The following is a 72,089-nucleotide window of genomic DNA, read 5'->3' as shown; positions in this document are numbered from 1 at the left end:
TATATTCAATAAATGTCTGTTACATTTAACTAAACTGAATAATTTTATAAATTTTCAGGTATAAATTTCCAAAAAATACCCCCGATGGTGGTTTTGAAAAATTCTGGAACATATAAAATACAAAATATTTCCAAAATGATATAGCAATAGCTATTAGAAGTTAAACAATTTGCACATTAATTTCAAATATTTTTTTGAATAGTGAAGGACTATACCAAACACTTCTTTGTTAATACAATTTCATAACCACTGGTTTATATTCATCTATAAATTGGGCTTTCCTTCCAGTTCAATCTAGTTTGTCTTAATTGCTCCAAGGCAGTAAAGTTTTATGGAAAAATTACCTTTATAATTTTAATTATTATAGAAACCAAATTCTAAAGTATTATCAACTAACATTAAACTTAAATTGATAAAATTCCAGAATTAATTTTTTATCATAGGTTTAAAATATCATGATATAAAGAGAAAGTTAAATGTCAAGTGAAAAAGTCCTAAAAATCAGTAAGAAAAAGATAAGCAACCAAATGGAAAAATGTACATAGTTTGGCAACACAGTTATTCACCAAACATATGAAAAGATGTTTACCACTAATAATATAGAAAATGCAAAATAAAACAATGTTGTAGTCATCAATTGGGAAAAAGTAGAGGTAATAATATCAAGGTTGAAATTGATGGTGGATGAAAACAAAGAGTGGAGGCGATGTTGAAACTGTGGGTAATTATTAGTCAAATCCACTTCCCCTGCCTTCACTAATCAAGGTTGTTTTAAGACTTGTAAGTCCTCCAAGCTGCATGTAGCCTAAACAATAAGATGTCTGCCCAAGCTGTTTTCCAGGAACTTGGAGTCAGCTGCATCTATTTTGAGCTGCAGGTTAGGACTACCTGGAACTTCCAACCCCCCAAATAGGCATGCGAGAGTGTGGCCTTTTAACATCAGAGGGCTGAAAACTCCACCCTCAGAATGTGCAGAGCCCAGAAGCCAAATTACACCTGCACAGAATGATTATCGCACCTTTTTCCAATCACCTTTCCCCATGCTCCCCACCACTCAGACCGCCCTGTATTTTTATTCTTTATTTCATAAATACCCTGAGTCCCTTGCCTTCATGTAGGAGGACTTGAGATTTGTTCTTCCATCTTCTTGCTTAGCTGCTTGCAAAGAAACTCTCTTTGCTGCTACCTCGGGGTCTCAGTGTTTTGGCTTGCTGTGCCTCGGGCCAAATGAACCTGGTTCTGTAACGATATCACTGTCTTTAGAGTCACTCTGGTTAACATTGAACATGTTCTTGCCCTATCAGCCTGAAATTCCTCTTTTCTGAACCTAGTCTAGAGAAACATTCATACACACACACAAGGAGACTTATACAAGGATGCTTATTGTGGCTTTGTAAAGTTGAAAACAAATTATCAACTTGGAATTGGTAAACTGTAGTATACTTGCATTAGTTAGGGACTGGTTCCTGGTGCACATAATAGATAGAGTGCCTTGGCCAAATAGATGATTTCTTTCTCACACTGAAGAATTTGGAGATAATTGGTCCAGGGCTGGTGAAACAGATCCACAATACCATCAACAGACCAGGTCCCTTCTACCTTTCCTCCCTGCTGTCCTTAAGCCTTGCTCCCATCCAGCTGGTCTCAGGGAGGTTCCTGACACTCTCCTCAGGCATCACAACTATGTTCTAAATAGAAGGGAGGAGGGAGAGTACATGACAGCTGAGTCAGCAGCATTTGAAGAGCTTTCCTAGAAGCCTCACATAGTGACCTCCACTTCTATATCTTGGCCAGAACTGCATACAAAGGCGCCTGGAGAATGTACTGCTTTATCTGGGCACATTGTCACCCTAAATAAAATCAGGAGGAAAGAGGAAGGGTAGAATGGATACTGGATTGGCAAATATCAGTTCTTAACAATATTCATATAAGTGGTATATTGTTAGGGCCGTGCTAATCCAAAAGAATCAAGGTAGATCTCTAAGTCCTATTGGTGAATGAAAAAGTTATGGATCGAAACCTATGGTCTAATGCCACTTACACGCTCACATACACACACACAGACACAGAGGAAACAGTACAGTGATACATAGGAAAAGGTCTGTTGGGACACATCAAAAATCCCAAGAATGATTAATTGTGAGGGTGGTGGGTGAGAGTCTCTAGTTTTATTTATAATTCAGGATGTGGTGGACAGCTATCTGGTGAGGCTGCGAGTACAGATAAAGAATCTATGAAGGATATAATTTCCCCTTGGTTAAAAAAAAGTGATTGATGGAGAAGGCTACCCTTTCATTTTAATTCTGATGAGCTTGGCCTCTACCAGAAGCAAATGCTGTCAGGGGTGCACATTCTGATGGAGAAGGCCTGAGTCGGGGTTTAAGGCTATGGGGATCTACTGACGACATCACAGTTGTGATGTTGCCCAGATCCTGCTTCAAGGAAGGGCTTGTTGCCCCAGCTGCTGAATGTGTTCTCAGCAGACAACCCCCAGATGCAGCTCCTTCTGGAATTGCTCCAACTGCAGAGAGCTGTCTCATTCAAGGTCACACCCTTGGTGCTAGAAGGGGGTGTCCCACACAGAATAACTGATCAAAGGGAGGGTAGAAAACCCCAGCTATTTCAGACCAATGATAAGCAGTCTAAGGACCACTCTAGCTCCACAGCTACCCAGTGGAGTCAGATGAGGCTGTTCAGCTTGCATCCCTGCTCACTTCCTTCCACAGGTGTTGTTCACGGATCGTCCGTAATAAACATTCTGCACAGTGAATACTCTGTCTCGGAGTCTGCTTTGCAGAGAACCCAACCTGCAACGGTGGTCTTTCTGTTATAAAGTGACATGTGTACTCTTGAAAAGCCACATGTTCTGCAAAATTGTACATGAAAAATAATTGGGCTTATGGAAAAAATAGAGGGAAACTATTCAAAAACAATGCAGTTGTGTAAGTAGAACACGCACTCAAAAACTAATAAAAATTGTATCAAAAATACTAAACAGTTAAATTTCCAACCATAGTCAGCTTAAAGGTGTGGAAATTGAGGCAGTTCAGCCACTACTTGGGATGAAGGAAGATACTCTTGCAAGATTTTCCTTTTTTCTTTTTTTCTCTAAGGTTTCATATGTTTTTAAAGTTTTCTCTTGAATTGTGAAAAAGCTTGTCCTGATCACTTCAAAATACTAATAAGATGGAAAATTTCATGTAGGAACCAAAGCATCTTCTGTGTTATAGTGACATCAGTCCCTGACTCTCATTTCCAATTCAAGACCAGAAAGAGATAAGACTGTGTCAAATTTTGAAAAAGGAGACTCTATTTACATATTATCTCTATTAAAAATCTTTAAATGTATCTATATGAAAGAGGAATACTGGAGAAAGGGAAACTAAGTATGAGAATGATACTTTGGTACAAAATGAGAGTAATAGAGATACAACATGATTTTTTTCAAGTTCCCCGGCCTCTCTGGACATTAATCCCTGTAATCAGAATTGTTCTTCGCTGTCCATTTATTGTTATTTGTCTGCCATCAGCTGAGTTAGTCTTACCCACTGTTCTTTTATTTCCAGTTCATTTGGCAAAACACGGTACCAGGCAGAGTGAGGATTCCATACTATTGGGCTTCCCAAAATTGCTCCCGCATCCCACATTGCAGAATATGATTAAAAGCAGTTTGGTGCAATAGAAATAACCTTGATTTGAAGTTAAAAGGCTTGGATTCTATTCCTAACTCTGCCCCAACAATTGTGGCTTCAAGGGTGAAATAAGTAATGAATTTAAAATTAGTAAGATTGATGAATGCAACTTTCTGTGCCCCCCTGACCACCACTCCTAAAATGCCAACCTCACCAAAGAGCTTCCTATTTTAACCTCTACAGCTTCTTCCAATACTTATTTCCCTAGCAGTTAACTGAAAGACAATAAATATTAAAAACAGTGGAAGTATGCATCAGGGACCAACCAGATGTGGACAGAAAGAGATGTGTGTACCTGCTTTGGTGATGTGTTTTAGTTGAAATGGTTCTGACAGCCAGGCTCAGAGGCAGGGAACAGCTTGCCAATGTTCCCTGACTTAAAGCAACTACAGCCAATTTTAAAAAGGATGGTGTTTAGGCTGTTCTCCTCTAGTGAGCAGTTCATTAGGTTTGAGATGCCTGTGAGAATTGGGCTATTGGTGGAAAGTTTGTATAAAACAAACAACATCCTTGATGAGTCTTGACACCTAGATGATATTTACTGGGAGAATTCATAAGTTGACTGGGTTCAGTGTTTTTGTTGTCACTTACTTTGATATGTTTATATTTCTATTTATTTATTTATTTTGTTCTCAGGGAAGTAAATTTTCCTCTCCTAAAGAGGAAGAGATTTTTGTTTTAGATGGTAAACAGAGTACTGAATTAGCACTGCCTGTCTCATACTGATGTCACAGAAAGTGAATCTACACAAAAAGCCACTAATGAAATAGCAACATGACATTGCTACAAACTCTGGGGACTGTGTGTGTGTGTGTGTGTGTGTGTGTAAAATGTTCATGTATGCATGAACTGTTAGTCCACAGAGTCAGATGTGTGGGGAGTGTAATGTATTTTCTATAATTAAACTTAAAAACTATTTTAAGGTTACATTTCTATTGCCAAGAAGAACGCTAATCTCAATTTAGAAACTCTTTTCCATTCTCTCTTTCGCCTGTAGTAAGGTGAACTTATTGAATACTAAACATTACCAACCCTTTCAAGTCGTTCCCCAATGAGGGTCCCTCTGCCCAATGTCGTTCAAACCAGTGGAACAAGAAGGAGTTTGGTTCAGAAGCAAAGGAAAGCTTTATTCTTTCATCAAAGACTGGAGAGGTGCGAGCTCGAGCTCCAGAGTACACGCCCTCCCTGAGAAAGGCCCTTGGGGGCTGCTTTACAAAGCAGGGATCCCATCGGCTGGGAAGGAAAGAGTTCTCGTGAGGCTGGCACGGCTGTGCTGCTCTCGCTCCAGATCTCAGTGTGGGAGCTGCATCTCTGCATACAGCCTGCTGCCGCCATCTTGAATTCTGCCCTCGCCCGCGGAGCTGAGGTGTCAGGAGCAGCCATTTTGCACAAGGAACTCTGGTCTGAAGGGCGAGGTGCAGGGCGTCTGCTCGTGGAACCCTATGTGCAAGTGAAACTAGACTAGGCACAAAGGAAAGAAAAATGTTATACTTCATTTTATCACCCAGATTCTATTTTTATTTCTTGGGAATTGTTAAGGGGCTTTGCTGGTGACACCGATATATGAGAGGGTGGGATCTAGTGTGTGTTGCCATATATCCAGTTGACTTCCATAGTGATCAAGAATAATCATCCAAATATATTAGGAATATTCAAAACTCAAAATGGCACAGGCACAATCAAAACTGATGCCTGTAGTAACTAATTAATACAAATGAACAACACTTACTGATGACCTTGCCCTTCTGGTCTTCAACTATTGGTTCACCCAAGCCAGAGCCACATTTTTGTCCCCATAGAAGTTTCTATGCCGTATCCAAGTGCTTCACAGGAATATTAAATGCATTATACTACACTTATCCCACTTTGGGCCATAGGAACTGTGTCTTCTTTACTACTCCTTGGGACATGGGGGAAATTATGGGCCTCACATCTTCCTCTTCTACACAAAAATTGGAGGAAGGGGCTTGGTGTCAGAGGGCTACCCTGCTCTTGATTTCCCCTTCCTTAAGGTTTGAGTTGGGTTTGGGCCAGGTTAGAGGCAGGGATCAGGTACCTGAAATAAGGCACAGATAATTTTCAGAAATCTCAGCTTCTAACTCTATTATTTCATATTAAACACTCTCCTTCTAAAGAATCTTTATTTAAGAGGGGACACTGTAGCCTGGCTTTTCATATATATTTCCAAATATTCCCAAAATTTTGTTTAGGACAAAAATTTTATTGTCTGAGTCCTTCAAGGCTCTTTGCCTTGGCTTTTGACAAACAAGGGTCATTTTTCTACTGTTTTGTTTCCCACCCACTGAAGCAACAAATTTTGCCCATTAAACACTATAATGTTCACAGCATAATAAGAAATATCAAGAATGGTAAACTGATCGGCTACTGCATATCAATCCACCATATCTGCTTCAGGCATCTGACCCATCTGTCGTCTCTACATGAACATCTCAAACATGGCAACAGTCTTCCTCCTTGAAAGCCTACCCAGTCTTTGGGTCACTCTATTAGGAAGTTATTTGTTGTCAGGGTCTTAAATCTGTCTCTGTATAACTTTCCAAAAATTATTAAAATAAAGAGAAAACGAGTCACTTTTGTATTATCACTTCTCTCCTGGTCTCCCTTCAGATACCCTGTTCTGTTCACCACTTTAATGACCCAAGGTCAGACCCTCACACCAGCAGGCAGATGGAAAATTGACTTTCTGGAACCACAGTGTTTTGTGTGGCTCTTCTGCCATCCAACTTTCTGCTCCAGACCCCTGCTGCCTGATAAGCAGTGTGGGCAGCCAGCTCTTGATCAGTATGCCTATCTTCCAATGAAAGGATTTCAAGCCCAGGTGGCCTGTGTTTAAGGGAGTTAATTCATCAGTCATTGGAATTCAGACCCTCCACAGGCCATTAATATGAGGCTCTATAAGGCTCTACCTTGTCTGGCTTTTTCTGTGAGCCTCAGCTCACACTGTGCTTCCTCTGTGCTTCCTCCATACTGGGTGCTTCAGTCATCTTTCAGTTTCTCTTCATCATGCTTCCTCTTGACATGGGGCCTTTGCTTTACTGTAGCCACTCTCAGAAAAGATTTTTCTTTTCCATTTATCCAGTACTACCTTCCTTCAGAGTTTAGCTCAAATGATATGCCCTTGGGTAAATGATCCCAAATTCCCTAACAAGATCCTTTTTTTTTTTTTTTTCCTGGAGTCATTGATTTACACTTCTTTGTATAATTATTTATTTCCCCCATTCTATCCTTAGGGCTATCATCCAGCTGGCAAATGGCAGGGGCTGCGAAATAGTTTTTGAATGAATAAATGAAGCTAGACCTCAGCCTACTGACTCAGCATGGCTTCCTCCACTCTCTCCTACTTTTTTTTTTTTTTATCTCTACATGTTTCCTTTCCCTCTAATTGCAGTGCCTGTTTCCAGCAAGCAGTAGAATGAAATAGATGGGTAAATGTCTGTAGTTGTTTTTTTTTTTTCCTTAAGGCGAATTACAGGCTGTGGTGATGATTATCCTACGGAGTCACCGAGATCTCGTTTAATGAGCAACATGAATCTATAGGGAAATACACTTTCCCAGGGCTGGAGTCAAAGTTTGCAGACAGAGATTGAAAAAAAATGGTGAAAAAAAAATTTCCAAGTGTCATTTACATTGCTTTTTATTATTTACAGTATATCTTAAGAATTCCACTAATTAAAGGGGGACATGGCAGAATGCTCCCAAAAAGTTTATATAACAAACTCTGCTCTTGTTCATATTTTCTATCCAAAATATAACATATCTTTAAATTAGATGTCATTATAAATCCTTTGACATATAATTTCCCTTCAGATGTAGCCCACTAGGTTACATAAAATATTACTGAAATATATCTTTATTTTTCAGAAATCGGATATGTTCATTTGAACATTTGAAGCAGGCTTAAACAAGTTCTTGATTACATTTTTATAACCAGTGATGTTTTCTCAGTCTAATTTCTTTCCAACAACACTTTTAGAAACCTACCAGGCACTAATATTCAGCGGATATTTATTCTGACCGTTTGCCTCTTTAGAAAGGTGGTATTAGACATTGTGTCGGCATAATTTTAAATGACAATCTTGTATATTGGTCACAAAAAAGAAATAAAACCAAACAAAAAGCTTTGAGGCTGAAAAATGATGGCAATTTGAATATGAACAGTGTACTATCGAGCCAGTCCAAACTTCATTTCCCACAGCTATATTTAAAGCTGGTAAAGCTCAGGAATAAGATGTCCATTTATAGGAAAATGACTTCAAGTACGTTTTTAAAAAATAGTTTATTTGAAACTGAATAATAACAAAAAATGAGACAGATATTTTATGTATGATGCAGACATTTTGTTCATGATAACAGCTGCATTACCAAAAAGCCACATACAAGTTTAGACGTGGAAAACTGTTCTGCAGTAAAATCACCATCTGAAGCACTGGTCACTTTAATTTTTTTCCAATACTGTTCATTTGGCGGAGAGACTTTTTTGGTGGTTTACACTTACGCTTAGCAAAAAATATATGAAACATTACATTAAGAAGATACGGCAATTTGTTCAGTGGTTTTGTTCAGTGATAATTTAAGAAGACGCTGTTGAAAGCAAAACAGTTTGATTTCAAAATATTATTTGTTACTTGGATTTTTCCCAAAATAGTCTATAAAGGTAGTTTGTGATCCAATCATGAATTTTGAGGGCTTAAACGCACAGCATCCTTTTAAAATCTATCCTCCAATTTAATATGAGGTTGGCTAGGACAGGTGAGCAAAGTTAAGACCAGCAGTAGGAAAGTGTGTTTTGGTAGTAGGGGAAAATGGGGAGTTGGAGGGGAGACTGATAATCAAGACAGTTGCATTAGAAATGTAATTCCTACACAAAAAACTCTAAATTGCTGTTCTCTCCGGGCAAGAGTCCCTCCAGAGTCCCTGTTGTGAAAAAATGTGAAATTTGTGCAGTAGCACTGAATACCCAACATAATTAACATATAACAGATAGTTCAATGATCTAGCAGTGTAAAATAATTGGTGTCTATACAAAAGAGAATAAGTAGCTTTCTGTGTTGCCCTCTGTTCTGATTAAAGTTAGGAAATGTATTATTTTTTTCTGTATAGGCTAAGATTGTCCATTAAAACACACACTCTGCTTGTTTTCAATTTTGAAAATTATTCAGTATTTTCAGCTACATTCTTTTAGAGAAATACATTGCAACAAAGCTAGTGTGGTCACAGCTAGTATACCTCATATACTGACTGAATAGCAATTTAAAACGCTAAGGTCGTATCAGGTGAGAAAAATGGAATGTGCGACCTGTTTTGGATCATGAAACATTAAAATGCAGGTACTATAGTTATTATAGTAGAAGATCAATTATTTTTCTCTGAAAAAAGTTATGAGGAAAACCAGACTAATGGTCTTGTAGCTCAAAGAAAAGAAAGTCCCTAACCAAATCTACATTACATTAACTAGTACACAAAGTGATTTTGCACAATTGCATTATTCTCAACTGAGTGGATACCAAGTGTTTTTTTGTTTGTTTATATCGTTGATATACAATATTAAGTTAGTTTCAGATGTCAAATCACTAAGTTGTATATTTGCATACATTACAAAATGATCACCATGATAAGTCTAGTAACCATCTGCCCCATACAAAGTCATTACAATATTATTGACTATATTCCTTATGTTGTATATCACATCCCCATGGCTTATCTTTTTATAAATGGAGGTTTGTACCTCTTAATCCCCTTCACCTATTTCTCCCAAACCCCCACCTCCCACCAGAGGGCGGTTCCCTCTGGCAACCACCCTTTTGATCTCTGTATCTATGAGTCTGTTTCTGTTCCGTTTTGTTTTTTTAGATTCCACATGTAAGTGAGATCATATGGTATTTGTCTTTGACTTATTTCACTTAGAGTAAAACCCTCTTGATCTACCCATGTGGTCATAAATGGCAAGATTTCTTTTTTTTTTTTGTAGTGGCTGGGTAGTACTCCAATGTACAATGGACCCTTGAACAACATGGGTTTGAACTGTGTGGATCCACTTACACATGGATTTTTTTTTTTGCTAAATACAAACTCCAGTACTACATGATCCATGGTTGGTTGAATACATGGATATGGAACCAAGAATACTGAGGGCCAACTGTGAAGTTAGGGTCAACACCCCTAACTCCCATGTTATTCTAGGGTCAACTGTGTATATGTGTATATATACCACGTCTTTTTTATCTGTTTATCTGTCAATGGACACAGGTTGCTTCCATATCTTGGTTATTGTAAATAATGCAGCAATGAACATTAGGGTGTGTATATCTTTTCAAATTAATGTTTTTGTTTTCTTTAGGTAAATATGCAGAATTGAAATGCTGAATCACATAGTAGTTTTTTTGTTTTGTTTTGTTTTTTGCGGTACGCAGGCCTCTCACTGTTGTGGCCTCTCCCGTTGCGGAGCACAGGCTCCGGACGCGCAGTCTCAGCGGCCATGGCTCATGGGCGCAGCCGCTCCGCGGCATGTGGGATCTTCCCAGACCGGGGAACGAACCCGCGTCCCCCGCATCGGCAGACGGACTCTCAACCACTGCGCCACCAGGGAATCCCAGTAGTTTTATTTTTAATTTTTTGAGGAACCTCCATTCTGTTTTTCACAGTGGCTGTACCAATTTACAATCCCAGCAACAGTGCATGAGGGTTCCCTTTTCTTCACAACCTCTTTGTTTCATTTTTTCCAACCACTTCTAATAGGAATAAGAGGCAGGAGCAGCAGCCATCACCCCAGGTAGAGCTGGATATCCCTTAAACGTATGAACTGAAATGAAGTGAAGAAGGTGCATCCACATGTATCTAGCCATAGCCCCCATTGAGCCTACTGCCCAGTGAATTCTTTAGACAGAAAGATAAGTCCATGAGTCTCTGTGCTGCTAGGAGAGTGGGATTGATGAAGTGGGCAGAGACAGAAAGAGGCATTCATTAGTTTGTTCTTTAATTCATAAAATATCTATTGTAGACCTATTGTCTGCCAGACTCTGAGAGAGACACTACGGAGACAAGAGGCAATAAAACCAGACATGGACCATGCCCTCTTGGAGTTTAAATGCCAGTGGGAGTTATTAAACAAATAAATTACATTAGGAGTATAAAACTGCAAATCTTGAGAAGCACTATGAAAGAAAGCAAGGACAGTTCAGCTCAGAATTTTACAAACAATGGTAATTCAATTATTCAGTGGACATGGAGGACTTTCATGACACTTTCAGAATACCTTCCGAGATCTTGAAAGTGTTTATATCACTGCCTTTCCTTGTTTCTTTGAAGGATGTGTGATTGAATTGCTGTAAAAGCACAAGGAGGTGGAATTATGTAGATGTGCTACTATCTGGAAGAAAATAAAATTCTTTGGAAAGGAATATTTTAATTTTATTTTTAATTAATTACAGTTACTATAATTGTTGGCACAGCATGACTTCTCAAACTTTAGAATCAGATTGGATACCATATTTTCTGTTTCCATACCGATTTTCATGTAGTAACTTGCTTTTGGTTAATTAAACTTTTTTTATTTTTAGATAATTGTAGATTCACATGCAGTTGTAGGAAAAATACAGCGAGATTCTCTGTACCGTTTCCTCAGTTTGCATAGTGGTAACATCTTGCAAAACTGTAGTGCAATATAGGGATTATATAGCTGTCCCATTTTACATTCCTACCAACAATGTGTGAATAATCCAGTTTTTCCACATTGTCACCAGCTTGTGGTTTGCCACTATTTTTTATTTAGCCATTCTGATAGATATGTAGTGATATCTCATTATATTTTTGAGTTTCCCTAAGGGTTAATGGTTGAACATCTTTTCATGTGATTATTTGCCATCTGTATATCCTGTTCAGTGAAATGTCTTTAGCCTATTTTTCAACTGGATTTTTTTTTTAAACAGTTGAATTTTGAGGGTTCTTTATATATTTTAGATACTCATCTTTTGTCACATGTGTGTTTTACAAATACTTTCTCTCTGTCTGTAGCCTAGTCATCATTTTAACAGGGTCTTTCAAAGTCCAAAGTTTTTAATTTGATAACGCTAATTTATCAAATTTTTTTCCTTTTATGAATAGTGCTTTTGGTATCATTGAAGAACTCTTTGACTAACTCTGGATCCCAAAGATTTTCTCCTGTGATTTTTCCTAATGTTTTAAGTTTTATATTTACCACTTAAGTCTGTGATCTATTTTGAATTAAATTTTGTATAAGATAGGAGACTTCTGTCAAAGTCCATTTTTTTGCCTACAGATGTCTGTTTGCTCCAGCACCTTTAGTTGAAGTGGCTATCTTTCCTGTATTGAATTGCTTTTGCAACTTCGTCAAAAATTGGTTGGACATATTTATGTGAGTCTGTTTTGGGTTCCGTATTCTGTTCCATTGATATGTGTCCAAACTTCTGTGAATGACACACAATCTTGATTACATTAGCTATATAATATCTTGAAATTAAGTAGACTGATTATGTTCACTTTATCTTTTCCAAAATTGTTTTAGCTATATCAAGTTACTTTGCCTTTTCATATAAATTTTAGAATATACTACTCAGCCATAAAAAGAAATGAAATTGAGTTATTTGTAGTGAGGTGGATGGACCTAGAGTCTGTCATACAGAGTGAGGTAAGTCAGAAAGAGAAAAACAAATGCTGTATACTAACACATATATATGGAATCTAAAAAACAAAAAATGGTCATGAAGAACCTAGGGGCAAGACGGGAATAAAGACACAGACCTACTAGAGAATGGACTTGAGGACACGGGGAGGGGGAAGGGTAAGCTGGGACAAAATGAGAGAGTGGTAGTGTGTAGGTGGACATATATACACTACCAAATGTAAAATAGATAGCTAGTGGGAAGCAGTCGCATAGCACAGGGAGATCAGCTCGGTGCTTCGTGACCAGCTAGAGGGGTGGAATAGGGAGGGTGGGAGGGAGGAAGACGCAAGAGGGAAGAGATATGGGGATATATGTATATGTATAACTGATTTACTTTGTTATAAAGCAGAAACTAACACACCATTGTAAAGCAATTATACTCCAATAAAAACGTTAAAAAACATTTTAGGGGCTTCCCTGGTGGCGCAGTGGTTGAGAGTCCGCCTGCCGATGCAGGGGACACCGGTTCGTGCCCCGGTACGGGAAGATCCCACATGCCGCGGAGCGGCTGGCCCCGTGAGCCATGGCCGCTGAGCCTGCGCGTCTGGAGCCTGTGCTCCGCAACGGGAGAGGCCACAACAGTGAGAGGCCTGCGTAACGCAAAAAAACAAAACAAAACAAAACAACAGCAAAAAAAAAATTTTAGAATATACTTGTTTATATCTAAAAAAATATTGCAGGGGTTTTGATTTCCCTCATGAATATAGATGCAAAAGCCTCAGTAAAATATTAGCCAATAGAATTCGGCCATGTAGTAAAAGAATTATAAACCATGACCAAACATAGTTCACTCCAGGGATGCAAGGTTAGTCCAGCATTCAAAAAAATCAATCAGTGTAATTCACCATATTAAGGGACTAAAGAAGAAAAGTCATATGATCATATCAATTGATTCAGAAAAGACATTTGACAAAATTCAACACCCATTAATGGCATGGATGTCTTTGGGTTTATCCTGTTTGGGGTTTGGTTAGCTTTTTGAACATGTAGGTTTCTGTTTCTTGCCAAATTTGGGAAATTTCTAGCCATTTTTTCTTCGAGTACTTTTTCAGCTCTGGCCTTTTCCTCCTCTCCTTTGGAAACACCATTGATACTAATGTTTGATTTTTTTTATAATCCTACAGATTCCTGACACTCTATTTTTTTCAGTCTATTTTTTCTCTTTTGTTCAAAAAGTACTGGATAATTTCTACTGTTCAAGCTTTAGTTCACTGATTCTTTCTCCTGTCCTCTCCATTCTGCTGTTGAGCCCATCTACTGAGGTTTCATTTTGAGGTTTGTATTTTTCAGTTCTAAAATTTCTCTTTTGTTCTTCTTTATGTCTTCTACGTCTTTGCTGAGGTTGTGTTTTCATTTGTTTCAAGCATGTTCATAATTTCTCATTGAAGCTTTTTATTTTATCATTCCTGTTTTAAAATCTTTTTCAGATCATTGTAACATCTCTGTCATCTCAGTGTTGGCACCTATTGAGTGTCTTAATCAATCAGTTGAGAGTGGTCTCATTATTGCTGGGCAACGCTGAGTGTCCTGACTCTCCATGAAGCCTCCTCTGATGCCCCTACCCCTGCCAAGTGATGAGGAGAAGGGCTCCCTTAAAATGGTTGGGTGAAAGGGGCAAGTCTATGTTCTCTATATGAGCTCCACTGATCCTGCGGGATGGAGAGGAGGACCTTGTTACCATCTGAGGTGGGAGGGAGATGAAAATCCTGGCTCTCTACTGGCCTTCCTTGACACCACTCTGGTGGGGGTTTTGGGATGCCTCTTACAGCGTCATGAGTGTGGAAGTCTAGGCCTCTCACTTAGCCTTTGCTTGCATGAATGGAGATGAGGCCACAGTTTTCTCTATGGTATTTGACTGGAGTTGACCAGTTATTGTCTAAAAGCTTTTTGTCTTGCTAGGCTGCCTCTTTCCTGGTCCTTTAGCTAGAGAGACTAAGCTCTTTTGTCTGGGCTTGTTGGCATTTTCGGGTTGCTTGGCTTCTTTAGTTCCAAGTATGGGATGTATGAGACAAAAAGAAAACCCAAGAAACTCACTTCTTTGTTGTTTCTTGGGACTCAAGTCCCTAGCTGGTCTGCTTCTTCTCTCAACCTCTCAAGTCTTCTTATGTTTGTCACATATATAATGCTCAGGGGTTTTAGTTGTATTCAGTGGGAGAAATAGGAAAATTATGTACATTCCATGTTCCTGGAAGCAGAAGTCAATTTTTTTCAATTAATGTATTTTCATCAAACAAATGCTCTCTTCTTGAGTTTGATAAATAAAAGAATCTAAAAAACTCAGAAAGGAACATGGACACTCTCAAAATACATACCCAGAATCCAAACACTCTTCATCACTGGTACCATTTTGGCTCAAACCATCATCATCTCCCATATGAATTATTGCAATTATCTCATGATTGCTCTCCCCTTGACTGCCTACTATCTAAATTTAATACAGCAGCCAGAGAGACTCTGTTAAAACATAGTCTAATCACTGTGCCCTAAATCTTTCAAGGGCTCCCTGTCACCAAAGCCAAAATCCATACAGTGGCCTATAAGGTCCCATACATTCTCCCCTCCCACCCCCATTTACCTCTGTTGACTCCTTTCCTCCTATTTTCCCCTCACTCACCCTGATGCTGCCACAGTGGCCTGCATGCTATTCTGCTCATATGTTGAACGTATTCCCACCTCAGAACCATTGCAATTACTGTTTAGTTCATGTGGAAAATTCTTGCCCCAGCTATCCTCATGGGTAGCTCTTTCACCTCCTGCAGATCATTGCTCAAACCTTTTTAGGCCTTTCTTGATTACCATATTTGAAACTGTAACTACCCATCACTCCCTCTACCCACCATGTCCCTCTTCTTGCTTTATTTTCCCCACAATAATTTTCCTTCTAATAGATCATACAATTTACTAATTTATTTTTTGTATTCTCTGCCTCTCCCCATTAAAATATACATCCCACAAGGGACATGCTGTCTCATCTGCTGTTTCACTGTGGTGTTGTCCACATCAAGAACCGTGCCTAGCATATACTAAGTGCTTGATAAATATCTGTTGAATTAATAAATGACCTATGCGTCCAAGTTTCAGTGAGACAGAAATATCTTCATGACACAGCAATAGCTCTAGTGGTCTGATGGATGGCAGCTCTGGTGATACAAACTGAATTCTAGTAAAGCTGCCTTTAGGAGCACTAAACACAGATCCTTGTTCTAGAGTTATGCCACTATATTTTTCAGATATTCTTTCTCCCTCTGCTTCTTACTGTCTTTCTCATTCTAGACCCACTACAAATTATGGTTTTTTTCAGTAATCTCCAGCCTAAAAAAATAACAATATTGAATCTGATTGGTCCAGTGAATTGTCATCACTCCTTGGCTTGAAAAAGATCCATATAACAAATCATATTATAGTCCAGTGACCAGGGACTACCCTTGGGTCAGCCATGGGTTGAGTGGTATAGTATGTGACCATCTCAGCTGGACACATGGCTTTGGGTAGTTCTCTCAAAAGCGGCAAGTGGGCAAGGCAGAGGCCCAGAGAGGAGAAGATCCTTTTCTGATGTGCTAAGCCAATCTGTAGACTTGCAAAAATTTGTACAGATTTAAAAATGAAATCCTTAGATTCTTTCCTTGACTGTTCCATCTGTATACAAGCTACTCAGCCCACGCACACCTTAGAAAAATGGAAACAAGATCATGATTCAGCATTTATCAAAGGGATCCCTGACCTTTCGACATTCTGCCCAGTAGAGAACTTCATTCCTTGAAGAACTTAAGAATCTATGCAACAAATAGCAAATAGTTTGATTTGACTCGACTTTTATTTTTGAAATGAAATTGAATTTCAATACAAAACAAACAGAAAGGCTTTCCTCTTGGGTTTATGCATTGTCAGAAAAGTGACAAAACCCTTTGCTTTGCAGCATATCCTGGAGGGGCCCTACAAAACCCTTGAGAGTTATTGGGGGTGGGGTGCTGTGTCTCAGATCATATGGCCCCACTGCAGTGCTTTTCTGAGCTCTTTGAGCTCCCTTGGAAGCATACAAAAATAAAGTAGAAACGTCAGAACCAAGTGCCGAGAGGCATGATAAGTAGCGGACAGCAGTTTGGAGTCAGTGTGGATTTTGGATTTTTGGTAGGAATCCTTTTCTGGCCCTACTCAGGCAAAAACTGTTTCCAACACACACAGCATGATTAGGCTCACTGTATACTCTCTCACTTTTTATGTAACATAATAAATACATTATATACAACCTGTTCCGTGATAAGCAGCTTTCAAAACACAGCAAAAAGATGAGAAAAATAATATTAAGCATATTTTCTTTCTTAGGAAATTTCTATCACATCCAACAGCTCTTTGTTATTATGCTATTTGGTGGGCTTCCCCCCCTGCCCCCCATATCTAGTGATGAAAGGAAAAAGCTATTATGAATAAATCGTGATAAAGTTACTAAAGCCCAAAGAACCACTGGAATGATTTAATATGAGTCTAATTAGTTTTGGAAAAATGGGCCAGTTTCAAATTGAGCAGAGGCTTTTGTTTTCACTTTTCTTCAGAATCATTTCCTTTTCCTTACTGAACACAAGATTAAGGAAACATTTATTTACTTTTCACTCAATACCAATTGACTTTGAAAGTAGAGTCAAAGAGCTTGACTTTTGTTGGTGACACATAGGCAGGTGCTATTAAGCAAAATGCACATACAGAGAGCTTAGCTTTTTCAGCCCTCCTACCTTATAGATCGTTCCTCTATAACTGAGTATGCTTTAATTTCCCTGATTAGAGTGCAACACTATCCGAATTGAAAGGAGGTACATTAAATAGTAGCATGTCTGAGCTAGATGAATTATCTGCTGATGAGATTAGAATGACAAGTGATTACCATGCTTTTTTCACCTTCATTGGCCCAATTATCTTTACTTGTTTAATTATCCTGGATAGAAAGTGAGGCCAATAAAATGTTGAAGACAGAAATTTGTATCACTTTTGTACAGCTTTATACTGATAAACAGCCGCCAAATAAAATAATCAGGACACAACAACGTCAACATTTAAAAAGTCAATTTTATTATATTGCTTGTTAATATTTAGTGCACTTACTGTCAGAGCCATCTCAGGCAAGGTGAATCTGAGCAATCATTAAACAAAAGCCTTGAAAGAAGTTGTGCTCCATATTTTTGCTGTTGCCCCGTTTCTTTGGCTGTAGTGCTGTGATTTATTTCTGCAAGAGAAACCCTGTTCATTTGGGTTGGTGTTTGAGTAGATCAGTCTCTGGAACAGGAAAAGTTACATTGCTTTTATTGTGTAAATCAAATTAATTCTGCACTTGTTAAGATTGTATGAAATTCAATCCTGAGTGTGTTTTTGGAGGCACCTCCACTTCCCTAGAGGGAATCTTTCATGTTGCCTGAACATAAGGTCCCTGTTACCATTTTTGCTCCTGCTGCATGTTGCTGTTGACCTGTTTCTCACAGGAGTCCTCACCCTGTTCTGCCTCAGAAACCTTTAACACCGCTCCCAATATGTCTGTGATTCAGACCCTGCTTCCATGGACATTTCACAGCCAACACCAAATATGGGGTCCCAAGAGTAAGGCACATATATCTGCCCTTTGAAGATACCCCCTAAACAACCATCATCTCCCCCATGCTTGCAAAAACCCTCTATCTTGTTCTCCTCTCTCTCTCCTCCCCTCCTTACTTCCCTCCTTCCTCTCCCCCTCCCCTCTTTTTTGGTGTGCTCTCACGTCCCAGCACCAACTTCTCTCCCCAACTTTATTCTCCTTCAAAAGTATTTTGGCTATTCTTGGCCCTCTACATTTCTATATAAATTTTAGAATCAGCCTCTAACTTGCATGAAAAAGCCTATTGGAATTTGGATGGAAATGCATTGAATCTATACATATATTTAGGAAGAAATGATATCTTTACAACTTTGACTCTTGTGATCCACAAACATGGCATTTCTCTCAATTTATTTAAACAGACTTTAATGTCTTCCATTTAAATTTTCATATCTCTGCTATATTTACATAAAGGCACCGTTTAATTAATTAATTTATTTATAAGTGGTAACTATTTTAGGCTGTATTCTGTTACTGGTATGTAAAAATGCAATTGCTTTTGGTTTGATTTTTTTTTATGCCTAGCATTCTTATAAACTCTCTAATTCTAATATTTCTGTAACTTAGGAATTTTTTAAAGTTTATAATATAATCTGTTATTATAGTTCTAGTTATTTAGTTTACTTTTTATTTTTTCTTATCATGCCAAAAAGAATCCCACAGAATCATGTTGAATAGGAGCAATAATAGTAGGCATCTTTATCTGACTCCTGATTTTCTAGACTAAATGTCCTGAGAGGTTTTTTTTTTTGTTTTTTAATGAATAAATGTTGCATTTTCTTCATATATTGAGATCTTTAATGTGGTAAAGCACTATCTTTTGTCAAGCTGTTTTTAATAAATTGCAGGGTTTGTTTTGCTAATTTTTTATTTAGAATTTTTTGTATCTATATTCTTAAGTGGGGTGGACATATACCATTGTTATCTGTTTCTGCTATCAAGATTATCATAACCTCATAAAATAGATTAAGGACTATTTTCTCTTTTTCTATTCTCTGGGTGAGAAGTCACACTCCCAACCTTTTCCATGTTCACCTCATTTCTTGATTTTTTTGTGTGTATATTGATTTTTCTTTATACAAATAAAAGTAAATGCAAATATATGTATATCCTGATTCCTCCACCCCTGACTTGCTTATGCAAAAGAAAGCATACATTATACACTGTTACAGACTGTGCTTTTAAAAAAATTTTAATCCATATCCTGAGAGCTTTTCACATTAATGCACAGTATGTCTTCATTCTTCTTTATAGCTGCATAGTATTCCATTTAGTGACTTTACCAGAGTTCATTTAACAAGATTCCTATTGCTTTGCTGTTGCAAATAATGCTGCAGTAAATGCTGTGTAAAAATATCATTTCAAATATATCCTAATGTATCCATAGAATGAATTCTTTAAAATGGGAATGCTGTGTCAGAGAGCAAATGGGTTTGTAATTTTTATAAGTATTGCCAAATTGCCCTCCATTGTGCACTGTATTGTATTCTTTACCAGCAGAGTAGGAGAGTACCTGTGTTCAGTAGGAAGACTGTAAACTATTGAGTCAACTTCTGTAACAGTTATAGAACATTTTAGTTTTTCTGTCTTTTCTTTAGTTCTGGTAATTTGTATTTTCCTAGGAATTTATGCATTTTATCTAAATGTCTATCCATTTTTGCATATATACATTTGGTAACAATATAATTATCTTTCTTAATATTTTTCTGTATTTGTGGACATGAGCCCCTTTTCATTCCTAAGACTGTGTACTAATGGCTTCTCCCTGTTCTTAATCCATCTAACTAGGCAGGGTTTCTCAACTTTGACATTTGGGGTCAGATGATTCTGTTATTGGGGGCTGCCCTGTGCTTTGCAAGAGTTTTAGCATCTACCCACTACATGCCAGTAGCACTCCCCACCCCAGGTTGTATTTCCAATCACACTTTGTTGTCAGACACTGACAAGAGTGTCCTCTGGGAAAGGTTGTGAGAGGGGAGAGCAAAATTGCTCCCAGTCACAGACCACTGATCTAGAAGTTTGAAAGTATTATGCCTTATCAAAGAGTAAACTTTGGCTTTGTTAATTCTGTTTTTTTCCTTTTTCTAATTAATTGCTGCTCTTTGTTTATTTCTCTATTTAGACTTACTGATGTTTATTTTTATTTCCAGCTTTTTACAGTTGATATTTAATGCTTCAGTTTTCACCTTATTTTTTTTCTAACATGAGCATTTAAGACTATGCATTTTCTTCTAAGTATCACTTAAAAACAACCCACAAGTAGGTGGAATTAGAGTTTAGTTTTACCTTTCAGTTTTAACTTTCATTATTCTTTTATCTATGGTCTATTTAAAAATGTTTTTATAATTTCCAAATTTATGATTTTTTTACTTATTTTTTTAAAAAATCAATTTCTATCTTAATTGTCAAAGAATGTGTCTGTGTAATTCTGCTTCTTTGATGTATATTGAGGCTTAGTTTATGGCTTAGAATGTGGTCAATAATTTTCATAAATGTTCCATGTGTTCCTGAAAAGAATGTCTAGTTACTGAATATAGTTTTTCTATACAAGTCCATTGTCTCAGTTCTTCTCAAACATTTTCATATCATGTCTTACTAGGGTAAATGAATGAGGTTACTTGAGGTCAGATGAGACTGATCTGTGAGGCTCAAGACACCAACTGTCTGCACCTCCTAGGACAGAGGGAATCAAGTTCTGGGCCAACTTGTAACCCTTTCACAGTATAACAGTTTGCCAGAGCATAGCAGCTTATACGTTTTGCATTGGGTCAATATTAACTATATTTTCTGCATCTTCCAAATCCTTATTGATTTCTTTGTGTATTAATCCATAAATTACAGAGAAAGTTGTGTTTAAGTTGATGTGGCTCAGGGCAGGCCATAACAAAATACGCCAAAGTGGCATATTGATTATTTTAAAGTTATTTAAGAAACAGCCAGTGCCAGAAGGACCCTCTGACCCTCCTTTGTCCCCCTGAAAGCAGGAAATAAATCTCCCATATGAAAGGTAGCTTCCCTGCACCAGGAGGTAAAGAGACATCCTTATCACCAAAGATAGGGAATTAGGGCTGAGAAGGCTATGTAAACAAATTCCGCTTAGATTCTTCACTAATTAGTACTCAGATCTAAGCTTCTTTGTCTTGTCAGTTCTTCACAAATTTATTGTCTCTTTGTCTAAAAGGTATAAAAGCTTCCTGCTTTGGTCCCTTCTCTGAGTTTCAGGTTTTTGGGGACCCCATACATACAAAACTAAATTGGTTTTTCTTCTGTTAATCTGTCTTATTTTAATTTAATTATTATACCAGCCAGAAGAACCAGTAAGGGTAGAGGAAAAATTTCCTCCTTAACAAAGTCTCTTATTTTTATACTTTCTCCTTTTAGTTCTGTAAATTTTGGCTTTAGATATGATATTAGGTACATACAAATTAGAATCACTATATATTCTTAGTAAATGTTAACTTTATGAATTGCAATGATCCTCTTTATTATTGCTTTCTGTTTTCATGTCTATTTTGCCTAACATCATTATAGCTATGTCAGCTTTCTTTTGTTACTTGCTTATTATATCTTTTTTCATCTTTTTAATTTTTTGTATCCTTATGTTTTAGATATATTACTTGTAGGCTGCCTATAGGTGGATTATTCCTCCATTTTCAAATATTTGTGACATGTTATTCCTGATAAGTTAGTAGACAATCTCCTTGTTAAAATAAGAAAAATTGCAGTTATTGGCTTTAAGTTGTTCAATCATGATTGTCAGAGAACTGGAAAATGCCAGTGATTATTTCCTGTTATGACTTACTAGTACAACAAGTATTTATATTGTTTAAAAACACTGAGATGACAGTTACAATAATACTACCGGTTCAGGTAAGATAACTAATCAGAACTGTAAGTTTCTTTTGGTTGTTATTACAGGGCATGGCAACAATCTCTAAAGTCTTCAAAGTCTTACAGGAATCTTTTCTTCAAATGCTGCTTCCAAGGACAAATTTATATTAATAGAACAGTACAATTTGGTAATGGTTATGAATATTCACAAAATCTCCTTTTTGCGCAAGAGACGAGATTGATGTGAATGTTCTCAATTTAATACCTTATCAAATCAGAACTTTTGAATTTGTTTTATGATGCAGAAAGCTCTCTATCTCTGTAACTTAAGGAGAGAGGGGACATCATTTCTTTTAGACTCTTCTTGTTAATTGTGAAGACTGGTACTTTTTTTTAAGACGAGGCTTTGTAAACCTCATTACTTAGCATAAAAAGTAAAAAGCAGGCTTGCGACCTCATTTTTATTTGCAGAAATGGACTAAGAGATGAATGGGATTTTACTTATTAACAGTGAAAGAAGGTGTATATAGCATTAATCTTCCACATTCTGATACTGCAAATGAAGTATGTGTTATTCCTCATTGAATGCAAAGGATGCAGGAATGGCAAAATTGACAAAAAGATGTCAACAGACCTAGGCAAAGGTTTTCTTTTTTTTTTTGCGGTACGCGGGCCTCTCACTGTTGTGGCCTCTCCCATTGCGGAACACAGGCTCCGGATGCGCAGGCTCCGGACGCGCAGGCTCAGCGGCCGTGGCTCACGGGTCCAGCCGCTCCGCGGCATGTGGGATCTTCCCGGACCGGGGTACGAACCCGTGCCCCCTGCATCGGCAGGCGGACTCTCCACCACTGCGCCACCAGGGAAGCCCCAAAGGTATTCCATTTTTAAGGTAATCAAAGGTTTAAAAACTTATAGAGCAGGGGACACTGCGGCACTCCAGGCTAGAGGAGAAAGGAAACTTGCTTGCCTAAGTGCTCTACAACAAGAGGCTGCACACCTGCCTCCTGGTTAGAATCTGATCTCACTTCTCCGTTGCTTTCCTCTGACCTATATCAGGGTTGAACTCTGCAGGCCACTTAATTTACATCTTTGCTGGAACCTTGTCTTCCAGGGCCAGATGGGCTGACTGAATTAGGTCAAACTGATAACAATTTGGTAATTAAAAGTACAGCAAGTGTTATTGTCCCTAACAATTTGATAGCAAGATTTAGAGTGACAAACTAGTTGTTTAATATTTATTTAAAATATTTAAAATATCTTGCCAAATAGTTTCTTTTCAGTGATCTCTTAAGGCACAATTTTATTCTTTTGATTGTATTTCCTCTGAACTTGTAAATAATCAATAACGATATGCAAATTTAGTTTTCAAAATCATATATAAAACAGTCTAAATTAAAAAGAAAAAGGTCTAAATTTTAATGTAGAGGAAACAAGTTTATGCATATGTGAGGAATTTCAATATGTATTTATCTTCCTGAAAACTGGCTTTTCTTTAATCTCTAAGATTATTCTGACTGGTATGGAACAGATACTGTGCATGGATATATACCAATGGATCTCATTCTGCCAACCCCCCGCACCCCAAACAACACTATTTTAGCACTCCTTATTACCTGCTGGAGAAAAGTTAGCTAAAGAATGAAACCAAGGTATTTGTGGATGCATTACTTAGATGAGGCCCATCTGGAAGTAACAGAAACATCAAAATAGCAATGGCTTAAATAAAACAGAAATTTCTCTCTCACATTAAAGAAGCTGGATATAGTTGGTCCAAGATTGGAATGATGTTGCATGTGTTAGGGGCTTAGGCTCTTCCTCTTGTTTCTCTGCCATCTTTAGCCTGTGGCTTCCATCCTGTGATCTAACATGGCTGCTCAACTTCAGCCATCACATCTTGTTTTTTTTTTTAATTGAAGTATAGTTGATTTATAATATTGTGTTAGCTTCTGGTATACAGTAAAGTGATTCAGTTATATATATATATATATACTTTTTAATATTCTTTTCCATTATGGTTTATTACAGGATGTTGAATATAGTTCACTGTACTATATGGTAGGACCTTGTTGTTTCTCTATTTTATATATAGTAGTTTGTATCTGCTAATCCCAAATGCCTAATTATCCCTCGCCCACTTCATTTCCCCTTTGGTAACCGTAAGTTTTTCTATGTCTGTGATTATGTTTCTGTTTTGTAAATAAGTTTATTTGTATCATATTTTAGATTCCACATATAAATGATATCATGTGGTGTATGTCTTTCTCTTTCTGATTTACTTCACTTAGTATGATAATCTCTAGGTCCATCTATGTTGCTGCAAATGGCATTATTTCATTCCTTTTATGGCTGAGTAGTATTCCATTGTCTATGTATACCACATTTTCTTTATCCATTCATCTGTTGATGAACACTTAAGTTGCTTCCTTATCTTGGCAATTATAAATAATGCTGCTATGAACGTTGGGGTGCATGTACTTTTTCAAATTAGAGTTTTCTCCAGATATGTGCCCAAGAGTGGGATTGTTGAATCATATGTTAGCTGTCTCATCTTTATTCCAGCTAGAGAAAAAGACTACCTAAGTAGGCCACACCCAGCTTCAGGGGGGAAAGTTGTTCCAGCAGCTATGCACCCAGCATCAATTGCACAGGACAAAGTTAAACAGGCAAGGAAGACTGTATTCAAGACTGTTGCAATAGAAGGGGGAGACTGAACTCAACTCCACTGAAACAAAGGACTGGAAAAATTTTAGGAGCTGGGGTGCGGGTACACTTAGGCCACCTGTTTGCTAATTGGCCTTACCCAAAGGAAATGTAAATTTTCTCCTATCTCCATGACAGAAGGTAGTTTTACAACTTGGAGCAAGGTACCCACTAGAGTTAGGCGTCTACCCTCCCAAGGAGACTGAGAAATAAGGGCACCATCATCCTTGATGTTTACATTTCAAAGAAGTGGTTCCCAGGACCTTGAGAAAGACATCCCCTGGGTCCTCAAACTGCCAAGAGGCTCCTAAGGAAATTTATATACATTTCAAAGGGGACAAAGAAGTAATTTGTAATTACAAGTATTTTAAATTGAATACTCCAGGAGAAGGGAGGTCGGGGACTTATAGTCAGGAAGAGATCTGTCTAAAATTTTTCAAGCTGGGGAAATATTAAGGCCTGCTTGGTCACCAGTTAAAAAATCAAGTTTCTATACTGAGAAAGAATAAATGGGAGAATAAAAATTGGAGAACTACTGACAGTTTGCTTCTGCTGGCTCAATAGTTTTCTCTCTCTGTTCTTTGAAGAAAGACTACAAAAACACAATAATGCTTAATTCAAAAATTAATCTTTCTATTGGTAGAATTTCAGCTACTACTATTGCTTGTGTGGTAAAGGCCAGTAGATAAGACTCTTATAGCCTGCTGAATTTCTTCCACCACCAGGGTTGTATACTTCCTGAGAGTCAGCGGTGTTTATCTCTAAACTTGCTAGCTATACTTGTTATCGTAATTACATAAGATAATTATTATGTGTCCTAATGAAATGTGGGTGTGGATAGAACTTTCTGTATGATAATTAAGTTACTATTTTGCCAAGAAAAAAAAATGTTACTTGCTTAAAAATTGCTGCCAAATTAGATGTGGGTAAAGTTCCCATAAAAGTCTTGGAAGAAAAGGTCTAGACGGATTCTGCACTTACATTTCATCGCAAATGTTTTTAAGTTCTAAGTTCACTTTAAAGAAACTAAAACTGGGACTATAGACAGTGTTTTATGGGCAGTGAAAATTATACAAGATGGAATGGAACTCTTATCATAGGCTTTCTTAAGAAATGGTCTTGCCCTACATCAAAAGTTTAATAAAAAATATTTATACATTTTAAGTTAAAATGCTAATGGTACCTTTTTATTACTCAACACTTGGACCAGTTTTTAAAATTAATCTACCAACTACTGTCTCAATCAAGTTAGATGAAAATAAAACCAAACCAAATATCTACTAACTCTCAAGGTTGGTGACGGATACTGATTTGTTAAGAGAGTTCTTTATTATATCAAAGGCAGCCGAAGACAGTACTCATTGAAACTCTTATTCCATTCTTTCCATTTTGATTAAAATAAAATTTTCTCTGATTCTAAATGAGATAACGTTCAACTCCGTGTTCAAAATTAGACAAAATTGAGCACAAAACAAGGTTTTAGCTTTAACATTGGAATTTTTTTTGCAAGTTTGTTTTGGATTTTGTCTTTTATGGGAGTGAACTTGACTTAGCATCCAAAGTCACTGAAGCAATGACATCTATTTCTTTCCCCTAAAATTGGGATACAAGACTGATAAAGAAGTGCCTAGGTATTTAAAGGCAAGTGGCATTAATAAAATACTAGCTTGTAAAAAACACTTTAATATGAACATTTTGTGGTAGAAGTCTTGGTGTTTATTGAAAGCTACAGACTGTCAGTTAAGTGGACTTATATTTAGATTCATCCTAAACTAGAGAGGTTCTTAGTATTGTGAAAACTACCATAAATTTCATTATTTTTCAACATTTTTAAGAAATACTTTTTTTCAATTTGTTTTAGTTAGCTTCTTTTGATTTTAAACACTAGAAATAGGGAGAGAGCATTATGATTAAATAGGTAGGGTGTAAGGACAATCCAGAACTAGGGCCCAAGGTGCTTTTAACCAACTGAAGGTATCAGCTTCTTAACAGATCCAGCTCTGGACTTGGACTGCTTGTTCAAATCCTGAATCTATAACTTATTTGTGCAATATTGGGCAAGTTAATCTTTATCAGTCTTGGTTTTCTCATCTGTAAGATTATGATTATAATAGCATCCATCTTTTAGGGTGTTACATAATTAAATTATGTATGCAGGTAAGCACTTAGACCAGTGTCTTGCACTTAGTAAGTTCTTAATAAATAATAGTTGTTATACTGATTTTCTAATTAATCTGACCACTTATAGAGTCTTGAATTCCATTCTCTACCAACTATCTCCTTGTGTTTACTCTTAGTTTCTGTCCCCTTGCAATTGTGCCTTGTTTCCCAAGGCCCCAGTTCTGTTTAATAGCATCCTTTTGGCTCAGCCCCCACTGATAACTGTCCAATCTATAGATTGGTTTAGAGGATGCACTGTGTTGCCATGATGTCTTAGGTGGTAGAAGCTATGAGTAGGTAAGGCAGCTTCTTCAGAAGAGGTTAAAGGAACAGCAAGCATCATTACTAGAGCATCTGTCAAATTTGTATTCTTTCTTGTTATCTTCTCTAAATTTTGTTTAGTGTCTTAATATAAATTATCAATTCTGTTTATCAAGTGAAGGCAAAACCTCAGAGAGATTTAAGCATATTTCAAAACTAATCATCCTGCCTTTACTCTTCTAGAAATAAGTCCTTTAATACCAAAGGAAAATGAGTTATTGTTCCTATTCTTGAGATTTAAGTTGAACTTTTTGGGACCTTAAGATATTTTCAGTGAAAATCTTAAGACTTTGGAATTCATCTGTTTTTCTAGTCAAAAATGTTCTCTATATTTTCTTCTGTACATTTTCTTTTTCAGTTGAAATGTGAAAGTTTATAATGATACTCCTCCTGGGACATAATCTCTGAGAACTGTCATAGGTGAAGTATATATATATTTTTAATGATTGCATGATGATCAGTAATTCATAGCTTATTAACATTTCAAAGAGTCCTGATTAAGTTATAGAATTACACAAAATTACACTAAAAATATATTGTAAAATTACACTAAAGTGAAATGAGGTGCTTGGGGTTCTGCTTCTCATCAAGATAGAATAACATCTTGGATTTATCCTCTCACTTGAATATATTCCCTCCCACTTTAAGCAACTAAAATCCAGACAACGTATATGAGACAATGATACTCAAGACTTTGAACATCAGGCAATGAAGAAAAATGATCCCTGAAAGATGGGAAATAAATGAGGTGAACCCTACTATTGCCCTATCTTATTGCCTGGAGAAAGTTTTCAGGCCCTAGAGTAGGTAGAGGGAGTGTAAGTATTGACCACTGATCTCCTGAACTGAGGAGATGAAGCTGCAGGTCAAGAGAAACCAAGAAGGCAGAGTACTGAATAGGAAAAAGCTGCATATAGAAAGAACTCTGGAGGTGTGTAAAGAGTCTGCACTGAGGATTCAGCTGAATACTGATCAGTGCATGCATGTAAGAAAACTAGCAAAGCTTGGGGAAAGACCTAGAAAAAAGAGTAGAGAAAACAGTGCCTATGGCTCACAAAAGGCTGGGAATAGTACTTGTTTTCAACAGCTGGGGTGAAAAACCTCATAATTCAGAGGGTCAGAATAGCTTTTTACCTAAGTTAAATTCAGCCTATTACTGAGGCAAGACCCTACTCTGGTCCTGCTTAACAAAGTTTAAAAAGCAAGACTCTAAAGAATCAATTTGTGTCCAAGTAACTTGACCATTCCCAGAATAAAACTCAAGAATATCATAGGATTACAAAAATATCTATCACCAAACAAAGTAAAATTCACAGTATTTTCTGCCTAATGAAAAATTACCAAGAATTTTTGAAAGTAGGAAAATACAACCCAGAATGAGAAAAATCAATCAGTTGAAACTCTGAATGACACATGATAGAATTAGATAAAAACATTAAAACAGTTGTTATAACTGTATTTAATATGTACAAGAAGTTAGAAGATTAAACATGTTTGAAAGAGACATGAAAGATGCAAGAAGAAAATACCCAAACTGAATTTATAGAGATAAAAACTAAATTGTCTGAGATTAAAAATATCTCTCAGGGATTATTGACAGATAGACATTTTAGAATTAGTGACCTTGAAGACACAGCAAGAGAAATTATCCAAAATAAAAAACAGAAAAAAAAAAAAGACTGAAATAAACATAAGTAAAATGTGGGATAATTTGCAAGTAGTTGAAGAACCTGGAAATGGGGAATGGGATAAAAAATATATTTAAAAAAATATTGCATATTGTTTAAAACCAGTGATAAGAAAAATCTTAAAACAATCAATCAGAGAAGAATAAGAACACAGAGGGACAAAGACAAGTATGACACCAGATTTTTCTTCAGAAACAATGCAACTAAGAAATCCGTAGAACAGTATCTTTAAATCGCTGAAAGAAACATATAGTCAACTCAACCTTGAAATTTTTTACCCAATGAAAATATCTTTCAAAAATGAAGGCAGATAAAGATTTTCTCAGATACATAAATGCTGAGGGAATTCATCACCAGCAGGCTTGAAAAATAAATGTTAAAGGAAGTCCTTTAAGCTGAAGAATACTGATACTAGATGGAAGCCTGGATCTATACAAAGCATTGAGGGGTTTTAGAAATGTTAACTACAGGGCTAAACATGAAGACATTTTTTTTTTATTATTATTTAAGCCTTTTAAAAAGATAATTGGGGCTTCCCTGGTGGTGCAGTGGTTGAGAGTCCGCCTGCCGATGCAGGGGACACGGGTTCGTGCCCGGGTCCGGGAAGATCCCACATGCCGCGGAGCGGCTGCGCCCGTGAGCCATGGCCACTGAGCCTGCGCGTCCGGAGCCTGTGCTCCTCAACGTGAGAGGCCACAACAGTGAGAGGCCTGCGTACCGCTTAAAAAAAAAAAAAAAAAGATAATTGGCCTTTTAAAGTAAAAAATAATAACAATGCATAAAATGTATAAAACCCGGAGCACAAAGGTCAGAGGAGGGAAGTAAAAGTTCACTGTTTTAAGATTTAAAGAGGTATTCTATCATTTGAATGTAGACTGTAATGAGTTAGAGATGTTTATTAATAACTCTAAGAAATTACTAAAAAACACAACATAGATTTGTAACTAATTATCCAACAATGAAGATAAAATGGAATCATAAAAAAAAACCTTATGTAATCTAGAAGAAGTCATAAAAAGAGGAAAAATAAAGAACAGATGGGACAAATAAAAAACAGATATCAAGAGTGTTGCTTTTAACCCAACCATATCAATAATTGCATTAAATGAAAATAGGTTAAACACCCGAATTAAATGAGAGATTTTCAGACTGGATTTTTTAAAAAAGTAAAACAAACTATATGTTGCTTACAAAAAATGCATTTTAAATATAAAAATGTAACTAGGTTGAAAAAGGATATAAAAAGATATTTCATGTTAACATTAATCAAAAGCTAGAATAACAATATTAATATTAGACAAAGTAGATTTCAGAGAAAACAATACTACCAAGGATAAAGAGGGTCATTTCATAGTGATAAAGATTAAATTCATCAAAAAAATAGTGCGTTTGAACATGTGTGCCCCTAATAATAGAGCTTCAAAAAACATGAAGCAACAACTGACAGAATAGTATGGAGAAATAGGCAAATGTACAATTATAGTCAGAGATTTCAACATTCCCCTCTCAATAATTGATAGAACAAGTAGGCAAAATCAGTGAGGATATAGAAGACTTGAAAAGCTCTATCAACCAAATTGGCCTAATTGACATTTATAGAACACTCTACCAACAACAATAGAATATACATCTTTTTTTTTCAAGTGTACACCATCATCCATCAAGATAGACTATATTCTGACAATAAAGAAAGGCTCAATAAATATAAAAAGATTCAAGTCATATGTTCTATGACCACAATAGAATTAAATTAGAAGTCAACAACAGAAAGAGATCTGGAAAATCCTCAAATATTTGGAAACTATACATTTATAAATAACCCGTGGGTCAAAGAAGAAATCAAAAGGGAAATTGAAAGTGCTTGAAATGAATGAATATGAAAGCACATATCAAAATTTGTGGGATGCAGCTAAAGCAAAACAATATTTTTAAAAAGGGAAATTTATGAGACTAAATCCCTATTTTAGACAAGAAAAGTTTTATATTAATGACCTCAGTTTCCACCTTAAAATGCTAAAAAAAGAACAAATGAAACACAAAATAGGCAGAAGAAAGGATATAATATAGATCAGAGGGTAAATCAATGAAACAGAAAATGTAAAAACAATAGAAAAATTATGTGAACAATAACTTGTTCTTCAGGAAATCAATAAAATTGATAAATCTCTAGATGGGGAAAAAAGAAGAAAATTATCAGTATCAAAGAGAAGTGAAATCACTACCAATTCTACAGATATTAAAAGAATAATATGAGAATATTTTGAACAACTTTATGCCAATAAATTTAACAACTTAGATGAGAGGGACAAATTCCTCAAAAGACACAAATTTACAAAGTTCACTCAACAAGAAATAGGTAACTTGAAAAACCTTATATCTATTAAAGAATTTAAATTTGTAGCTAAAAACCTTCCTGACTAATGGGCATCAGATATATCTGGTACAAAAAACTTTAAAATATTTTGGAATTCAAATGATATAAACCAGAGGCAAAAAATTCAAATATTTCCAGGTGCCAGGTAAATAATGTAAGTGAATGATGTGGAATAATTACAGGAAAAAACAACTGCCAAAAATACAATCTAACTTTATTTTTACTGAACCATGGTATATATAGAAATGCAACAACATAAACATATATGATAGCAAAGATTTTATTTTAAGTTAAACATAAAAACTTAAAGTCAGTATGTAATTATTAACTTTATTTGTTGTGGGTTTTTCTTGGCTCTTCTCTGGAATCAGAAACCTGATTCCTTCTGCGCTTAAATATTAGTATTTTTGTCTTTCCTATGGCATTGTGGACAACTTAAAATATTTTACTTTGTCATCAGCATTTAATTTTCTACAGATTCATAATGGAAAATAATTATTGACAGAAGTAGGCACTTCCAAATATGGATAGAATTCTTCCACAAAATGTGCTCTTCCTTTCTCTCTTTACTTGGGTGGCTTCTTCTCATTGTTCAGTTCTCAGAATTAAAATTTCTTCTTCAGAGATGCCCTCTCTCCATTATCTCTTTCTTCTGTTTTCTTAATAGTATTTTTCTTACTAGTAGCTACACTTTTCTTTGTTAACCTGTTACTCATCTTTTCTCCTAGCCTGTAGTTCAACGGGTGCAGAGTCTCAGTTTCCCTCATCATTGTATAACTTAGTACATAAACTGCCTCAGGAGTTCCACAAACAATTGAAGAAAGCGTGACTAAGCTCTGGTCAGAGGGCAGGACTGATAGCCGTCATGTACAATTTTCTTGGTCAGTGATGATTTGAGACCGAATTAAACGCCTACTCCAAATGGAGAGAGATAGAAAGTTTTTTTTTTTTAATTTTTTTTTTGGAGGGCAATTTAAGAGCACTTATGAGTTTAAATAGGACACACACTTTGACCGAACTCTTGGTCTTTCAGAAATATATTCTGTAGAGACTTACAGAATGCATACCTTTTAAAGCAGCAGTTCTTTTCCTAGACATTTAGCCTCAAGGAGAAGTCAGACAAGTACCAACTATGTGCTGAGATGCATTCTCATTACAATGTTATTTGTAAAAGCAAAAAAACAGAGATTGGAAATGAGCTAAATGTACTTCAAAATTATTTAAATGAGTTTTGGTATAATCAATGAAATGCTATGCAGGCATTAAAATTATAACTGTAGTTAGTTACAGTTAAAAATAACAGTGGAAATAAATCTATAATATATTATTGTTAAGTGAAAGAAGTTTAAATAATATGTATAAAATAATCATTCCCCTTTTTTCTTTTTTGGTTAAAAAAACAACTAATGGTCATATATGTGGGTATATATATGGTCATGCCCAGAAAAACATCTAGAATATATAGAAAGTTGATCACAGTAATTATCTCTGGCTAGTAGAATATCTAAATTCTTTTTGATACTGTTTATTGTTACAAGGAATATGCATTAATTTTATAATAATTTTTAGAAGTAATAAAGATATTTCCATTTGTGAAAAGTATTTCTTAAGAAGATTATCCCTCTTCTCTTAGAAATAAGTTTTAATGTCTCCCATGCCTTTCAGTCAGAAATTTCTTCCAATTATGGGATGTTTCACATTGATTAGAAACGAGAACTGTTTAAAAAAAAAACATTGACTTTTATTTCTCTTTCAACATGATCCAGAACATATTTATGCTTAAAACCTTTTTTTTTTTGGTTTATTTCGCTGAGTATTAATAATTGTTTTGAAGTTATGATTTTGTTATCAGGATCAATTTGCAAACTTGATTTCATTTACATTTGACTACATCAGTATTTTTTAAGTGAATTCAAATAACTAATTTAAATAACTAATTTGTATGGTATTCCATTTGCTGTGTATAACATAAGCTCTGTATAAAAGGTAAGTCACCATCGCACCAACAGACGATCAGCTCATCACCCTGACAAATCATGTTGTGTCATATGGGGTCTTCATTTCTTTAACAACCACTTCCAGTAAGAGCTGGGTCACTGAGCTAGATCCATAGTCCAGCTAGTTTACAGTTTCTTTCTGTGCACGGATCAATCCAAACAGCCTAATGGGATCATCATGAATGTTTTCCTCTATTGCCTGGCTTTCTGGTGGGAAACTGTCCACCAAAGTGGTCTTAGAAAGGTTGATATCCATTGCATGTACCTGCCCATCTTCATCCTTGTCTGACAAATAAGTTTTCTGTTTCTTGTGCTTTCTGCGCTTCCCCTCACAGCTGTGATCTAGTGAGGCATAGAACATCTTTACTTCAGTTTCCTAGAAAGAAAGGTATATTAATTCTTCATTGTTAGCCATTCTTTAACTTTGATAACCTGTGGGTATTTCTAAGGCCTATAAAAAACACACAGCTTGTTTTCTGGGCTTCAGCTACCTTATTTGCCAAATTTGTCAATTAGGATGATAAGACTTTGGGGTGGAAAATGCTTAAGTGAACTTTTTGTGTGTATAGTTTTATTTCCTTTTATACTCAAAATATACATGAACCTTTTAGATGGATTTTTACCTGTCTCTCCCCCTGCCTTCACCTCAGGGAGTGCCTGCCCTGTGTTTTGCCTATCAAGTAACAATACTAATTTGTTAAACTGGGAACAAAGCATGACAGGAAGGAATTTAACCAATCAAAAATCTGCTTTACATATGTTTAATACTTGGTCATTTGATGGTACCCGCAAAACTCCCAAATTTTTCTACATTTTTGAGACTCAGAAGTATAATGTTAGGGACTTCCCTGGTGGCACAGTGGTTAAGAATCCTCCTGCCAATGCAGGGGACACGGGTTCGATCCCTGGTCCAGAAAGATCCCACATGCCGCAGAGTAACTAAGCCTGTGTGCCACAACTACTGAGCCTGTGCTCTAGAGTCCGCATGCCACAGCTACTGAGCCCATGTGCCACAACTACTGAAGCCCGCATGCCTAGAGCCTATGCTCCGCAATAAGAGAAGCCACCGCAATGAGAAGCCCGTGCACTGCAACAAAGAGTAGCCCCCACTCGCCATAACTGGAGAAAGCCCACGTACAGCAACAAAGACCCGACACAGCAATAAATAAATATTAAAATCGGGTAAAAAAAAAAAGAACTATATGTGTTTGCTACATTATAAAAAAAAAGTATAAGGTTAACTGTCCATTTATATGACTGGCATTTGGCAAGAATTGCATTTCCCATTTTCCCATTTTTTCCTTTTTTTCCTTTTTTTTACTTCCTTCTTGCCTACATGTCCCCAGATCCTGTTTGAGCTCCTTTAGGTTGGTCTTGGAGATACTCATTTGCATCCAAGAAAGCCTGGTAGTCCTCTCTGGCCTAGAGCTGTGTCAGTACTAGAATAAGAAGGGCAGGAGACTAGAGAAACTTGGGGAAAACAATAGGCCTGAAGACAAGACCTTGAATTTGGTGTTTGAAAGTTTAGGATTGAATTCCAGCTCTGTAATATACTGGTCATGGGACCTTGGGCAGTTTTTATTTGTTTGTTTGTTTGTTTTAACTATTTTGAGCCTCTTGCTATAAAATGAGAGTACCTATCTTACAACATTATTAGCAAATAGAGATAATATACAGTTGACCCTTGAACAACATGGGGGTTAGGGATGCCAACCCCTTGAGCAGGTAAAAATTCATATATAATTTTACAGTCAGCCCCTCCATTTCCGTAGTTCCGCATCCACAAATTCAACTAACCCCTCACCGTGTAGCACTGTAGTATGCATCTGGTGAAAACAATCAGCGTTTAAGCAGCCCTGCGCGATTCAAACCTGGTTTTTCAAGGTTATCAGAGCTGTAGGCTAAATTAAACTTTAGGACAGCTATTGAATAAACCAAAATATTCTGTATTAAGGATTTACCATTCAGAGTAAGCCAAAGGTATATCAATTTGTGGAGTCTAGGGTAAAGAAGCAACATTTGGATTAACAAAACCCCTATGCATGGATAAGCTTCTCCCTGTAGGCACTTGTTTTCATGCTAAAAGTTAAATGTCTTAAATCTTCTCTACCAGGCAGGGGGATGGCTCTATTTACAACCTCTCTTGTATGTTTGTCTGACTTTTTATTTGTAAAATAATCATTTCTGGAAAATTGTGTAGAAGATAGGTAACTTGTACCTTTGCTTGAGTCTCCACACTCTGCCAGTTAGCCCATATACTGTCTTCAAGTTATCTTCCTAAGGCATAACTTCAATATTTTACCATTCTGCCTCAAAAATTTTAGCCTAGAATCTGAATTTTATAGCATGGCATTCAAGGTTTTCTATGCTTATACTTCCACACTTTCTATTTTGATTCCCAGTACTCGCCTACATAAACTCTCTATTTCAAGCAAACTGGACATTTCACTGCTTCCTGAATACACCTCATGCTTTTCAGACCTGCTTTGCCTTTGACTAGATAGATAGAGAAGATGTCAGTGAAGTTAGAAAAATAACCAAAAGGCACTCGGTAATACAAAGGGGTGGATATCTTTTTTGACTGTCCAGCACTTTGTTCTATTCTCTTTCTTTGATAAATTCTCCATTTTCCTTTAGGAAATTTCCCTCTTCTATCTGGTCCTGGAGAGCCTATCAATCACAATACTGTACTCCAAGCTTAGCACAGGATTAAGCATGCAACCCAGGCTGGAACCAATTACACTACCCATCCTCCTGCCAACAGAAGTTGGCCCAAGGGTGGACATGTGACTTCAGTAGAGCCAATTACATGGCATCTTTGGGATTGAGGTACAGATGCAGAAATAGAAAAGATATCTTTTTCTGGATTTGGGAGGAAGAAAATCTGAGTCTCCAGTGGCTTTCCCAGCCTCAATGGAAGAGTCTGTTGGTAATAGAAGAGAATGAAGTCAGTAACAGAGAAGCAGGGTGAAGAAATGGAGAGAGCTCTCATAGTCAGTCATTTCAAAAACAAAAGACACCCTTTCATCTCCCAGGTACATGAGCCAGTGATTTCCCTTTTATGCTAAAGTGGTTTGAATTGGGTTTTTGCACTTATAACTGAAAGCAAGTAATGTATGTCTGGTCAACAACTGGTCCGCTTTATCAAGTCCTGCAGAGTTCAAAGAACAAGAGTCCTGAGAAAGGACCACAATGTGTACGTGTAATAGTCATTTGTGACTTCCAGAGTGTTGTTCTACTTGAATAGATGCATGGAAAATATAGACAGGGAAAAAAGAATTTGTATCTATGAAAAGAAATGGAAACCATGGAAGAAAGTAAAAACCAGTTTAGGAATTAGAGAGAAAAACAGGTTGAAGTAGAGCTTTGTTGTTTTATTTGTTTTTAAATATTGCAGGGATTTGTGTATATTAGTAGGTCAATAGTAATTCATTTAAAGAAAGAAATGGAGACAAATTAAATAATTGAATGTGCAAGATCCTGAAGGAAATAGGAGAAATACTCAAGAGTACAAGTAGGAGTATTGGCTTTGGAAAGAGGAGGGGTTGCTTCTGACATAGGAGGGAAAGGAGGGATAGGTGAGAGGTTTTAACAGGAGGATAAGAGAAGAGAAACAAGTTCACACCTGCATGCTTCAGATTTTTTTAAGACATGGGAACTCTCATGAACTCATTTTATCATTAGGTTTCCTGATCATCTCTTCCTAGTTAATAGTAGACTTAGATACTGAAATTACAACTTCTGAACTGTACACATCATTTTCAAAGGACAAGAAGCTTATTCCCTTTTCCAACAAACACTTTATCCATCAGGCTTTATTGCATTATATTATAGGTTCGTTATGCTTTTGTAATTGACCAAAGTAACTATGTATCATAGTAGCTAACTGGGTAGTGTTTTTTTTGTTTGCTTTTTTTTTTTTTTTTGCGGTACGCGGGCCTCTCACTGTTGTGGCCTCTCCCGTTGTGGAGCACAGGCTCCGGACGCGCAGGCTCAGTGGCCATGGCTCACGGGCCCAGCCACTCCGCGGCATGTGGGATCTTCCCGGACCGGGACACGAACCTGTGTCGCCTGCATTGGCAGGCGGACTCTCAACCACTGCGCCACCAGGGAAGCCCTGGGTAGTGTTTTTGATGATAATGGTCATTCTAATAAAATGGAATTGATCAAGTATGAAGAGATGACTTCTGGGTGGGATAAACTGGGAGATTGGGATTGACATATACACACTACTATATGTAAAATAGGTAACTAATAAGAACCTACTGTATAGCACAGGGAACTCTACGCAATACTCTGTAATGACCTATCTGGGAATAGAATCTGAAAAAGAGTGGATATATGTATATGTATAACTGATTTACTTTGCTGAACACCTGAAACTAACACAACATTGTAAATCAACTATACTCCAATAAAAATTAATTTAAAAAACCAAAGAGATTACTTCTAATTTTTGAAATTGGGCTTCCCTGGTGGCGCAGCGGTTGGGAGTCCGCCTGCCAATGCAGGGGACACAGGTTCGTGCCCTGGTGGGAAGATCCCACATGCCGCGGAGCGGCTGGGCCCGTGAGCCGTGGCCTCTGAGCCTGCGCGTCCAGAGCCTGTGCTCCACAACGGGAGAGGCCACAACAGTGAGAGGCCCGCATACCGCAAGAAAAAAAAAAAAAAATTAAATTTGTCAGAAGGGTGAAATAGAATGAAGACTAATCTCCTTAGAAGTGTCTTTAAATATATAATTTATAAAGTAGCAGACTTTGAAAGATATTTTAAGGCTTTGCACAATTTCCAGTTGAGTAAAAACCAGACGCAGCACAAATAAAGCTGGCCTGTTTAATTTACATGTTTTAAACAGCAACTTCTACTCAGAATTCTCAGTTCTTTCATAACTAAGGTCCTGTGAATCTCTGCATTTCAGGTGGTGTAGTTACATTTTAACCTTCTTGACAGGTTTTCTCTTTATTGTCATGAATATTACCATGAATTTTGCAGATCATATTATAACATGCAGTTTTTCATATCTTTTATCTAAAAAATACATTTACAATTAATTGAACATCACATGACAGATTTGCCCATGAGAGGACGACCTTACATTTTGCTTAAACCTCACCACATCTTGGTTTCTTAATAAAAATTTCAAGAATTTGATTTTTTAGGAGATTCATACAAAGAAAAAGAGAAATTCTACCTTAATGGGAAGTTTCCAAGTTCTGACCCATCTTTGGGAGGAGAGTGTTTTCTATTAGGCAGGACTAAGTTTGGATTCTGTCTCCCCACTTAGTTTCTGAGTCTCTAGGTTAAGTTTTTTCATCTTTTGCAAGCCTCTGTCAAATGGGAATAACCGTGCTGTCTCCCTTACAGGAATCTAAAAAGATATGCCTGTAAAGCACATAATACAAGCCTGACATGTAAAAACTGCACAGGAAATGCTGGCCCTATGACTGTTTCTAGGGAATAGCACAAGAGCACATAATAAAAGGGACGAGATCGAGGAGAAGAAAGAACCATCAAAACTGAGATTTATAACATTTCAGCCTCACGTTTGCTAAGAATCATGAATGGCAGTGCTATGTCTGAGGATGCTGAACTGATTGTGTTAGTAAAAAGATAAACTACCCATTTCTTCCTGGGTTTTTCTGTTTCTACTTAGGCTTTAGTCCTGCCTATCTCCACACAAGCCACGTGTAAATCTCCTGTCATAAGACCATAGCCATAGGACTTGTATTAAATTTACACTCATTTTTTAAAAATAAAACAGAAGTATGGTCTTTTATAGTTAGTTAATTTATCTTTTCACTAAAGGTCTCTTTCTCCCCATCTGCCATAAATTCCCGACATCTAGGTCTTCTGAGAATTCTGCATGTGTCACCTTTTATATTTATTTCTACGATACATGTACTTTTTTTTCCCTCTGAAAGGAAAAGCTTAACTAATACTTTAGGAAGAGAATCCACTTTTCCCTTGAAATCTACTGCCTTTGTAGTTGTACGTAATTTTGACTCTTTAAGTGTAGCTCTGAGTACTATTTATTTGCCTTTGAGCTTTTCATTAGAGCTCAGGCTCCAGATTTGACACCGACTCAGAATGCAAAATTTCTAACAGGCTGCTTCTGATGTTTATCAGAATGTGCTGCTTTTATGCTCTTGAAACATGCAGCTGTGCTATGACCTAGGCTGAACTTGGCCCTTGATATGGAAAACAAGACTTACCTGTGAAGGTGGGGCGTCTTGCAGTTTGTTCACAGATCTCTCTGGCCGGGCTTTCATTTGTTCATAGTAGTTTTCATCCACTGGTTCTTGGGAGTGGAAAAGAGATTTACAATGGAAAAATAAAAAATCCTGGCATGAATAAAAATACATGACCCAAACAACATTTAGCTATAAATGTGAAACCTTCAGGGATCATTTGACTAGGCTTCTTTGTGAAGAAACAAAGAGGTAAGGAAGCACAAACTGCTCTGCAGATCAGACTGTGGAGAAGTCTGCTGCCCTACAGCATTAACAATTAGACAAAAGAAGGTCACTTGGGATAAGGACTAGATCATATTAATTTTTTTATACCATTGTAGGACATGACAATCTCAACTTAAACTACCATTTAGATATTATTGAGATCCCACGAGTTAAAGGATTGTCTGTGTTCTCTTTAACCGTGATTACAAATGGTGCAGATGGCATAAAGCACAGAGCACATATATTGATGAGTACGATTTGGTAATTTTTTCCCTAAGTAAGACATTTTACTAAGAGGCCTTCTTAACTTTATATACCATTTTTGAAAAAGAGGGTTTAGATTATGTTTATCGTCCCATAAATCAGTGACAGGACAGTTCAGCCAGGCTGTTTTGAGGGTCTGGGGTGTTAAATGCTTTTACTAAGTACTTGGGGGTTTTTGTACCATGTCCACCAGCCAGCAGACCTGCACTTATTTCATCCTGTGGGGATGCTTACTGAATCATCCGTACCTTTCTTTCCCCAGATACTCCTATTTAAAAGGGAGAAGAAGGAGAGTTAATGACTTGTAGGACGGCAAGTAACCTGGCAGAGATGTGGATTGCACCAGTTTGACCCCATAGATAAAAATATATGTTTACTATAATACAAGGTACTTCAAAATCATTCAACCCTTTCTGAAAAGCAATGCAGAGAACTGGCCCATAGGGTGATGTTTCTCAAAGCATGGGTCATGGAAAACATGCATTAGAATCACCTGGAAGGCTTGTTAAATAGCAAGTTCCTGAGCTCTATCTTGGAACTACTAAATCAGAACCTGTAGGAGTGACACCTGTGCTTATTAGACATGGAGACTGCAGATATGGTGGGCTTTGAGCCACCAGAATACATAAGAAATTAAGTCCTCAGATATTACAGGTGGGCACCAAAATTCTGCAAGGGGAAATGGGAAGGAAAGTTATTTTTAATAGTCTATTCCTGAAAAATAGTTTCTGATTCCTCAGAGTGCAGAGCTTAGAGGACACTTTACCATGGGGGGAAAGACAAAAATTAAATAAATTCTTGACTCCTATAAAATTCTCATGTGTGTAACGTTAGGAGATTCCATACTGTTTTGATATATAGAGATTCAGATAAATTTAGCCCATTACTGGAAATCTCTGTGTTTGAGACTCAGAGATCAAAAGGAATTAACCCCCAAGTCTCCTATCATGAATTAAGTGAACTTCTTACAGGGCAAGGATAGTGTTAAATGCTAGCGTTACTCTCAACAGCTTCTCTCATCAGAGCTCTGGAATTAGATCACAGCTGTTTGTTTTGAGGCATTTAGGGGCATTTTATTTTTGGGGTGGTTGGGATATTTCAAGTAATAAGGGTTGCTGGGAATTGAAGAGTACTTGTTACAAAAGAACAAAAAAATGTATAACCCACTCAGTGATGGTTTGGCGCTTCTCTTTCCCTGCTTGTCATCAGTGTAAACCTAGGTTCTCTACTTTAAAAGAACCAGTTAAAACAAGAGAAACCAGAGAATGTGTTCTTTGTTCCAAATTATTCACTGTAGATTTGCTTTTATACACAGAGTGTAAAGCACTGTTTTCCTGGGTCATTTACTGTTCTAGAAATAACTTTATTTCATAGAATTCTGTGTGTGTCAAAATTCATGGTAATAGAGTCTTCCGGTATTCTCATTACTACTAGAGTAAAATAAAGAGAATATAGAAAAACAGGATGTTGATTTACACTGAATGTTGCAATATGATTTATGATATGCAGCTTTGGAAATATATGCTAAATGATATGCCAAAAATACTGAATTTATGGTTACCATTGGAACATTTAAACGTGACTGTGACAAAAAATAAGCTACCTGAAATTCTTTGTGGAATTAAGTGAGGTAATTGATTTATAAATAAATTTAATTTCTGGAAAAATAAAACTTACCTGGGACCACATTATCTAAGTTACCGTAAATTGGTGTGTCTTCAAGGTCATACTCATTTTCCCTATAATAAGGAAATAATTTGCCTTGTTAGAATCTACTTTACACATAGTTCAAAACTAATCTCTCAGCTAAATTCAATATTGGGTAAATTATTGCATGCTCTTATTCAGCCTTGACCAGCCAAGGTAGATAGGCAAGTAAGTCAGTAAATGCAAGTGTGTATGTGTGTGTATGAATTTGAAAAGATGTGTTTTGGACCCTCTTTGGGGGAACAAAAATAGCAAATACTTATTTAGCACTTGTTGTGTGTCAGATACTACTTGAAGTGCATTATATATATTCATTCATTTAATTCTCACAACAATTCGACCAGATAGGCACTACAGCATTCCCACTTTAGGGATAAGGAATCTGAGGCACAGATTGGTTATATAATTTGCTGAAGGTCACAAGACTAGTAAATGGCAGAGCTGGGATTAGAACCTAGATTATCTGTGCTCTAATCTATACATTGTACTTCCTGTTTATTTGCCAAGAATATCACTCTGAACATACCCCTAACACTCTGTTTACTAAATAAATATTAATTGACAGTGATGATAAAAAAATAAGAGGCCAGAGAAATATCATAGACTCAGCTTGGCAGATGCAATAAAATGATTGATCACCTATTACATCCAAATACTGTGCTGTTTTACATGCATTACATCAAAAACCAAGGGAAATTCTGCAGAAATATTACTATTTTCCACTTTAGAGATAAGTCTGAGATTAAGATAAAGTATTTTCCCTAACCTTATGTGTAATATCAGCAGTAAATAACAATTGTGAAAGCTTTTCTTTATGCCAGTGCTCATTCAACCCTCAGGACAACCCTATGAGATGCATTTTTAAAAAGCCCCATTGTGCACATAAGGAATTTGCAAGCTAGAGAGGTAAACTGTCAAAAGACACATAGTAACTGTCAGTGCTAGGATTGTAATGCAAGTCTGGTCCTAAAGCTCTGAATACTATTTGCTCTTGATGTTTGATTAACTTTCCTTATAGCCTCATCTGAATAATCCTAATAGGATTACAGTAGACAACCTACCATTGTCACCAAACAGTGACAATGGCCCTGTTGACCAGCTTTCACAATAGCAGGTTGGGGACAGAAGAACATTTCAGGCAGTGAGAGTGGCATTTCATAAAACAGCAGCAAATGTTTTAACTTTGAGATTACATATCACTGAGAGCTGGAGGGAATTGCATCAAAGGAAAAAGAACTCTTATCTCAAGGCAGAACACCTATATTACTCCCATGCTTCTGAAAGAAGACAGTATATGTAAATAGTATGTAGGTATCGTTAAAAAAAAAAAAAAACAGATCAAATGATACCTGTATGAAATGATTTGAAAATCCAGATGCTGGCATGTATTTCGTCTATCTGATAACAAAGAAACTCATCCATAACCTTTCTTTCCATTGGTAATTCACTACAGCTTAATATTGGGATATGGAATAGTCCCTGCTCATGGTTTTTCTCTGGCTATACAGAGAATATAATAGCAAAAGGTGAAGAATTTTTAATAAGACAATCCATCCATTTTTCCTAGCCCACACAGATAGCAGATACAACCTGCAAATGATAAATCATGTGCAAAAAATGAACATCATTTCATTCTCTATGAATGAAAATAAGACGTGATTTATAATGCAGTGCCTTGTGTCTACAGGCAGGTCTCAAATGATTAATCATTGCAAATAAACTATTATAAAGAAGCAGTTGCCTAACCAACAAATTAAAATGTATGTCTTTACTTGGCAATGCCAAATAGCTCCAGCCTACTGCAAATATCTAATAAACTTCAAGCACAAATGTTTGGCAGTGTTTTATGTTGAAGACTGATTACTATTTAAAGTATATTAATAAATATGCCCAGAGACTAGCGCACCTCTGAGTTTTGGGCCAGATCAGATTCTCCACTGTTCTCATCATGTCTGAAATGATCTTCTAACTAATCACATTTACTGACATTCCAAGATTTAAAATAATATTAATTGCATCTTTTGCTAGGGTTCAAATTTTCTACTTTCATATAAATTTTCTCTAGTCTTTTTAAAGTTTGTATTTATATTTTATTATTATTTTATTATGAAGTGCTTTAAGGAAAATGCCTCAAATACTTTATTATCTAAGTAGATTAAATAAGTAAATTCAATTTTTAAAAAATCATTACTTCTGCATGGGTGATTTTGGACATAAATTCTCTGAATTTCAATTTCCTTATTTATGAACAAGGATATTAAATTATTTAATCCCTATTGTTCTTTTCAGCTCCCAAATTCTATGACATAAATGTAGGGTTCCAATATCCAAATAAAAATGAAAGATTTCTGTAAAACTAAATAAAACTATTTTAAGGGGCTGGGAAGTTGTAAGATTGATAAAAAAGAGTAAGCTTAGGGTCTATCAGAAGTTGTTTTTGCTAAGTGTTAACCTGATTTGCTTAGTAGACATTTCTTTGAATAGGCAGATATATGTTTCGGCTTCACCAGTGTTTAAACGTTACTGAAAGCCATGAGAGAGGATGAAATTACTAATGGAATGAGTGTAGATAGAGAAGAGGCTCACTAGACTGAGCCCTGGGCACTCTCTTGTCGAAGGTTCAGGAACCAGCAAAGGAGAAGAAGCTGCTACTAATTGAGGAGGAAAACCAAAAAGGGGGTGGCCCAGAGTCTGGAGAAGCAAGTGTCTCAAGAAGTAGAGTGTCAATGTGTCAAATGCTACAGATGGACCACGTATAATGAGACTAAGATTTGCCATGTAGATTTCATTGGTGATCTTGACAAAAGCTGAGTCAGTGGATTATTGAGGACAGAAGATCGAATAGAGTAGGTTCAAGAAAGAAGAGAAGAGGAAGAGAAGTCAGCAAATATGGACAGAATGTAGATGGCACTTCCAAGTTTTGCTATGAAGGGTGCAGAGCAATGGAGAGGTAACTATAGGCAATCTAATATCAAGGGAACTTTTCTTTTCTTTTTTTTTAAAAAGATGTCAGACAGTACTGTCTGTTTATATACTGCTGGGAATGAGACAAAAAGGAAAGAAAAAGCAATAATGAAGGAGGAGAGAAAAGGCAAAGTTGTTGCAACAATGTGTTCCTGAGTATATGCTCATTAAATTTTTACTTTCTCTGGCAGGGACTGTGCCATGGGTGTAGGTTTCTTGAATTTGGGGTGAGTGGATATCAAAGATAGACCCTTGGTCCAGGAGAAAAGTGTAAACCCCAGCAATTTTTGTATAACTAGGGTTAGTATGGCTAGGGTTAGCTAAGAACCAGTAGTATTTCCTATGAGGGGGGAAGTTAATGGACTCTCAGGCAATGATATCTAACATTAAATTTTTATTCTCTTGATCAGTGTTCATATGTCCTTCTAATGATGTCTACTTTTTTGTAAAGTCAGTCAAACACAGGAGCTTATATTGCCAGTGCTTTGGAGCCCTTGAAAAGAAGAGTCTTTGTCAAAGTTTGGGGGAAAGAAGACTGGAAAGATCTGCCAGCATGAAGAATTCTAAACAAGATGGGGAAAGAAAACTAGAGCAGTGACACAGAGCTAGGGGTGCCCAAGAGGCAACCAAGAATAAGGTTTTTGGAACCTATAAGCACATTCTGGAGGATTCCCCAAAATACTTAGGTTAGGGACTGGACTTCTTGCATTCGCACAGGGTTGGAGCTTGGATTATGGTTACTTGTACATTAAAACAAATAAACAGAAGGCTTAAAAACATGGAGATACTTTGGTTCCAAGTGTGGCAGTGGTCACAGTGAGGGTCTCATCTGCATATCTACCTGGAAGTCTGAGGCACCAGGGAAGGCTACCCAGGAGTTCTGTTGTCATCAGTATACTCAACCCTGGGAACAGGTGGGGATTTGTCCTAAGTCCTTGAGAGAGATTCTGAACACTGAGGAGCTATAATAAGCTTAGTGTAAATCTGAACTGCTTTCCTAAATTAAGGGGTAAATATAATTCAAATGGGTGGGAATTTTCTTAGACCTTAATTTTCACCTAATAAAGCATTTCGCCTTTTTTTTTAAAAAATCAGTCAGCTACCCTTGTAAGTACAGTATTATATTATAATCCATACTTTTCAGATGATAAAATTCCACCTCAGCAATGCTCATTTTCCCAAGATTACAAACCTGGTAATTGCAAGAGTGATTAACATCCAGGACTGTTTGTACCTCAAACCGATGATATTCTCACTGCATTATCCTCTTAACACAGATCAAAAGACAAGAATTGTGTAGAATTACGTTTAAAGGACAAATAAAGTGGCTCAGGGGTAAATACCAGGAAGTGTATATTTAACTTCCTATTAGATATAGATGCTTTGCTGTCCTTAAAGTGATCATGTTCCTGACTTACTAATGTAGGAAGGCAGGGATTTGGGGAAGCAGGAAGATAAGACCAGAGAAGCAAATTTCTTTCCCCTCCAGCATAGCTTCCCACCTAAACCAATGCTGAGTAGGATCAGGGGGGGCAGTGCAGCAGGGAACCCAGTATGAGGGAAGCTTGCCTCCCTTCTACCCAGCTTTGAACCATCTAAGGACTGAGGAAGCATCCACAATTCTAGCCCTACCTAAGAAAGATATCCCTTATTTCCACCTGCTGTTTTAATGTTTATTTCTTAATGTCTGGAGATAGTTCATTCGTTTTTTTCTGAAGCCTCCATGCTCTCCTATAAAGGTGACTTTGGCTCCCAAACTACATAATCAGAGAAATAGACAATCTGTGAAGTACATACATAAGCATGTGAATTAATTTGCCAGCCTCTTTTTAATAGATACAATCTGCACTGTATATTCAAATTTTGCCTAAATGGAGATTTATTACAATAGATAACAAATTATTAAATACTTGAGGGAAGGATCGCATCTTTTCATCTTTGTATCTCTGTTGTCTAAACAAATGCTTATTTGTTGAATGAATATTTATTGAAGGAACAAATGTTATAAAAGAACAAGCCTCCTTTCTGAATTTTCCCTGCAGCTAAGAGCCTGCTTGCTTTGAGATGGGTGTTTTACCAATTTTTCTGATTCTTCCCATCCTAATCCAAAAACCACTAACCCAGTCTTTGGTAGAACGATAGTATCACAAGACTTTCTATCACACTGCATCTTAACTGCCTTTCAAATGACAAGTATCAAATCAATCGTCAGATTAACTTCTACATGGTTATGTAGGATTCTTTTTGTCATATTTTTTGTTGTAACCAAATCAGCAAATCACTCTTGAAATGAACTAATGACTTAAATTATCTCATGTTGTAGAATCCAATGTTAAAAACAGTCATAAAATATAGATTGTCTTTTTTGTGTGGGTCTGCCTGTAGCCCAGATCTGAATCTTCCAGAGACATTTCCACACGGAGAAGAATTGTTTTTTAAAAAAGGACATTTTAGAGGCCAATAAAAAGCTTGCAGTCTTACCCTGTACAGTGAGAAAGCTTTGTGTTTTTGAAAGACCTTTTCAGCCTTTCAGTTTACCATTTCAAAAAGGTCTTGAAGAATCCTCTAGGAAATTTTCTATATTTAGATTTTTTTAATCCTAAAAGAGAAATTTCCAATCTAATGATACATTTGGGTCAGAATATATTGTCCAAGAAAATGAAACTTCTTTACTATGCTTTATATTATAAACCTTCTTTAAAAAAAGTTTTATACTACACAAATTTATCTGCAACATTCTTAATAAGCATAAGCGATTAAGTTATGTTATATCTATAAGTGCATATTATTTTAGAGTTATTTATTGGCAATACCCTTAAAAATGGCACAGCACCAATCATCCTTGTTTATGTATGTGTGCATACATATCTTAAATTGTATCAATATTGCCAGATTTCTTACTACCTTGAATTCTTAAGAGCCACACAATTCTATATTTAATTAGACTACATTTTTACAACCTGAACTGAATCCTAATCTAGGATATCTTCTTCCAAAATTAATGAGGATTCTGTAGATACCGGGTTAGAGTTTCATTTTGTCCTTCATTCAGCTCTCTCACTGACTCAGGATGAGTAAGTAACTAGGGCAGATAGTAATATTATAACTATTATTCTTCAGGTGGAAATAAAAGTAATTAAAACTCACTTTTCATTTTATTTTAACCCAAGTGAAACATTCCTGAGCCAAACCTATAAGCAATATAACATTAGTTACTTCTCCTTACTCCTTGGGAATCATAATCTATGACTCATATTCTACATACCTGGGAAAGTAGTCATCGGAGTACGTGTATGTTTTATCTGAAAGATATTCAAAATAGACAAATTAAAAGAAATTTTGACGTACATGTCTTAAACCTTCTAGAGCATGCTCTGAGGGGAGCTTAGCCTCAATGTCAGTTAACATCTTTAATCAAGCCACTTGACCACCACTGTTTGAACTAGGGATAAGGATATTCTCTGATTTGGGCCAATCAGGTTCTCTCTTGGTAATCTGGAATGAAAACATGGTGCAGCTTGGCAGTAACGCAGAGCCCAGCTGTGTGGCCATTTCATGCAGGGAAGCACCAAGCGGAGTGCACTGGAAACCTGTCTCTGCCTTTTCTGTGGTTCCAGCCTGTTGTGGGGCCTGGCTGTACTCTCTGCCTTCAGGTTCTACGCAACACCTCTGCTTCCTTCTGACAGATTTCCCTATTTGCCCTTGCTGGTTTGGTTAGGCTTTTCTTCCTTAGCAAGAAAAAAAAAAAAAAAGTCCCTAGAAGACACTTCTATTTATTTACTTATTTATCTAATCTTGGAGTTCCCATTATCATTTCTTGCTATGTGACAACAACATCATAAAAATAATGTTCAGGAAGTTCCTCTGGTCATGATTACATTTCACCCACATGGTAAAAATAGAGAGGTAAGGAGAGATAAGGGTTCTAGAGAGAAGAAATCCAGAAAAGGTTGGCAACACAGTCTCTAAAAGTAATCAAAACAGTAGAATGGCTTTTAAGGGAAACAGTATGCTGGTCTGCAAAAACCAGACTGACCGGAGATTTGATGTAAGATTGTAAAATCATGAAAAAAGTAGGGGTCAAATCTCAAAGTATCCACTGTTGAACCTTGGAGGTGGTGGTTCAAAGGCAAATGAAAGGAAGTATTTGTACTTCAAATTAAATATGTGTATTCAAAATTGGAAAAAAATAGTTTCAAGAAATTTTTAGAGAGGCAATAGGGAAAATTAAGAGAAATTCAGAGTTCAGTTTTAATAATTAAGGTCAAAATTATGAAGCAGTGTGTATTACTGGTTTCTCAATAAATTTTCTTTGAATAGTTGTATATAATATGATATTTATTATATTTTGATTGTATTTTATTAAACCTGGCATTAAATAAAAACCAAAATCTTGCAAAAGCTATCATACGAAAGTAAAGCCCAGTATTATCTAAGTCTCTGACAGTGACTCAGAGACAATAGCAATCAAATGGTGATCTTTCCGTTTTAACATTTGGAAAACACTGTGTGTTGGTAAGAAACTAACAAAAATGTTTCCCAATAATTGAGCAAGTCACCAAACAACTACAAAGACTATTTTTAGTTAGATTTATGTGTGACAAAGTTGTTATTCTCCACAGAGGTCATTAAATCTTAGAGAAACATTATTAAATAATGTTTCAAACAAATTATTAAAATCACCACATTGGAGGGAGAAATGGATATGTCATGTGTCAATGTGTTTGGAAGAATTCTGTAAAGGACCAAATGCGGGAAGTTTTTGCAAAGCACAAACATCAAGCAGCTATGGGACCGAAAGTGATGAATCCCATTTGGGATCTGTCAGAAATATGTTTCTTCTAGCCCACAGTAAATGTCTTACCATGGACTGCGTCTAAAAGATGCAGCTGTTTTCAACTACCTTCGGACTAGTTTTGTGAATATGAATGCAACATGGATGTGGGGAGAAGCCTAGAGAAGTCTGCTGTTGCACAGTAGCCACAAGTTAATGGAAGCCCAGCAAAATCAGAAAGCTTGAGAAATGTAAAAAATATCAATAACCATAGGAATAAAAATTAGTTAATATAGCTTAGAAAATTGTTAACTGGAAAATATAAAGTATGTATTGATTTCTTTTTATATAAAGTACATGTTTATACTCAGGTCATTAATTATTATTCAAATTTGTCTGGAATTAAAGTGCATACACAAGAATTTAGCCCACCTGTAGCCTGAGGTATCATGGAACAAATTCAGGGTTAGGAAATCAGAAGACACTGGATTTGGGTACCAGCTCTTCAATGCATTTCATTGCAAATGAACATGAAAATCATTGCAAAACTGATTCTTAGTTTATCAATAAAATAGTGTTAATAATGCCTATATCATGGAGTAAATGTGGAAGATAAATGAAATAATTTATGTAAAAACATTTTAGAAAATGACAAAGTTGGTTATCAATATTATATTTCTAAATCCATATCCTGCAGCAAGCCACGTTTAATTGTGCTGATTTGAATTGCGAAGTTTCTTCATTAAATGGATTAGCTGAAAAGTAGTTGATATAATTTAAATGCTATTTGAAAGATAAAAAAATTATAAGTAAAGCTTGATTTGAAATGAAATAATCAAATCTCACCTTTCGCAAGAAGATTTTCACCAATTGAGTAGTAAATTCAAAGAAAAGATAAAAACAAACAAAAAATAATGACAGTACTTAAATAGAATAAAAAAAACTAGGTATGGAGTAAAAATGTTTCTCCAAACAGACCAATAGTTCTTAAAGATAATGTGGATTTTCCAGTTGGAGGTGCTTAGAGTATGAATGATGGTGCCTGGAAAATACACTGCTGTAATATGTAAAAGGATAGTTCTATAGAAGGAAAAGGAAAATGTAGTTCAATGTATTAGCAGCAGAGAAAAGCAAATAAATAAATAAATACTTAAAAGATTTAGACCAAAAAGCTTTGTGTGAAAAAGGAAAGAGAAACAACTATATAAAGGCTACAATATAATAATGCGATGCTTAGGTGGAATGAAAGGGAACTAAAACAATGTGAAGAAGGAGAAAATAAGTAATGGGTAAAGGATATTACACATCAAAACCAACTGTATTGAAGAAGCACCCTGAAAGGGAACCTTAAAAGTTCGAGGTCACCACATCACATTACTCTTAACATTTAAATGTATAATCTGGAGTGGGACAATCAGTACTTGCGTGGTTTTAGTTTTACAATACTTACCATAAGAAGTGTGATAGAATATGATCTCTTTCAATAGAGGTATAGCAGTCAAAGGTTTAGAGGTTACGGCAAAGGAGAAAGGTCTGCAAGCTCAGGCTCCCGAAAAGAGCTTGCTCTGTCCTCAGGCCTTATAGGCTTATTTAAAAGTAACTGGCATGATTTAAAACCTACTTAAACATTTCAGTTATATTTAATAAAATCAAACACAGTTTTTATTTTATTATAAAGCAGTTATGTTTGCAAGACTCTGTGTGAGAAAAGCTGGGTGAGTTTTCATAATCCTCTCTCGTGATTCAGATATAAACACTGTGGTCAGGTTCATGGTTGAAAGGGTGTGAGCTAACATTTTCTTTTATGTTTTCCCCTTTATAGTGTTCACTCTTCCATGTGCGATACATAACAACAAGAAACAAGAACACATGGTTTGAACTCCATAATACAAATTTTATGATACATTTTTAATGTGAAATATGTGCCATAATTTTCTAGCAAATAGGAGATACACTGATAGGACTTTGATGTATGAGCAAACCATGCAGTTCTTTATCCTTCTCAAAACAGAGAAGAAAGATTAGATAAAGAATATTTTGGGGACTTAAAGGAAGAAAAAGTGAATGCATTCCTATCAGGAAAAGAAATAAATATAATCCTACTAAAGAACAGATTTGGACAAAGAATCACATACAAATGAAAGATTTATTTTGGGGGAAGGAGGACTCCATTTCAAAGCTTCTACCTAGCCCTGCTACAGAAAACATCAAGGAGTGGCTTATCTTGTCTATCTGATTGAATGTGTAGATACTGCATTGTTGCTGGGATAGAGATTTTCTTTTTTAAGCTATTTAATACACCTGCAAAACTTACTCACTAACTGTTTGCCAAGGTGGAGTCATATCTTGCAAGTTTCTTAGCCACAAAGAATAGCACAGAGATGTAGAAATAAAAAGCTACATAAGGCCAGATGCAGGGGCATTGTGTACACAGACCAAGGGGCAGAAAAACTGGCTAATATGATGCAATCTCTTCTAGTCTGTCTGTCCAGGAGAAACAAAGCAGTGAGGAGTCTTCAGGAGGACTGAAAAGGAGTCAAACAGTTTGCAGAGCTAATCCCAAATCCACTTGGAATCTCTGGGTGAGAAAGACAGACAGTGCTGTTTGCTTATATGAGGTAGAAAGGATGGGTCATTAGTAATACTTGAGTGGTTGGGAATGGACTGCAGAGAGAAAAAGGGGAGATGGGATAAGAACAAAGGGCCTTATTTGGCAACAACAAACACTGTTCCAAGGCTAATCTTAAATTTGCACATCTATAAAGTGCAAGACCCAGGGTAATGTGCTCCGCCTAAGGAGTAAAGATCGAGTGAAGTCTCAGTCTTTTTTTGTTTTTTTTCTGGATCCATGAGCTCGGGGGTGAGCCTACCCATGACCCAACCCAAGTCCCGGTGGTGGAAGTGGGTGGTACCATAATTCCTAGCAGATTGCAGGTCTAGGGTATTCAGGGTGGGGTGGGGTGTGGGGGAAAGAGGGTGTCCTAAAAGGATGGGAAGGTGCACATGAGGGTATGAGATAACACTCCATCCCTATACTTGACCCAGTGCTGAAAATTGTGACTCCCCTGCTGGACACTTCATCCTGCCTGGAGTAGTCAGACAGAGTCTGTGGGACCTGGCTCAGACCTGGGTAAGGGCGTAGTGTCTTTGGCTGGTGGGAGTGATGGTGCAGTGCAGTAGTGAGGGGCCTGAGCATCAGGGGGCTGTGGTGGAGACTGGAGCACTCTGGCATGTCTCCACTCCCCTCTCTCTAGGTGTCTTTTTCTCCCCCTCCCACTGGCGTCTCTGTCTTTTTCACCATCCTTAGAAAGGGAGAGGCAGGGCTCTGCTGCAGGGCAATCCACTGGGCTCATATGCATCTGTAGGGCATAAGATCACCGTGAAGGAGTCGGTGAGGGTACAGAAGAGGGATGTGTTCGAGAAGCCTTTAGCTCTTTACTGCTCAGATAAATTAATTGGAGACAGACTAATATTTAGAACCAACTCCATGGAAGCCTACAGAAAACTCTCTAAAATGAACCTGTATGTTCACAGACTTGAACACAACCGTTATCACTAAAACTCAGGTTATTGTACAGACATGTTAAATAATAAAGAGACGGGGGCAGGAAATGGGATGAGAGCTGGAGAGGGCTTAGAGAGTTTAAGGATGGTGGGAGGGGTGAAAAAGCCAGAGAAACTAATGTTCACTGAAATAACAGACATTAAAATTAAATGAAGCCATAGTAAACCTCTAACAAACATTTGTGGAAGGAGCGAAAGAAGGAAGCACCCGGGCCACCAGGAACAGTGACGTGGGCTGTACCCTGTCCAGGACCCACCTACTAAATCCTCAGCACTGTGCTAAGGTATCTACATACTTCTCACAAGAACTCCATGGTCTAGATAGTATTTTCCACATTTTGTAGGTAAGGAATCTGAAAGTCAGAGAAGTTACGTTCCTCAGACAAGTTCTCCCAGGTAGATATTGAAAACAGAGTTCTAATACAGGTCAGCTTGACTTCAAAAGCCGTGATTTTAAAAACAATTGAGGGAACTGAAATTGATTTTTAAAAGTACATCAATAAATGTCATTCACAATTTCCTGTTTTTTTTAAGCATTCTTTCCCACTCTGTTGATTTTAGGCAATAGAGTCACATATAGCATGCCTGGGTTTGTACAATTAGAAAGAAGAAAAAGAAAAAATCTGCCTTTGTAAAAAAAGCCCGCTTTCTTTTAGCTAGGCAACTGTCTTTTAACAGTGGTCAACTAATCATCACAAGCAAATAACTCCCCCCAAAAGTTTGTATGGTAGCAAAACGGTATGAATATGGGTAAATAAATTCCAATACACAAACAACCAAAAATGAGAATTGGAAAACCTATTCACCTTGTGTTGTAATAGACTGGTACAGCCAAATAGTTCTGGGCAGAAGTAATAGGTCAGTAAAATTAGACCAGCCCTGGTCTTGATCACATTGATAAAAAGTGATTCTAAACATACATGTTCCCCACAATTCAATGCAATCATAGGGCTGAAAAAAAGGACTATTTAGGTTGAAAGTAAATAGGTCAAATTTGCTAAATAAAATTTAAGTTAAACCGTCGGGTTTACATTAAACACATAAAACCTCTTGTTCCCTGGCCCCATACACATCTCCAGAGGATTTCGGCCGGAATCAAGCAAGAGTGAAGTACTGGCTCAGATAAATTCTTGTCCTGGTTCCCACCTTAAACTATTTCATCTCTTATAGATCTCAGTTCACCTTTTACTAATTCAGGTGACAATATTATCTGCATTCATAAAATACTTTAATAAAATAATTGAAATGTAGTCATCTTAAGCTATTACACAAAGAAAAGTGCTACTCTTAGCTCTCTTCTTTCTATAAAGGAAGGAAACTTTTTAGAAGATGTCTGATGGGTCATCTTGCACTGACATATAAAGTTTGTTAGTCTGAAAAATATTTGAAAATAAAAAATAAGTACTGAAATCATTGCTAATGAAAATGTGTTGCTTACCTGGAATTTCATCTTTGGCATAGAAATGATATAATAGAGAGCCTAAAAGAGTGTTGGGTTTCTGGCTGAGGACATTTGGTCAACAGTGTAAAAGTAGCATGTGCTGGTGGAAACTGTTTTAAACAGATAATTAGAAAAACTGAGCATTTATCCTTGATTTTGGTATTGAACAGATGTGAGACCTCAGCCATGTCACTTCATTTGCTAGTGACTCTCATCTTTTTTTTTCAAATCTGTATGACAATAATGCCTTCTTCATACCTTACATTAGCATTATCAACACTTAAGACACTCTTAAGCGGATCAAGGACTCTCTCAGGAATCTGAACATTGTTCTAATTTAGCTTCATGTACTTTTACTTGGACACATGTACTTAACTTAGTTTTGTTAACTTTGCTTTATTTATTTTTTAAAGAAAATGTATTTACCTTTTCTTTTCTATTTGTTTACCACTTAAATGTCCTGCCCCCAAGAGTTTTTTGGTTCTAGAATATTAAGAGCACTCCAAGAAATAGCTGAACTTTCATTCCTCCATTCACCCGTCATTGTATTCAGCATACATACCCATGTTGAGTGCCTACAGTGTGCAAATATTGTGCCACTTGATGCGCACCACACTAATTCAATCACGGCACAAGAGGGTGAAAGCCACGTGGTTAATACTTCTGCCCAGCTTAATGGAAAGAAAAGCCGTCGGTGGCAGATCCTAGACTCTGGGAGTGTTTGATAAAAAGCCCGTGGTTCAGTCTATTGCTTTTCCAGTTCCCTTCTGATCCCAACCAAGCCTGCTGCACTCTAGAGGCCGACTGTTGCTGAGAAGTTTGAATAGACTTGTGTGGAACCTTAAAGACCTAGTCTTCACTCTTGTCATCACACACCAGAAAGAACCTTTACAGATGCTCCAGAATAGGCTACAATTTCATGAGTTGTTCAGCTGGAGGAGGAAGATGGAAAAATACATTTTCCCAGGATAATCCCTTCCTACGCTATACCCTCTAGTAGAGATAAAGCTAAAATTGGGATTCTGTTTACATTTCTAACATGATTACATGTTTAAATTAAGAGAACCCTCAGCGTGAAAAAAAAGTACCAAATAGATTTTCTACAGATAAAAATATCTTACTGAATAACATTTCATAAAATCGTCTTATTCTGTAGGTTTTCCAGTGACTCAATGTCCACTCAAGCAGGTTTCATATGGCTATTTCTGAAAATGTCTTACCTTGTCGCTGCTTTTCCACATAGTGGGAAATGTTGAAGATAAGCGATATAGCCAGAGCTAAACACAAGAAGGCTAGAATTGCCCAGACATAAAACTGGCATTCAGAGTTTTCTGTGAACAGAAGAAAACACACGCTTAATATAGTAGCTGCATACTCATTTGTTTTGAGCTAGGTATTCCCACAATTAAAACCGCTGTGTTTATTCACAACAAAGCACAAATCTCTGTCAAGAAATTAGTTAGCATTGACAGCCAAAGGCTTTTTACAGATTTCAAAATGGGTATTCAAATTCCCGCCTGGGTAAAAGGAAGCAAGTGTCCCACATTCTTAGTAAAGATGAAATGGAAGACATTTTTAGTCTAGCTACTAAGATTTGACAAATAGTGACAGGTTATAAAAACTTTGGTTCAAAATTAACAACTTCCATATTATGCAGAGTCATAATAGGCTATCCTTTTCCCGTTTCTTTAATCCTTTGTCTGTAGTCATATTGAATCCATGCTTTCATTATTATGGAGAATCACTTATCACCTTCTACTAATCCCAGTACTGTAGGACACTGTGTGTTGGGATAAAACAATAATACTGAAATAATAGTAACCCTGTTTTGTCAAGACTGGCCATAAGGAGTTTTCTCATACTATTTAGAGCTCCATGAGCAGATCATGGAGGGTTGATTCTGCTCTTCCCCTCTGCGAAGGCCTCTTTTTTCATTCCTGAGCTGTAAAGGGGGTTTTGTGGGATACTGCCTGTCAGTTGCCCTTGATTATCTATGGCAATCTTTACACATATATGAGTGACTACTAAGATAATTAGCCTAATTACAAATATATTTGTAAATATATTATAAAATATGTGATATAGTTACATACATATGTAAAATTCGGCTAATTATCTTAGTAGTCATGTACCCATGTGAATACTGACCCCAGAAAAATAACTTGTGATTGTATAATACTATATATTTATGTATTCAGTCAGTATCTCTTCTGTGCCAGGAACTATGCCCTATATTAGGGAATCAAAGGTAAAGAAAACAGAATCTTTGCCCTCAAGGAACTCTGTTTAGTTGGGGATGTGAATGTGTGAGCATATAATTAGAAATGCAATGTGAAAATAGTTACAATAGAGATTATGTTCCTTCATAGTCCCAACTCTCTCTCTCTGTGGCTGCCTAGAACATTTTAAGCCCTTTCAAAGAAATCCAAATACGTTAAACACAATAAGCAGAAGAGGCAGAATCTTTAATAGGAGGGAAATTAGCTTTACTTCCCTATAGCCTGTCTTTAAACCATCAAATAAAGACTCCCTAAATCCAGATGTTCTTTGTGTTGCTCTATTTTACTTATTTTCTGAATCTCAGATTTGACGTTTGAGTTGTTAATTTTCTTTGAATTATTAACATTGCAGTGGTGGTTGAACTGCCCTCTATGTATTTGAGTTGCTTTATTTATTTATTGGCATCATTTATTTTTAAATGAGCATAGTTAGGCATAGTGGTGATTAAATATATATTTATTTATGATATAGATGTACATATACATATATGCATATAATTTGCATATCACTTATTCATCTATACATTGCTTTTGTTTGAACTAGTTTGTGTCTCTTTTAACACCTGTCTACTAATGTCTGCTACCTCCTTAATTTTGTACCATGTAGTTAGATGTTCAAAATACTATATGCTCCACAGAGAATAGGACCATTTCTGCCTTCTACTCTGCTGTGCCAGACATATACTACAGGATTTATAAAAATTTTTCAAGAATTAATAAATGGGAAAAGTTAACTGATAATGGTAGTGAAATGAGTGGTTTCATTTTCTTTCAGGGAATTTTTATATTTCATAAAGTATTAGAAAACTGAGAAGACTTGAGCAGTCTTTTATCTTCTGCAATAGAGCTACCAATTAATTTGGTTAAAAACACTAACATTTGGAGGCGCCTAATTTATTCATCATGAACATAATCCCATAAATACTTAAAGAATTCTATAATATAATAAACTATTTTAAATATATTAAAAATTCTAGTTATATGATACTGCACATATTTTTAGATTTGATTTTTGTCTAATTGTTTATTTAAAAAACAAGTGCCTGCTGAGTATAAATTTTAAAAATTCCAACCATCAAATATAGAATAACACTTAAGGTCCTCTATTAAAACATAAATGGGACACTAATATTACACTTATTAGCCTTTTTAGAAAAACTTACCACTGTGTTTGGGGGATTTTTACCATGTTAGTATGTTATTTTTAGTGGTTGCATAGAATTTCATAGTGTTACTGTAATATAATTTATATACCCAATTCTCTAAGATGGACATTCTGATTTTTAAAACATTTTTCTTACAAACAATAACGCAAGAAACTCCATTGGATAGACATTTTCCATGTATGTGGACTTATCTGGAGAAAGGTTCCTGGGAGTAAAATTGCTGGGTTAAAGCAAATTTTTAAGGCAAACTTTCAGAGCTCGATTGTTCCCCACCTCCTGTTGATAATAACCCCTTTCAGGTGGTTGATTTAACTATCATGGTGAACAATCGGGCCAGCAAGCTGTCTCACTTGCCAGATGGGTCTCAGTTTCCCTCTTTGCTGTCACAGTATAGGGTTATTAATTTCTGATTTCTGTTATTAAAGTAATGATTAAATTAATGATTCTATTATTAAAGAGTTTTCTTCTTTTCTTTTCCTTGTGTATGTCCCTTAAGGACCCACAGTCTAGATACAGTTCTAAGTTCATTCACATTTTAAAGCAATTTGAGTGCAATTTGTATTGTGGTATGTTACAACTATCATTTTAGGTTATTCACTCAGCCAAATGTAGACTCTCATCACTCACCCTCTACAGTCAGTGTTTGGTGACACTGAAATAAATGAACTTTAATTGCTACAAAGAGACCAGACTTATTATACACATCATGTATGTTCAAAGTTAAAAACAATTAGTAAACTCAGATAAGCAAAACAAAAAGATAAGAATCAACTCTAATCCTACTATCAAGAGACAATCACTGTGAACACCTTGGTTAATATAATTCCAAACTTATTATTATTTTCTGAGTAGAAGTTGTTATGGTCAGAGGCATAGGATTTAGTTATACTGACTATACTGTTATTTACATTTCCCCTGATAATTTTATAGCATGAGTCTTTTCCTATAAGCAAAATATTCTTCCATTTCTTTTAGCTGCTGTCTATTCCACTGTATGGATTTTCCATTATTTATTTATTTGTTTGTTTATTTATTTATTTCCGGACGTGCAGGCTCAGTGGCCATGGCTCACGGGCCCAGCCGCTCCGCAGCATGTGGGATCTTCCCGGACCGGGGCACGAACCCGTGTCCCCTGCATCAGCAGGCGGACTCTCAACCACTGCGCCACCAGGGAAGCCCCCATAATTTATTTAATCAATCCCTTATCGTTAGACATTTAAGCTGCTTCTAATTTTTAGTTATATAAGAAATCTTGTGATGACTAGCTTTAGCTAAAACTATACACCCAACCTTAATTTTTTTTAAGGTAAAAATTCCTGAAGGTGAATTGCTGGATCAAAGGACATGCACATCTCAAAGAATTTTGGTGTCTTGAAGGCCAATATTTTAAAACACAATACTAAGCAGACCCTGCTCAGGTCAATTTGGCCTCTGTTCCTATTAGTTCAGTTGGCCCTGACTTTAGGTTGATGGCTCTTTCCATTAATCCTTGCTCCATCAAACACCACTCTTAACCCAGCTACTGTCTTTACACACATGATCCCCATACACTCTTCTCCTCCATGGTTTCTGGAGAAAGTTGTCCCTTTGTTTTTTCTTTGGAGCCTGTGGCATAGGTCCTTCAGGAGAAGGTACCTGCTCCTATCTCTTCCCTAAACATAGAGGATGTAACACTTTTCTTTCCTTACCATAAGTAATTTCCACAAAATGTTACTTTAAGTTTCCTGCCTGTCTTTTAGGACTTACCTACTATATCCACCCAATAATATACCATGCTTCAATCATTCTGAAGCACTTGCAATTTTCAGTAGATACCATACTTACCATTTCATGCCTTTATGTCTGTATATTTGCCCCTTTTCCTGAAATACTTTCCGCCTTGGCCATCTGACAAACTCCTAGTCATCCTTCAAAAGTACCTTCTTTCTGAAGCACTCACTCACTAGACTGTGAGCTACCCAAAGGACAGAAAGAATGATTTATTGATCTTTATCTTCATTATTTAATTTCCTCATTGTACCTATTGTTATGGGTATTCGTTAAGACTTATAATGAAATTTGTAGAATAGCATTTCTTACTAATAGATGCTCAATAAATGGTAGCTATTGTTATTATTATTATCTTACTACTAGTAAGACTCCCACTATTATTTTGGCAACCTATTCAGCACAAAGTAGGTGCTCACTAAACATGTGCCAACTAAGTAAATGAAGAGTGGATGAAGAAGGATAAATGTAATAACCGGGGCCAACAGAAAGGTTCTGATCAAGTATGACATCTAGACACATCCACAACCCAGGAAAAGAGCAAGTGAAGATTCTGCTACATTTGTCTCTAGTACTATTGAGAAAGGACCTATCTATCTCCCAGCAGGTGGAAAACAGATCGCTGTGAGGAGAGTGTTCACTGTAGCTTTGGTGAAACTACTCATCAACCACAACCTAATTCTCTCTGCCCAGAATCTATATTGCCAAAAAAATCTAATGATTATTATTTGTTTCCTAGAAAACTTGATACAAGGAAGTTGGAGCTAACAGCTAGCTATCTGATTAGATTTATAGGGGTGGTAACAACTATAAAGGTAAAATTTTATTTTCTTGTTTAGAAAATCAGTCTTTGGGAAGTTTGATTAGTGTCATTAAAATCTCCAGAAAAAGAAATTTAGAAAATAACACTAGCTGAGCTCTACTGCAACTCTAGGACATATATGCTTGCATAAAACTCTGATGCTTGCATAAAACATAAGAGTCAGGGTGAGTGGAAACAATCTCTTCACAGACCACATAATAATTTTGAGAAGCATGAAATGAGGATGTGCTTCCATTCTCTTTTCTTCAACCTTTACCTTAAAGACCTAATATGTTTGTTTTTACGTATTAAATGCACACTCTCCTACTATGAGAACAGAAAAATGGATGTTTTCCTGTATGCTCTCAACATGGTTCTACCTGCATAAACCAAGAGTAACCTCATGAAATTGTTGTTTTGTCTAGCCATTGTCAGAGAGAGAATGACTGAAGATTAACTACTGCACTTAAAACTCAAATTATTGTTTTTGGTAGATGTTCTTTATTATTTCTTTTTATTTTCAGCCTAGAAATTATATACCATAATACAAAGTAGTATAGTATAACTTACCTAAGAACACAACACATTGACCAAAAAGCTGCACTGCTTAAAATTAAGAATTTGATGGATGTTTTGATAACTTACCTTTAGCCAAATTGGGTGACTTGTAACCTTGCTTTAGAAATAGTCCAGTCTAGAATTATTGCATCAAATCCCCATGACATATTTTAGGAATTTGTTCATTCATTTATACACATGCTTAAAGGGTACAAAACTGATTTTGGGAGGAGATTTTTGACCCTCCCTGTAGGTTTTCCCTGGATCAACCTCTAAATGGTGGCTTCGATGATTTCTGGACTGGGACATGTGCCAGTTATGTACCCAAGATTTCTTAAGAGAATATCAAACTTGCTTCCATCTCAGCTGATGACCTGCCTAAAATAGCAACAGAGAACTAAACTTCAGGTTGTAGCCAGAAAATAAAAATTAACTCTCTGTTGCTCTTTTTGTTCTCTTCCATTTCTACATTTTCTGTCTTTGTTATCAGAGCAAAATAAAACTCATTCTAAGAAAAAGAACCAACTGTATGAAACTTGCTGTTGAAGTTATTAATTATGGAGATGCTATGGACTAGAAGATATTGCTCAATACATCACTTGGTATCAGGTATAAGAAGCTGAGGATCTCCTCAAGAACACGTTCATTTTTACTCTTATAATCCATGTGAATATTGTCACTGGTCATCTGTCTGGCCTTGTGTATCATCTGACACACACTCTATCTTAACTAAATCTCTAGGAATTATATGCTACTCATATTTGTGAACTAATCGTACACCTTGCTCCTTATTTTCTCTTTGTGTTGATGTATTTGGTTGTCCTTTATACTGTTCTGTGTACTTCTAATACCACTCTTTCTGAGGGAAGGGTAAGAGAGCAAATAAATACATAGAAAATTATAACAAATCTCTAGAATTTATTACCCTTGGGAGAATTAATAAAATCAATCTCCTTCATACTTAGTTTTTTTCCATTTCTCACAGCATCTAGTATTTAGTATATACTGTGGTTTGGGTAAATAAAATATAGCACAGTATAAAAAGGTGTACTTCAGGGCTTCCCTGGTGGTCCAGTGGTTAAGAATCCACCTTCCAATGCAGGGGACGCCGGTTCAATCCCTGGTCAAGGAGCTAAGTTCCCACATGCAGTGGGGCAGCTAAGCCTGTGCACCGCAACTACTGAGCCTGCACACTCTAGAGCCCTTGCACCACAACTAAAGAGAAACCTGTGTGCTACAATGAAAGATCTCTCGTGCCGCAGTGAAGATCCCGCATGCCACAACTAAGACCTGACACGGCCAAATAAATAAATAAATATTAAAAAATAAAAAGGTATACTTCAAGGCAGTAAGCAGAAAGCCCTAATTTCATTTAAAAAATTACACTAATTCTAGCTAGAAATTATCCTATCATTCGCAAAAATTGTATTTCAATTAGAAATTTTCCTTTCTCCTTTTAAATTAAAGGGTGCACTGAAAAGTTGTATTAGTCCATTAATTGCTACAAGAAGACAATTTTTCTCTCAGCTACAAAGAAATAACCAAACCAATATCATAAGACTACACTTACACTAAAGGCTTTAGGAAAGTCCCTAATAATTTTCATGAAATATGTCAGCAACTCCAAGGTAAGAACATGGACTACACTGCACAGTCCTTTAGGGCTGGGTTTTGTCTTTGCGGTAACAGTAAATTTGTTTTACATAATCAATTGGAGGCCTTTTAAAACACAGGCTGAATTCTAACGTGGGGGGTTGGTTTAGCATGGTCTCCAGTGTTCCTCTCTTTTTAGGAGTCTGTGATTCTTTTCTAACCCTTCTGCTTTCCAAGATATTTTTCTTTTGTAATGTGATCTGAGTTACAAATAGGAAGATTTTCATTTAGAAGCTTTGTATTTCATCACATTCTTGGTATCTTTCATAATGTGTTGATTGACAACAATAAATGCCCCCATCTTGATAAACGAAACAAAACACACAGAGATAAGAAGATATTGAATAGCTAAATGATGGAGACTTTCAACTTGAATGGTAGATTTGTGTAAATGTTCACATACACACACTCACACACATACTTTGTACCTCCCCTTACCCAGTTACTTTCCATATGTAGTATAGAAAGTACTCTAGCCCCATGTGGGTATCTATTCAATACAGACAGTCCCTCTTATAATAGTGCATGTGCAAAGTACCTAAAAATTCTTGCCTGACATATGCTATCTTTAGTATCATTATTCATTAATTGCAATTACTTTCATTTACGTAGCTTTTATCAATTTAAAAAGAACTCCTACACAATTTTAATTTAACTATTTGTACTGTTAAAAAGCCAAAAGCATCAGGAAGTTGTTAGTGAGGCAATGACAGCTAGGAAAACCATGATTTCAGTTTCTAAACAGCTATCAACTACCAGGGGCTAATAGTAGTAGGTTTAATTATAAGACCTCTGACTCATTTAAAGCCAAAAGTTCTTGGCAGGTGCTGTCTTTGGAATTCACAATTACATGTACTCTGGAAGGAAACCCAGCTAAGCAAATGTAATGTCTTTCTGCTGGCAGGTTTGATTCATACAGGAGCCTTTACTTAAACAGTTAACAATAGAAAAGCAATACATATAATGCCTTAACTATTCCTCCTTCAGAGGATCTGTAACTGAGACAAGTGTGTGAGTTTATAGTATATAGGATATGGCTTCCCTTGATGGTTTCTCTTTCTTGGCTTGTAAACTCTCTCAGAGCAGTGACCATCTCTTCTTTGCATTCCATGAATGTATATATTTATTTTAGGCACCCTAGAAAGTTCAACATGAAAGTTCTGATATTACAATCCCCATGGATTCTACTCATAAAATGAATGTTTCCTACTGTGGTGATCGATTGGTGTCAAACTAGGCACATGCTTGATGACTCTTTGATGTGGCATGTTGTCACTGTCCACACAGCCTCTGCCACCACTGTCCATCCGCATCATCCCATCAGTAAAAGGCATTAGAGTCGTGGACTAATCACTGGAAGAGATTCTCAAATCTAGTCCCAGGCTTTCAAGTAAATAAGATACTGGTTTTTTTTTGTTTTTTGGGTTTTTTTTTTTGCAGTACGTGGGCCTCTCACTGTTATGGTCTCTCCCGTTGCGGAGCACAGGCTCCGGACGCGCAGGCTCAGCGGCCATGGCTCACGGGCCCAGCCACTCCGCGGCATGTGGGATCTTCCCGGACCGGGGCACGAGCCCGTGTCCCCTGCATCGGCAGGCGGACTCTCAACCACTGCGCCACCAGGGAAGCCCTAAGATACTGTTTTTAATGCAAAATTTGAAAACTGCCAAATTTAAATGTGTCTATTATGAATAGAAGGTTATTTGAGAAGTGAATGTTGTATGTCAGGGAGGGGCCATGATGGGGAGAGGGACAATGGCAATGTGAAGCTTTGGAACATCTGTTTTCAAACAATATAGGGAAAGAGGAGTGTAGTCACTTACTAGCTGTGTGACTTTCTGCAAAACACTGACCCTCACACTAAGCCAGCTGTAAAACTGGAGTTCAGATCCCCACCGGTGTGACATGAAGGTCCCCTCTTTCTAGTACATCACGATTCCTCTTAACCAATACCTGCTGAATTTAATGGAGGAAAGTGGACATACAGGAGTGAGATGGAGGGTAGATTTTAAGACAGTATGTTATGATTCCTCCAGCACTAGACTCTGTCTCTTTCATAATTAAACTTGGAATTGGTAAACTTGGGAAATCCTATTGGGATTGAAGTGCTGCCAAATTCCCTGCTGTAGACAAACCTCTCTTTATCTGTATGTAGCTGCTCCATTTTGTATATGTACTTATTGTTTCCTATTGGAGAAGCACCTTGGTAAGAGCCTCTGAAGATGGCATGGGTGTGTGGAAACTTTCATCCAACAAAATACTGTAACTACTATGTTTCTTTAATGTTTTAAGAAGGCCTGTTAATTTTTTCTCTCTTCTTTTTAATTCAGGAATGCTGAATAAATTAAATGAAAAAAAATGCCTGGAAAAGAGTCCAATATTTATTTATGTATTATTAACTAGCAATTTGTGGATATTTATTTCTCACAGCTGTGACCTTTAAGTGGCAAACATTCCTGGGTCAAGTTTTCTTGAAATCGCCTGTGAAATGTTACCTAAATTAAGTGATGAAACACTGTCTTTGACCTATTTTTAATTTAAAGAACATCTGAGTTTAAAAGATGATTCATAAATCAGTCCTATCTAGTCTCTAAAAGACAGGCTTTCATTGTTCTCAAAAGGTGATTGAGGCTCACGGGAAGAGAAAAGTGAGAAAAGACAATGAAAATCCTTTTTTTGAAAAACAGCGAGGTGTAACTAAATTGTGAATCATTGTTTAAACTAAATTAATGGTAGCCCAAAGGAGTTGTTTTTGCCTTTGATTTAGCTAATATTGATTTTATGTGAATGCAGAAGCACAGTAGAAAGTAGGATGCTGGCACATTTATTGATGCAGTGACTACAAGGCATATAGGTAGGAGAAAAGGAAAGACTTGGGTTTTTCTTTTCATACATTGTTTTACTCAACTAGGAATAATCTCACTTTTCCATTGTGTTCACAGTTATTTTCTTTTTTACTTCACCTATCTAATGTAAAAAATACTATAATCTGAGTCTCTCCTTTCACATTAAGGATTTTTGATTTTTGGTTTTGTTTCTTGGCTTTTAAGATCTATGAGGCTTTAATGGCAAATACTGTATACATTTTGTCTCTTCTGTGGAACCGTAGGTCTTAACTGACAATGGAGGAGCTCCTGTATAGCACCTGAAGGGATCTAAACATAAACTATGAAATACTGTGAAGGAAATTTTATCATCCCTTCCAAATTTAAAATTAATTAATGAGAAATAGTTGAACATCATATTCACTGCCTTTGGCCTTCCCACCCTTGCCAAGTTCCCCATGACTGTCAGCTCATAGCAATTGTTCATAGTATTGCTAAGTCCATTTCTTGCAGGGCACTAGCAAAACTGGAACAATTGTTTTTTTTCTTTGCTAATATATGTACCTGGAAAAGATAAAGAGAATTGTGAAAACCATACATCAGTTTATGTTCCCTGTGTGATTAATCCAATCAATCAGTTTTAAAATCCATGGAACAAAACACTGGGAAACAAATTCACAGGAATTAAAATATCTATTATCTTTATAAATGGCTTATACATATTGATATTAAAAATACTATTAGCACAATTATAAGCAAAAGTGTAATTAGACAATTCACAAATGACAGAATTATAAACAGTTTAAAAACCCATGCAAAAATTTTCATCCTCATTATAATCAAAGTAAAACATATTAAACAATGGGTTAGCATGTTGTGCTTATCAAATTAGTAAAGATTTTTTAAAATGAGACCAGCTTGTTAAGGAGAAACACTCTAGGATGAGAGTGAATTGGCATCAGCCTTGGAAAAGCAATTTGGCAATAATGAGACTTAAAATGTTCATAACTTCTTATTCAGTAATTCCATGTCTAGAAATCTTTTCTAAGAAAATAACCCTTAATATAGAAAAAGCAATAGAGCTGTTCATCTTTCTGTCATTTAAAATATAAAAAGACTGTATACAACATTAATGTCTAACAATAAACAACTAAGTAAACTATAACACAAAAGATGTCACTTTGTGCATTCATGTAAAACACCTAAGCAGAAGTTATCATAAAGATGGAGATGGTTATGTTAGTGAAAAAAGCTGAACATATGATTTTATTTACATTATTATTTCAGTTATGAAAAGCAAACCGTGAAGATATATAGAAGCAAAAGTTGGAAGGAAATACAACATAATATCTTATTTTTCTAAGGTGATGAAAACTATGTAAATTTTTTTTCATATATATTTCACAGTTCTCCCACGTTATATAATAAGCATGTCTTCTCTTATTACAAAAGGATGCTTATTAAGGAAGTTAAAAGTACGTAAAAGAATAAAGGAGGAATGATAGATGATAGTCAATGTGGAGCAGACATTCGGCTAATCAATGTGGATTCAACTCTCATAATCTATTCCACAGGTGATGGGATTTTCACTGGTCTTTGCAAATTGTCATCTCTCTGAAAGTTGATGATTGAATTGATTTCTGGGAAGATAATATAGCGCCTAAAATCCAAGGAATTAGAATGTTGTTACTCCTAACCAGCTTTATTTTTTTTAACTTTATATTTTATATTGGAGTATAGTTGATTAACAATGTTGTGTTAGTTTCAGGTGTACAACAAGGTGATTCAGGTATATATGTCTCTATTCTTTTTCAAAATCTTTTCCTGATTAGGTTGTTACATAATATTGAGCAGAGTCCCCTGTGCTATACAGTAGGTCCTTGTTGGTTATCCATTTTAAATATAGCAGTGTGTACATGTTAATCCCAGAATGTTGTTACTCCTAACCTGCTTTAGAACTAAACTAAACTAAAGAGGAATATGCATGGTCAACGAAAGTTCCTTTAAAAATAAGTACTTTAAATGGTGTGATTATCAAGGAACACTTACTGAATAGCTACAACTAGCTTTATATTATAAAACACTGTCCAACTTTTTAAGAGAAAGTAGTCAACTTATGCTTATTAATATATTTCAAAATATGTTCTAATTGTGGTAAAAGTTAGCCCACATTTAAAAAATAATTCTGTAAACTAATTTACTTTCCAAACCTTAAGTGTCTTTTTGCTAGAGGCTTGGAAATTATTATGTAAATTCTTAGGCATAGGAATTGAACACAAGAATTTAAAATGCCACTTACCTGGCATGCTTCTTTTCTCAGAAAAATCCTTATGTAGCCATAGGCAAATGTATGGATTAAAAAGGCTCCCACAAACTTTTTTTCTAAGTAATATTGCTCTGTTATGTTAGAAGCAGTGTGGCAGTAAACCTTGTCTTATCTGTACCTCAGTTTTTTCTCTCTTCTGTTTCTTAAAATCTTTTGTGTGTACTTTGTTCAGTTACAAACAGGAAATGTGGTGATGGAGGCTTCTAGAGTTTTGATCTGAAACCAGTAAGCTGTTAAATTTTTTGTGAAACGTGAGAAGAAAAATCCCACAGGCCTCTGTACTCTGCTATTTGAATTTTTATCAGTACCTAAATCTAATTTTAAAACATATAATAAGTCAAGGTATAAACTAGGAGGGATTCCCCGTGTCTCTGGAGAGAATCTGCGGATCTCCTCCCAAGTGAGGTCACATGAAAGCAAAATAAAATATACTAAACTGAGGAGGAAACAGTAAGAAGCCCCCAGGCATGCTCAGCTGTTGATTGTGTTTTCTTTGAGCCATGTCAGAGGAAAGAGAATTAACACTTTTTGAACACTTACTGTCTATCAGGTACCTTCTGTACATTATCCCACGAGGAGATTGGGTGCCTGCCTTTCCCCCACCTCCAATCCTTGCTCCAGCCAATGTGAGTCCCTCTGTCCAATCTAGGGTCACGTGGTGACAAGCTCCAGCTCTCTCCCACCCCCGAGTCTCAATATCAGAAGTTCTTAAATGTTAGTGTGCATAAGTATGTTATTTGGCATTAGGTTAACATGCATATTCCTGAGCCTTACTGAATTAGAATATCTGGAGTGGAAATCTGCATTTTCACAATTACCCTTGCTTATTTTAATATAGGTGTTGTGGACAATTTTCTGAGAAACTCACATATATTTTATAGTGAGTAGCATTTTATTTCTAGCCTCAGTCAGATAAAAAATTGTCTTGGTCATATCTATGTATACAGTTTGTATGTATTTCTGTGTATGTATACCTGTTACATACTATGTGCTTATGAATATTTGCTTATGTAACTTCACCAGTTTTCTTTAATTATAGAAGAATGACAAGTCTGAATCCAGTTTATTACAAAAAGAGATGTACTCAAAACTTTAAGAACTCAAACTCTAAAGGAAACTTAAAAATGAGACTTGATGCACAGACTCAGAGCAAAGATACTAGGTGGCTTGCTCTAGCTGATTTCTCTAAGATTCCTGAGGGCAGGCAGAGCACTGATCTTATCCATCATTAACACTCCAGTGTCTAGAATAATGCCTGGCACATTGTGAGTTTCAATAAATATTCTCACAATGATCGAATAAATAAAAGAATGTTAGTTTTCTGCTTTCTCCCTGCTCCATCATAGAAAACAACTCCCTAGTAAATAAAATACAGTGCTTCTCTATTCCTTGGACAGAGTTAAACTAAACACTAACAGATTTTTCCACTTTGATCACTTTCCCCCAAAATAGTTCTCGTGAATCATTGAATCAGAATCCATAAAACTGAAAGAGACCATGGGATTCCCTAGTCTAATCTTTTAAAAAAGCAATTTCAAAATATGTTTCCTAGAACACATTTAGTTCTAGGTCTTTAAGAAACTCTTGGAAAAAAAATACTCCTTCAGAAAATATATTTGGAAAAGTTGTATATTATTTTCACCTCTGTGGATGCATATTAGTATATTAAAGGCTTAGATAAGTCCTACAAAGAAGGAAACCTGAGAAACTTTCTTACCAGAGCTTTTTCTAAACCTGTTTGTTCAGAGAACTTTTGTTCAGCTTCCATCTGTTAGCAGGGTGGCAGGTTGTATGAAGCAGGCCTGGATGCCCACAGACCCAAGAGCACAAGGGAACAGAAATCTCAGGTTCGTTTAGAGACCAGAACACAACAGAGAATCAAAAGGATCCATCCAAGAATTAGATAGAACTCAAGAATGGAGACTGTGGAAGAGCTGACTCCCAGACTTCCAGGGAGGTTTGGACACTTGACACATCAGTTCAAGAGGAGAGGGCCCAGCTGTGTGGTAGTCATGAGGGGTTAACCTTTGGTCCTAAAACAGGATGACTGGCAAGAAGGGTAGAAGCCTCAGGCTCAAAAGGGAACTGCATAGATTACCCAAGCAGGACCTTAGCACAGGGGCAAAGTAGATTCCCATTTTTATCAACTGGGGCATGCAGAGGACATGGGAGAGAGAGAGAGTCTCAAGACTGGAAACTGAGGTGCAGGCATCCCCTTGTTAGAATGAGAACAGTGCAGAGGATGGGAAAGGAAGGTATGAGGATGCCCTCATCTTGGCTGATTCATAAAGCGCAATTCTAGAAACAATAAGTGTGTTCAGTAGTTGGCTTTGGATGCAGAGAAGGTCAGACTCAGCAATAATGACTCAGGTAAAAATGTAGGAATTCTGTGGTTTAGCTCAAGAAGTGTAACTCTCAAGACAGCCCAACAGGGAGAGAGACAAACAAAACCCACTAGTGGGACAATCCCTGAGGATGGCTAAGGTTTGCCTGTCTCAAGTCTGCAGCCTCACACACACAAGTCTGCAGAGATCTGGAGAAGACAAGAGCAGAGGAGACAGGCAGGGACCAAGGAAGGGTATAACCCCCCACTTTGGGTCAATAAGGCAGTCCGTGGTACGTGTTGAGTAATTACCTAATGGCTTAGAAGGGTTAATGTACATGATTACACATAATGTGCATGATTGGTATCTCTAAAATAGTCAAACTTAGGTTGATAAATCTGAACCTCTTCACAATTTCTAATAATTATAATGTTCTTGAAAAGTGATCTGCATTACAATGTTCCCCGTGCCATAGATTTATACACTCAGGAGATAGAACAAGATTGTCCAAGGTCACAGAGAAAGTTCATGTCTGTGCATGAGATAGCTCCACAGATGTTTGAAATTTGCCAGGGGAAAAAGTGATAGCTTTTCATTAAATATAGATGGCTGAACACAGGAAGACGTTATCAGAATATAAAAACACCTACGGATATATGTTCGTTATGGAATATATTAGTGAGTGCATTCAGAGATTTGAATGATGCCTTCAGGAGTCATGTTCAAATAAAAAATAAACATGAGGCTTCTGTAGTGCTTTTTCATGAGAGGGGTCATCGTAATGAAGTTTAGAAGATAGCTAGACTAAACAGAAACCTCCTGAGAAAACTGAAGAAATTAGAAATGTTGTAGGAAATTTGAGGGAAAGGTATGTGGTTTTGATGGGCACCTGTCAAGAAATGAGGATTTTAAGGCCAACAAAATTGACGTTTTGTTGCCAAAAGAAACTAGAAAGCGTATCAAAATGGCAGCTACCATTCAGAGTTTCCACACTCAGAAAAATGCGTCACAGAGTATAAAAAGAGGCCCAGTTTCCAACCTCTTTTTTATGGTTATCTATTAGCTTTATAATTAATCTTTATCACCATAGTGTATTTATTTATATCTGTATATACACACAGATATATTATACAGACACACACACATAAATTTTAAGTCCAAGGAATTCCAAAGTAGTAAGAGTAGGCAGGGGATTACCTGGGACTTCGACATTACATTTTATATATTTATCTATTGTTTAAACTTATTTACAGTAACTTGTACTACTTTTATAGTTGGAATAAACAATGCTTCCTTATTTTAAAGACTCTTGAAAATACCTTTATTTTATAGAAACAGAATTTATCTCTCTGGGTGATTTTTTTCTTTATTCTGGTAAATCATTCTTTGGTAAGACTGAAGCTAGTACAAAGTAAGCAAACAACTTTATGAAAGACGAGAGGGAAGGGGCCCCTGTGCTTCTAATTATGCTGTTTTAAAATGTGAAATTATTCAGAATTAATTATAGTGTTACAGTTGCATCTAATCAGACTATATTGATGATTCGTATTTTCATTGAGTTTACACTATAAGATCCTCCAGAAAACATAATTATCCAGACAGGAAAGAAAAAAGTTAAAAGCAATAGAACACTGCATGGATTTGGCATAAGATTCTCAGATCTTTTTATTACGTTTATTATAGCCAAATAGAACCAGAATTATTAGAAAATCAAACACTGAAAGAAAAGAGTGGATAACAAAAATTCAGAAATAAGAGAGAAATAGCTAATAGCAGATATAGTCTATTTTCCTACGTGTAAAATGCTTAAGCATCCAAATTTTCTGGAAGAAAACAATTTGCTCTATTACACAGATTTCTTTGTGATGCCCTAGAGGCAGTGTTATTAGCAAAGTTAAAGCATTCTGAGAAATTTTGTTCTTATTTGAAACACAACTGGCTCAAAGTAAAACCAGTTTATTTATCGTAAGACTTATAGTTTTAGTGAGCTAATACGCAATTTCTCTTCTCAAGAGGAGGATTTATTATGCAGCATTTCCAAAAATTGTCACATAAAAGAAGAATTCCCTTATTTTTTGCAAAGCATTTTGTAGAACTACTGTTCTGAGGTATGTATTTTAGCAACTTTTTCTTCTTGTTGAA

At 36.5% G+C, this 72,089-nt stretch overlaps 1 protein-coding gene across 1 annotated transcript; it reads right to left on the bottom strand.

Annotated features, from left to right (window-relative positions):
• Positions 1–31,444: 31,444 nt before the first annotated feature.
• LOC114891072 (T-cell receptor-associated transmembrane adapter 1) lies at positions 31,445–67,787 on the bottom strand. Its single transcript, XM_029215110.1, has 6 exons — positions 67,597–67,787; positions 55,471–55,581; positions 47,737–47,773; positions 41,478–41,539; positions 39,294–39,379; positions 31,445–33,457 (listed from the first exon to the last, which is right to left on the bottom strand). The coding sequence occupies exons 1-6, from the start codon at positions 67,601–67,603 to the stop codon at positions 33,203–33,205; spliced, it is 558 nt and encodes a 185-aa protein (XP_029070943.1). The 5' UTR covers positions 67,604–67,787; the 3' UTR covers positions 31,445–33,202.
• Between the last annotated feature and the right edge of the window lie 4,302 nt (positions 67,788–72,089).

The sequence above is a fragment of the Monodon monoceros genome, unplaced genomic scaffold (genome assembly GCF_005190385.1).
Source record: "Monodon monoceros isolate NGI ecotype Baffin Bay Population unplaced genomic scaffold, NGI_Narwhal_1 Super_Scaffold_11, whole genome shotgun sequence".
In the NCBI taxonomy this organism is placed as follows: Eukaryota; Metazoa; Chordata; class Mammalia; order Artiodactyla; family Monodontidae; genus Monodon; species Monodon monoceros.
Note: the sequence above shows the minus strand (reverse complement) of the source record. Positions and strands in the feature narration are given on the sequence as shown.

Excerpts from the sequence above, each read along its gene's own strand:
- LOC114891072 (XM_029215110.1), bottom strand. Across the intron at positions 47,774-55,470 it reads TGTGGAAAAGCAGCGACAAG|ATAAAACATACACGTACTCC; the intron begins GTAAGACATTTT and ends AATATCTTTCAG. Across the intron at positions 39,380-41,477 it reads CTTAGATAATGTGGTCCCAG|AACCAGTGGATGAAAACTAC; the intron begins GTAAGTTTTATT and ends TCCACTCCCAAG.